Below are 72,089 nucleotides of genomic sequence, written 5' to 3' on the forward strand. Positions count from 1 at the left end.
CGCACTTTGATAAGCCTCGTATCTCAGCGAAATTGCATCGATTATGCGACGGTTTCATGCATTGTTAGATCGTGAGATGCATCTAAGAAAACAAAACTGCATTCAAATTGGAAAGTCTACGATTTTCGATATTTTGGCAAAAATCGTTTTTTGCGCAAAATTCGTAAGTTATAATGTTTAAATTGTAATATGCTCTTTTGTTTTTAGCATCAATACGAGTATAAGACAGTAACCCGTTTCAAAATCGGATGGTTATAAACAAAATTTGAATAAAAAATCAACAATGTTGTAAAGTTACACGTTTATGTTTGATTAAATTAGTTTTTATTTAGTATTAAGGACTTTGAACAATACAGTAGTGTTTAAAATGTGAATATCTTATATTTGGATATAATATGTTTAAGGCGCCATGAAAGTTTGTTTAATTAAATACTCTAAGAATTGATTAAGTCGCATACTAATGACTACTTAAGCTTGCTAGGAGGATACATTTTTATTTAAACGTCTAACAAGCCAAGTTGCCGTGCATAGGCAGCTCAGAAACTTTACGAGAAACTAACAAGAGCACAATTTTCCAAATGAAGGCGGCTGTGGGAGGGCGTGCCAAGAATTAATTGTTAGTCGTTAAAGTTTCGAGTGATGCGCAGATGGGAGGTGGGTGTAGGTTAGGTTATGCGGCGGCAATAATTTAAATATTAGTTACATATAATGTAAACCATAAATTAATTTTGTATTCGCAAACTATTAAAGAAGTTTCTGCTGCTGTAACGATGCTGGACGAAGAAGGACATCCGCTTGAACTTTGTTGCGCGAGGTTGCGTGGCTGGCAATTAGTTATTCACGCTTGCGCTTGCCTTTGGGTTGTAACTTTTTGGGTTGGGACAAGCCGCTGCGACTCCATTGCGAATCCATTGTGGGTTTCGGGCGCCACACGCGTATCTCAAGCGCTTATCAGAGGCGCTGCAGCATCCAGGCGTAGACTTGATGCTGCTCATAGTTGCCAAAGGCCTCGCGAAAGCGCAACTTCTGCTCGGCACTCAATTTCGCATGGAAATCTTGTGCAGCTGTCACGAACAATGCAATTTCGTGTTGACCCAATTTGCGCGTAGTTGTAGTCGCTGTTGCAGTCGCAGTGGCAGTCGCAGTTGGCGTTGCCACACCAATGCCGAGCACCAGCGGAAATAGTTTAATCAAATGCAGATTTATGGAAGCGGATAAAAAGATGACGCTGAGACCCCAGACACCTTGATGCACAGGCTGTGCCAAAAACGTTGGCAGCGTGCAGATCAGCCAGTCCTGCAGCATTTGCAGGTACGACGAGTCAATGGCTGAGCGAAACACCTGCAAGCACGTAGACAAAATGAAAAAAGAAGTGTAAGAGAGTAAATTGAAAGCTTAAAAAGCAAAAGGGCAACAAAGGGGAGCCAGTATTTCTGATTACAAGCCACGAGTAAAGGTGCAATAACAAAATGTGTTGCGTTCTTTGTGGCAAATGAAATTCCACTCTTACTGTGGATCTTGCTTCGTGTTGTTGTTGCTGCCTGCCGTTTTGGTTAGTTAACTTTGCCCCAAACGACACTGCAATTTACTCTTAAAGCAAGTCTCTCTCGCAATATTAATTTCCATGCACGCCCACTGGGCAACCTTGAACCTAATGAAAAAATTTTATGGCACCACAGTGCTGGTCACATAGCACACACTGACCCACATAGCTGCTCCTGCTGCTGCCAGCTACGCTGTTGCGTATGCTTTTTGGGTTGGTCAAAGGCCAAGCTGTAGCCATGAATTCCATTAATGTTCAAGCTGCCAACAAATTCCACACACACACACCCACCCAAATGGAAGGCAAGTATTTTACCCTTTCGACTGTTGGCCATGCCAAATATTAGCGGTGCATTGGCTCTTCACACCGGTCTCAAGACACAACGTCCATAAAGAGACTCAAGAAGCAGCAGTAGCAACAATGTGCGGCAGCCACACACACACACACACACACGTGCGCGCGCCTGTTTGTGTATATCCCAAAGCTTTAACTTAAGCACACACGTATAGCTTTTGAAGCTAGTTTGGGGCTAGCTGATTTTGTCTCATACACAGAACTCACCTGATATACAATCGTGGCAATAACATCGCCATGCGGTTGATTTATTGCCAGAAACTCCTTTATGACCTTCGTCAATATTTCATTTGGTGGCACTAAATCACGTATAATTTGGCACAGCACTTGTCCATAAATCCAGGCAGCGTCTCGACTCGATGATTTAATACAATGCAATAGTATATCAACCTTATCATTTTGCAGCGCGATTATCTCCGGATCATCCTGCACAATGCCATTTGACAGCTCTGTGTTCTCCAACTGTGTAGCGGAGCCTGCAAAGAAAATAAAAGCAAAAGTATAAATATACACGCTACATTCTCGATAATCTGGAAAGTTACCAAGAACTACCAATACAAAGTTGTAATAAGTGAACGCGTGGCCCTTTTCTTTTTTATATGAATCTGAATGCAATGTTAATAATTTGAAAGCAACAATCTATAATTAGCCTGTACTTTTGCATTTATATGCATTTCACACTCTCAAGCTGTAAGCATAAATTAGCATATAAATGGCTTAGTTTATTTTAAACAAAACGTTAGTAAGCACAACAGCTTTACATGTGTGTGTAATAATTGCAATTGATCCTAAGCAGAGGGCAAAGCAATGCGCACAGCTTGACTTAAAGGCTCAGAGGCCACAGGCTGTTGCTGATAGTTGCATGCCACATATGTTTCTGTGTTTGTGTGCTGCTTAATGTGGCTGCATTTGGCTTTTGCTGGCCGAATTATTTACAATGCTTTCAACAACAAGAGCATTTGCGCTTTTGTTTTTTGCAGCTTAACATTCTTGGGTGCCTGGGGGGGCAAGGCTTGCAGCGCAGTTTGCTATGCTGGCTGTTGCCAATTTTGGTGTATTGTTGTTTCGGCTACGCGAGCCACAATTATGCGCGCCACAAATGCCGGCAGCATAAAAAAAGCTAGCGCTGAAATTCGTTTAAGCAAGCGACGCTAAAGCAACAACAAAGCAACGAAGGACAGCAACTGCGCAAACATTACTGGCGTGGAAAATAAAGTTGGCGGAAGGTGGCATCGCAGCCCTTAAAAGACTCCAACGGCCGGCCAGCCACCAATATAGCCGCAAATATTTATTATTGCGTTCTGCAACTTTACCAGCCAAAAAATAGCAGCTTCCTCTTATATTTTTTTTTGTTTTGTTCGTTCGCGTGTATATTGTGTGTGTGTGTGTGTGTGTGTTTTTGGGGGGCGTATGCATTGTTGTCTTGAACATGTGCCTTTCAAACGCTTTAATAAAGCAGACTGGCAAACGAGCAAAAAAGCGATCGGCAATGGCCAACTTCCGCTTAGCTGCACTGCTGCCAGCTACGGGGATTTGGGGGCCTAACTAATGCTCGCTGCCGCCTCCTGTCGTTTACGCTGCGAACGCGTAGCTGCAGCTTGGCACTACGGCAGCCCGAACAAACATTGACATTTTTCATAGGATTTACATGCAACGGCCATTGGCAGAAAACCCAATCACGATTGCTGATTCGTGACTGACAAAGTGCAAGAAAAATAGATGCAGAGCAGACTCAGAGTCACAGCGTTATTCTTCTCGGCCGCCAAACAGTCCAAAAAAATCGCATCCGTTGCGTTGTTTATACAGTTTATACGTTTGTTGCTGCATTAAAGCCTTAAACCGCTTAGGCTTATCAAGCAAACACACACACACAGATAGACACAGACAGGCAAACAATTTGAAATGCCACGTCAGCTAAAGCTAAACAAAGACTTTAACACACTTGAGCAGCAATTTGGCTTGAGCTTCTGCTATGTGCGTTAATAATTGCCCTAAAATTGTGCTAATAGCAGCAACAGGAATAATTGTGGGCAGCCCCAACCAGCAACGGCAGGCAGCAATTACCCAAGCATGTCCTTTCCACACACATCCCCAGACTAACAGACAAAAACAGACAATGTTAGACATGACTCAGAGTCCTGGCCCAGTCTGTACTGTGCTGTGCTGTTGTGTCAAACAGTTGACCCGCAAAACAAAATTGTGTTCCGTCAGTCAGGCCAAACGACAACAAGAATTGAAATACTGTAGCATTGAGTTTGTATTGCGGCAACAATTATAGCAATTGTTTGGCTTAAGGTGGTGGCTAGTAGAAAAATAAATGTTGAAAATTCGATGAATGTTTTTGTTTAGTCAAAATGCGCTTAAAACATAAACTTGAAGTCAAAATAGGACTAAACTGCCCAGCTAGTGGCTTACTCTCAATTGTAGATATCCTAGCTACAATACGCAGCTTAAGTGATAACAGATTTTAGCAATTCCATAATAATTTTGGGTTCATGCTTGTTGTTTCTTTTGTTTGTCTGCTTTGCAGCAAGCGCACAGCTGCTTGTGGCTATTGTGTTACTTTGAACGTTGTTGTAATTGTTGTAAGCGTGGGGGTGGGGGGAACTATCAAGTACTTACCCACATACATGCAGGACAAAAGCAATTTCAATGCTGGAATTGAAAATTTCTCATTTTCCATTTTCAGCAATTCGAGCGCAAGTTTTTCAATTTTATGTCGCAACAGTGCTGTGACCACAGCATCGCCCCCAGTGTCTCCAGCTCCGCTGCTACTTCCGCTTGACTCACTTGTTGTTGCTGTGGCCGTAGCTGTGGCTGTGGCGATAGGCGCTGTTGCAGTGCCACCACTGCCACTGCCGCTGTTGACCACCAGGCGCTCGAGTCCCTGTGCCAAAGCATAAAAGGATAAAGATAAATATGTAAATAAAAATAAAAGTAAAAGCGTAGGCAGCACTGCATATAGAAACAGCAATGTGTCTCTGTGTCTGTGTGTTTGTGTGTGTGTGTGTGGATTGCCACGATTCGCTTTTGAATTTTTATCATTGCATACTTAAGTGGATTTTTCAGTAATGGCCACGCTAATTGAGTGGCAAATTGTTATTGTTATTGCCATTGTTGTGCGCTGTGCGCCATTGATTGTAAACACCCCCGCCTCCACTTTTCCACCGCTTGCGCATTCTATTAGTTTCGAGCTCTGCCGCAACAAAGCGCAAGAAGCCAACAACTACAAAATGTCACAATTGAATTGCGTGGAGATTTTATAAATCGTTGTGCAAAGTCGAACTTCATTTTTGCAGCACAAGTAAAAAAACTAAATATATATATGTATAAATATAAAAGTGAACTGATGCATTTGATTTGACTTTAAGTTCCGCCTTAGTTAAATTTATATAATTTAATATGTCATTTAACTAACAATAAATTGAGCACAACTGCGTTTGGTATTTACTGTTGTTTTCTATTATTTTGAAAGCTGCTTCAAAAGGCATCTCAATTTTTATAAAGCCCACTTTGGCTCACACTTATTTGACATGTGTGTGTGTGGGAGTAAAGGAACGTGTGTGTGTATGTATGTGTGCGTGCGTGTCTGTGCAAGTGACTTTCACTTTGACTCAATGCTATATTTTGGCAATAAACATTGCGTTCGTGCCAGCAACGATGTCTCTATGTTTCTATATTTTTTCGCCGTTGCCAGTTATGATTTTTTTTTGTTGTAGTTGGTCGTCGCTTCAAAATTGTCAATCAAAAAACCAATTAAGCGCAACGTGGTTGCTGTCTGCATTGCTTTGGCAACGCCAAAAGGGGTGGAGCCGGGAGGTGTAAGAGTGATTTGCCTAGGGAAAATGTCGCAGCGTTTAGGTTGCCGTCAATGGCAACGATTGCCAAGTTTGACAAGCATCAACTGCCTGCTGAAAGCGGCTATATTTTTTTTTTCTATTTTCCCTCTCTCTCTCTGTCTCTCTCTTGAATTAGGACAAGCTGCTTTTACTCACGTGTAGCACGCACAGATAGAGTTGGTCGTTGTGTGTTGTCTTCAGCAGCTTGCTGGCTGCAATAATTGTGTTGTTGAGCAAATGGCATTGCGGCACAAACTTTGATGTCCATTCGATCAGGCTGTAATTGAGCGTCCACACCAGCTTCGTATGCTCCAAACTAAACTGCAATGGGCTGCAATAAACAAAATAGCTGTAGTATCAATGCAACAATGCGATGGCTGTTGCATGCCTCGGCTCTAAATTAATTAGAAGCTTTTGCTGCCCACAGGCGAACACGCGCTTACAGCTTTGCCCAATGTTGCATGTGACCCCGGCCAGGGCAGAGCTGCAGCCAAGCCGACAGCAATGCGAGTGAAATTACAAAATAATTAGGCAACTTGTTTGGTTGCTGTTGTCTGAGCGCTGATTAGTTTTCACGTTGCCCACGCTAAAATTGCATAGCATTTTGCTAATTGTTGTTGTTATTGTTTATTGCTGCTGCTGTGTTGCTGGTGCTGCGAATATGCGTTGGCTTGGCTGGTTGCTGGTAGCCTGCGGTACACGCTGCGTATGCGCAATTTTTGCAACGCCAATGGCAAAATGTTTGGTGTGATTTTAGTGCCGCTTGATTTGGTATTTGCGACTAGCAAACGCATAAACATATTTGAATATTAAACCACAATTGCCAATATTTCAAGGTTGCAACTAAAAAAAGTTGCAAAACATTTGGGAATTCGACCAACAACAGCAACAGCCACTGCAACTTTTGCTAGCAGCAAAGCAACTGAAGTGGTTGGCATATGAAATTCCATCAGCAGCCACAGCAAGCAACCAAAAGCAGCAGCAGCAGCAGCAGCAAGAGCAGTGTTGGTAATTACAATTTGCCAGCACGCACACATAAAGCAAGTACAACAACAACTATAAGAGCAGCTGCAATATACTTTACAAGTTTACAAGCAAAAGCCGACAGTGCCATCGATCAGACATTGCACTTCAGTTTGCGAACGAAAATCTATCGACAGCCCAAAAACAACTTTCGAGCTTCGAGTTTTTGAATTTACGGGCTTGCCAATAACAGATTCCAGCAACTAACAAACTCACAGCAGCAGCAGCAGCAGCACAGTAGTCAAAGCAAAGCGCTGCATGTGCGACGCAGTCCTTGAAAACTTTTTGATAGCAAACAACAACAACAGCAAGCTGCGCCAGCCAAAAGCCAAAAGAGCAAACTCAAACGAGCGTTAGATGCATGCAACAGTCAAGCAAGCAGTGGCGCAGCGAGAAGGCGCCTCTCGAATTCAAGCTTGCCACAGTAGAGATTTGTAAATATGTTCCAAACATAAAAACCACGTGATAATAGTGAGTGCATTAAAGAGCTAGAGCGACTTACAAAGGTTACTCAGGTTAGCGCTATAGGCGAGTGCTACTGTATCAATAACCAGAAGAGTTTGATTTGCTGTCACACCCTGTTAGCAAATTTACTCACTGCCGCATTAGATTGCATCTGCATTGGCCAAGTTGAACTCTGCTTGTGGTCAGCAGGCCGACAAAAATCAGACAATAGCAGAACCAAGTTTTGGTTTTTAATAAGCTGCTGCTGCTGCTGCTGCCGTCAGACTTGCTGTTGTTGGGGTAGCTGCGTGTGCTCGCATCCACTTATGTCTAGGCAAACACTAATTACCTTAGAGCTGGCCCACACCCGAACGTGAACGTACCTCTCATCAATGATGCCATGACGATTTATGTAGCCCACAATTAAGTCACGTAGCAGCGCCAGTTCATCGCTCAGTTTGCCCATAGCTGTGTTGGTGCGACTGCAGCACTCTAATAGACAAACCAAACCCTGCAGCGCCGCAATGCGTATGAAGCAATGCGAGCTCTTCAAGTAGACGTTGCCAATCAGGGTGGCCAAGTGTTGCAGCTCAGCGTAGCTGGGAATCAGCAGGGCCTGGCTGCGGCACAGCAAGTAGATTATGTGCTGCCAAATACAAAGAAGAGTCGAACGCAATAAGCTCAACGCAATTCAGATGCTGCTCAAATTGTGTTTGGCTGTTTGTTTCGCTGCCTACCTGATGCGATATGGTATCGTCCATGGCAATTTGGTCGTGCAGCCGCAGCGCCCGCTCCTTGATCCACTTGATTTGATCCCGACTCTCGCAGATTTCACAAAACTTAACTAGATTCGGCAGCACGAGCATGTGATTCAACTGCAAATAATCAGGAGTTAAATGTCAATTAGTTCTAGGATCTGTCAAAGAGCCACTCACTGCCAGCTGCCAACTAATGAGATTATTGTGCCGGCGCACATGACAGTTGTCAAGCCTTATGCACTGGCTGCTTACCTCGATCATCTGCTGCAGCACATCGAACACCAACTGCGCGCTGCTGCGAAAGTCAATGCCCGACATGCGCGCAAAGTGTCTGTAGTTCCGCCACAATGTGTCTGTCACGCTCGACGTCTGTCGCTGTCCCAGTTCGCCGCTGCCGCTGTCCGACTCCTCGCTGCCGAGTCCCTCGGCGCTGCCAGGCGCTGTGGCTGGCTGTGCGTATGCTTCCATTTGTGCCCAACAGAAATTGAGATCACATTGATTGGCCCCAAAGTCGTATGTGCCAATCACATTATCCGTTGCCAGCTGCCGCTCCAGATTGGGCAGATAAAACACATTGCTTGCATCCACAAGCAGCTGCACTTTGTGCAGTTTCTTTAAGCTGCAAATATAAATGCAGTGCTCTGACTAAAATACCAAGTATATATATATAGTGATTCTAAATTTAAAAGTTACATATGAAGCAACCAAATCAAGCAATTGCATCTCACACTCGCAATATCGCTCAAAAGATATAAATAGTGCTTTGCGGATTAGCAAAATGTTAAGCTTAAACTTAATCATCGATGAACAGTTGTTATTTAATTATTTTTACCTCCCCATCCTTTCCCTTAGCCTCGCTTGTTATCACGAAAACTGAAACTAGTTTTTTGTGCAAATTGTTTTGGGCAGCGCCATGTCAACAAATTAGTTGTGCATTTAAAGTTTGTTAATTGCTAAAAAATAATACCAGACACAGGGATATGCTCGGGATATCACGCAGGGCTTATAGAACAAAGCGTATCCCACACACACATTAGCATACACACACACACTTTGCATAAAAGTGTTGAAAATTGAGCTACAACTTTTGTCGTTCGTATCTAATTTATGCTTTTTGGCATTTACGCATTAAAAACTTTACATTTATTCAGCTGTTGTTGTTGTGTTTGTTATGGTTTTGGTTATTTCGTCTGCTGCATATTAATTTTAATTTTCATACAACTTTCCATTTTTTATGCTAAACTTACCTAATGCTGTCACAATTGATGCGTTGCCAGCGTGTTGTGTGATAAAACTGGCTGCTGCGTTGTCCGACAATGGGAAAAGTTTTGTGTGTGGTTAAAAGTTCCATGATGGCCTGCAGGCAGACCTGCCTGATCTGGAACTGTTCCTGCTGATCAACCATATGCTCATCATACTGTTTGTTAATCAGCAGCAGGAAGGTCATAAAGTATTCCTCAAACTGCTGCCTTGTGGTGTAGCCAAAAATTGATAGCCTGCGGTACAAACAAAGAGAGAGAGAGAGAGAGAAAACAATTTAGGTGGCTTTCATAATAAGCAAGAGTAGAAAGCAAAAACACACACACACACACACACACTTAACAAATATTACATGTTGCTGCAAATTTAATTCAATTAGTCGAACTAATCAATTATACAAAATACAAAACGCATTTACTGCTGGCAAGCCAATTGGCTCAATAAGCTATTGATTTGTTTGATTTTCAGCGCCTGCAGCTTCAAATGCAACTAACAACTTACAATTTTCTAACATGTTGTTGGAAGCAACCACAAGTAGGAGATGCATTCACAATTGAGGCGAACTTGCATTTAGTGTTTCAAAAAGATTCTGTTCATAAAACTTTTGTATTTCATTGTCCCAATTGAAATTGTTATTGCCTAGATTTATATAAAATAACATAAGTTTAATTGCTTGATATTTAATATTCAATTACAAAAGTATCCTCAAATCAAACTTTGCCACGCCCCTTTTGCCAAAGCTGCCATCATATGCTAGCTATGCTACAATTTTGATACGCTTCACTTTTGCTCACTTAGGCTTTGCTTGTTGTTGGCTCGCTTGGGCGGTTTGAGCGCAATTAGCAGCTTTGCAAAGCAGCGCAAGCAAAAGCAAAAACAAAAACAAAATGTTGTCACGCATCATGTGCGCCTTTTACTGACAGCCACGCCCAATCTGGAACACACTCACACACACATGCATCACTTTGCCGCTCATAATTTGTTTATATCGCTGGCTGCACGGCATCGCAAAGCCCCAAACCTCTAAGCCCCAAAGCTTCAATGGCTCCAAACTCGCATGTGCTTTTGCTGTTGTTGTTGCTGTTGCTGCTACTGCTGCTGCTTGTCTCGGAGTTCAAAATGCTTGCCACATAGTGAACGTTGCCGTTGGCTGTCACAGTATGCTCATCGTCGTTGCCGTTGCCCGTCGGCGTCCGCGTCCGCGTCGTCGTTGTTGGAGCTTCATCTAATAGAGCTGTTGATGTTCCGCTCTGTCAGCCCTTTGGGGGATTTTGTCGTTGCCGCTGGCTGGGACGCTTGTTCTATGTGGCTTCTGCTTGTTGCCACTTGCCACATGCCTCATGCCACATGCCACTTGCTCTGTTGATGTGGTTTTGATGTTTGTGCTTTTCGCATGCTGCATGAAATGCGCTGCAGTTTTGGCGCTTTAACGACGCGCACAGCTTTTAGGCTGGACACACACACACACAGACACACACACACGCACATTCAAAGATGACGACAATTCGAGCGCTGACAGCTTAATGATGACGACTGACTGGCTTCCAAACAATGACAGCAGCAGCAGCAGCAGTGGCGTCGTGGAAGCTGTCAGCTCTACAAGGACGAAGCAAACAACGCCAACGCCAAGGACAGGCCGATGACAGCAAAACAGACAAACGCAGATGTAGATGCAGATGCAGATGCAGAGACGGGCGCTGAGCACTGAACTGCAATGACAATGACAACTTACAAGCGCAGCAACGCATACAGAGCAACTAAATAGGAGAAGAGCAGCACAGGATGCTTGTTGTCGCCAGTTGTGGTTTAGCCAATGGCCTCAGCCATATCCACAGCACATGTTTGCCATTGCTGTCAGGCGCTCGTCAGTCGCTGTCACTGCACTGTCAGCAACATGAACATGGCCAACAACAGCAGCAGCAGCAACAGCAACAATTTGTTTGTTGGCAAGCAAATCATAATTTAAGGTGAGCAACAAGAGCTAATTATCAAGGCATAATGAGCTTGGATTACTAACCGTTTGACAAATTGACGCAGCACATCGACATCACTCAAACTATCCACAGGTATTGTGGGCAGCTTGCCAGCGCTACTCTTGCTCTCGTCGTTGTCGTCGGCCTGTTGCTGCTGCATGAGCTCAAAGGGTGTGACGGCGTAGGCATAAAACTGATGCAAGCGCAGCAGCGCGCTGCCAATGTCCGCGATGAGCGACTAAAAGAAATTCAAACAAGTTCGGAAATTACAGTGAGGCAACTGCAACTTAAAGGGTGAACTCACCAACGGCGCTTGTAGTTGTGCCAACTCATCGCAATCGCCATCAATTTGCGTTGCAATCAATTTGGCTAGGAAAATTGCCTGTGGCGCCACTCGAGTGCTGCTGCCTGGTCGAAAGCGTTGATAGAAACTGGTGTGTTGCAGCAGACGTCGCGCGCAGCGGTTGAGCAAGTGCAGCAATGCCACACGCAGCTCACAAGTATTGCAGGCCTCGGAGTTTGAGTTGAGCGCCGACCAGAGGCGTGGCTCTTGCAACAGAGCAGCGAGACAGCGTAGCAGCACTTCGAGCGCCAGTTGCTGCTGCTGCTGCTGCTGCAACAGTTGGTCTGCTGCCTGCAACAGGCAGCGCATGTAGCACAGCAGCGTTGACAGCTGCTCTGGACGCAGCAATTGCTCAGCCACGAATTTATCCAACTGCTTGGCGTCAATGTAAATCAAAGCGCTGCGCTCTATCAATCGTATGCCTTGCAACAAGTTGCAGACAGCGCTTGCCACGTCCAGCTGCTCCGCATCCAAACGCGGCGTTTCGCACGCTGCTTGCAGCCGCGTGTAGAGCAGCGCGCAGGCCACACGCGCCAACGCGGGCAGTTGCATGTAGTTGATGTGCGGCGCATGTTGTACGCACTGCTGCCTGAAGTGGCACAACATGGCGGCGAATGCAGCCTTTAGTGCGTGTTGCAGCAGACGCGCCCCCTGCGCTGGGCCCAGACTGCGCAAGAGGCGCAGCAACTTGGGCTCCGACTGTATCTCGAGCAGCAGCTGCATCAACTGCTGCTGCTGCTGTGCCGCCTCCGAGTGCTGTGTGGCAAATTTGATTACCTGCAAGGGGAGGAGGCAGCGTGTTGCAGCGTTTACCGACTCATAAATTAGCCAATTGTGCGACCACTTACCTGTGCAAAGAGCCAGTTCTCATCAATTATGCGCGGCGAAGACGACGACAGCGCCGAGGACGTCGCTGCCACATCAGCTCCGCCTCCATTGTGTGGCGGCCACTCGAGCTCCAGTTGCTGCAGTCTGCGCATGCAAATGCAATCAAACATTAATAGCAATAAAATAAGTGAAAGCAAAGAAGATTCAAGCCGCAGTCTTAATACACTTTGTCCATAATTTTCTCAATTCAATTATATTTGTAAATGTTTTGCAATTAATATAGAAAGCTGCCAACCTTTGAGACTTGAGATTGAAACTAGACAGCTTGCAACCCCAAATTGATTGTCATTGCTGTTGAGAGCAGCAGCAACTGTTAAGGGAGTATTCAACTTCAAAAAGACGACTCGACTTGATATTTCTTTTACTAGACTGTTATACTATGGATCTTAAATTAAGTATTTCTTGACTTTATATGTGTGTCATACTTACAGCATGGTACGGAACTCATCATGATCCTCATCGCCAGCCAGTTCACCACGCAGAAGACGCTCGTAGATGCTGCTCCTAACGGCTGAGCTGGAGTGCGAGGTTAAGCGGCGCGCTAGACGCTCCATGGGCAGTTCCAATTCACGCTGCCCGGCGTGTAGCTGATGTAGACGGCAGAGTAGCTGCAGCGCCAGCAGCGTGGCAGCGGCAACATCGTTGCAGCCAGATGAAAGCTGCTCGCGGCGGCATTCACAGAGACGCCAGAGCAGGCTCAACAAAGCGCGCACCGAGTGCTGGGCGAACAAAGGGAGCACAAAAGGAAAACAAGGCGAATTTTATTGTAATGCAAAAAGATTGGCGTTCTTTTCATTTTGATTGCGTGGCTGCAATTTACTTACGCGATTCAACTTGTGCGCGTGCCGCAGCAAGGCGGACTGCAATAATGAGCTGCACTCGGGACGCACTTGACAGAGCTCGCAAAGGAATTCCAAGTGGTCGGCAATTAGGAAATTCAGATACTTGCCCGCAAACAGGCGACGCACTTGTTGCACAGTCCAATCGTTCGCCTGCAATTAGTCCAAGATGTTCTTGTTGTTGTTGTTATTATTGATGAGGAGAAGAAGCTGCCGCTGCTATTAGCCGACAAGTGGCGCCTGGTCGAGTGGCAAATCAATTAAATGAATGCGTGCGCTTTAAGTCAATGCACAAACGTTTAAGCCGGAAACGGGAGACCGGAAACCGGCAAAAACCGAAAAAACCTCAACGCGGTGAACCGCAAATTTACGCTGAGCGAGACAACGACAATTGTCAGCTGCTGTGGCTCTCATTGTTAGTGTTTGTGGCGACTGCCACATTCAAATTAAACTAATGTGTGAGCTGCCTCCCCCCACTCCCCACGTGCCCCACGCTTCGGTACTCACCGCAGTTGCCAGACAAACTTGGCGCAATATTTCGCGCTGCATACTCCACTTGAGCGGCAGCTCGGCCGCCTGCATCAGCAGCAATGTCGGCTCCACCATTCGCATATCCAGCAGCAGTTGCACACACTCCAGCAGCACCAGCTCCAGAGCCTCTGACGTTGCCACCGCTGCGTCGGCACAGATCCAGAGCATATTGTAGTATTTACAAAGAAATTCAGATTCGGACAGAACCAAACGAAAAACTGATTGCAGCGCATCCTTGTGCCGCGAACGACAGCAAACGCTGTTCAGCGCGTTAACGAATCTGGCGGCCAGCTGGCAGTAGGCGTGGCTCACTGCGCCTACATCCAGCAGAGCAGCCAGACAGTCTAAGAGCTTCTCGCTCAGAACTTTGGCAAAGTAGTTAATTTCGCTGATGGCTGGACGTGGCCTGGGATGCGCAGCAGCGCGCGCTGCTGCCGCGGCGGAAGATGTTGTGGGCGCCTCGTCCTGCCAGGCTGTGGCAAGTGGAGCAGTCATTGCCGCATCTTCAGCTTGTAGACGCCGCTCGGCCAGCGGATTATTTTTCAAATAAAGTTTGATGTGATTCACCAGATAAATCTCTTCGGTTTTAAGGATTACATGCGCCAGCGTAATCATTGCCACAGCTAAATCACCAAAGTTGCCAACGTCCTGCAAAGAAACAGACAGTCAGACAGACAGACAGACAGACAGAGAGAGTTAGGTGTTAGTTGTTAGTTGTCTCAGTTGACTTCTACGCTGTGTGTGTGTGTGTTTGTGTGTGTGTTTGGCAAAGCGTAAAACTTTGCATAAATTGCACCAACAAAGTTGCCCCAACGACAACATCAACATATTTTCCGGGCGTAATTAGAAACCATAGCAGACACTGCCAGAGCGAGCGACTGTTGCACGCCCAATTGCATGCAATTTAATTTGCAACATGTTGCTTAAAGCCTGCGGCATTAAAATTCAAACAAATTTGCTATATATACATATATTTACTATTTTTTCTGTTTGCTTGTTTTTGTAGGCAATGTTTACATGCAAAATGTTATTTAAGTTGCGGCACAATTTTCAATTTCAATTAAAATGTTGATGCTATAAAGTTGTGACTCACACGCACTGGCGCTGTGTGTGTGTGTGTGTATGTGTGTGTGTGTAATGAAAGCTGTTTGCTCAGCCAGGCATGCATTGACTTATGCGCTCATTGCCCGACTTAATTACTCATGCCCACCTGGGCGGCAAAAAGTGCGTGGCATGGCGTTAATTTGCCTGTAATTTCATACATATTTTTTGCTTGATTTTTGTTAACAAATTAAATAAACTATAATTGGTTAAAGTTTTTAAGCTGTGCTATTTAATTACAAGTTAAATGAAGTTGAATAGCCGGCAATAGCAACAAGAGCAAACTAAGCCACGTTTAACGTTAGACACGTGATGCATGCCAGCATATCAAAGCAAATGGCATGAGACAGCAAAGGACTGAGCGAGCGAGCGAGAGAGAGAGAGCGCGAGAGAGAGAGAGTGGTAGCCTGCTTTGAGTTTGAGTTAAGCGCTGCTCGTATGCAATCGACTGCGTACATAGAGTAAGAGGATGAGATGGGCAGTGTGTAATTAAGTTGGTTTCAACTGTGTGTGCCGAGCTCTGCCTGCCTGTTCTGCTGTCCTTTTGGCATGGCTGACTGCCAGAAAAAACCTCTCTCACTATCTCTCTCTCCCTCTCTGTCTCTTGAGCGCCGTCAGTTAATGCATGTGTGTAGCTTAAATGCGCATTAATAGTTGAAAATGTGCGGCGTTGAAGCGTAGGTATTAAAAATGTCACGTATACGACATGTGCCACATTAACTACTGCCTCGCATGCAACAGCAACAGCAACAGCAGCGACGACGACTACGAAGTAGTAAAAATAATATACCCTCTACCCAACCCAATCCACCCACAAATGCATTCGAGTGCATGTAAATGCAAATAAGCAAACGCATTTTTGTTATTGCACACCTGGACAGTTGGGGTTTAGTTTGTGGGTTGGGCTGGGAGCAGCAGCAGTGTGGTGGTGTCATGACAAATCGCTGATGCTGCCCACAAAACACAGAAGCCCAAAGGCAACAGCTGAGCTTGGGGTGTTTAATGAAATATTTGCTTTGTAGGCTGAAAGGGTTGACCCCAAATGGCAGTTTATAAAAATGCGCATAAATAAACACGTCAAGTTAATTACACCAAGCAACAGTGTGGGCATTAGGTTGAGTTTGTTTTTATGAATATTATAAAAGAATGTTTATGAAGCGCTGAAACTAACATAACAATCAACGTACTTTATCATTATTTGCTATACATGGCAGCATTTCTATTTTTGTGGCACACATTTGTTAACTGTAGCCAAAAATGAAGAGCTAACAAGCAACCTCAAAATCAAACGCTTTCGAACGTTTGTTGTCTTGCAATACAGAAGCAATAATAAAACGGAAATTTAATGCCAATAAGCTCAATTTACAGTTGGTTAGAGCTTGTTGATTGCATGGAATCGGATAACATTGAATTTCGTAGTATTTGAAAAGACACATGGGAAGTAGGCATTATTTCAATTATGCCATCAATTGCATGTCTAGCTCACACACACATACAAATTCGCACAAAAGCTGCCGAGACAAGCTGAAGTGCTTAGTGGTTGCCAACTCTTGTTGTTGTCGTTGTTGTTGTTGTTGCAACACATGAATAATTGAAACTGTTGTTGGGGCATTAGGCATATTTATGAGTTCACTAAGAGTTAGACAGACGGACAGCCAGACAGACCACAAAGTTTTAAGCACTTTCAAGCAGGTGTCAAGTGTGTTTTGCAAAAATACGTGCATAAATGATGCATTTATTGCCGCATGCTGCAGGCTGCGTGTGGCACGTATCTGCTGTGGCACTCACCTGCTCAATGAAGCGTTGCAGCAATTGCAGAAATTCCTTGCTGTCGGCCAGCACATAGTTGCCATTGTTGCGAAAACAACTCTCGAGCACACGCAGCTCGCCCAACGTCTGCACGCGCAGTTGACCGCCGCGCAGAGCGCGACACAGCAAGCCATAAATAACATTCGCGTCCTGTGCACTCAGATAGCTGGGCGCATCCAATTGCTGCAAGCTGCGCTCGTACAGCAGCAACAGCGCCAGCAACTGTTGCACATCGCGTGCCTCTATGAACTTCTCCAGCATGCCCAGCACCACTTCCTTCTGCGTGTCCAGCTCGCGTCGCTGCGCCAACAGCGCCTCCTTTGTCTCTGCCGTGGGCTGAGCAGTCAATGGACTTTGGCAGCTGGCACGCCGGCCAGCAGCATTGTCAGGCTGCTCCAGCGATTCCTCCGCAATGTGATGCATGAAGAACAGTTCGTAGCTGAGCGTTTTCAATGCCAACAGCGCCACATTGCGCACGGCACCATTCGCAAGCAAATTGTTCGTTATGCTTATGATCTTCGGTATGGTAATGAGCTGGCGATCGCTTTTGTGTGTCAGCTGCACGAGGAATTTCAACATGACAGGCACGAGCATGTGAGCATTTCTTAAAGAAAAAACACACACATATTACGTATACGTCAAAGCAAATAGAGTAGAGTAATTTAAAGCTCAATGCATTGCATCAAATTGATTTAATTGCAAGACAATCAATTAAAAATACGCCCAATTAATTCCCAAATTTATTTGCATACCTGTCTATTCCATTTTCAATCAGCTCCAAGTTGCTCAGTATTTGCTCGAATATTACGCTCTTGGAGTCCAGTATGCTGTAGGTAACATTTACATCCAGCAGCTGTGAGAGCAGCTTTAGTATGGGCGCTTGCACCAATGCATTGGACTTCATAAAGAGCTATTGGGGAAGATATATATATAGATAGAGATGTAGACATGTAAGTGTGTGCACAATGCATGAATACAAAAGTGCTGGGCAAATGTTTGCCATAAATAAAATAGCAAACGTGTTGCTCTTTATGTCTGCGCATTTTTAATCAAACAAATTGCCAAACTAGTAAAATTAATTAGCCACACTCACCGTCAAACAGTAGATGACCAGCGGCTCGAACAGCTTTATAAGCCGCACACAGTCACTCGCTGGTGGCGTATCCGGCGCCATGCCCTGAACAAAGAGTGCGCCCAGTTCAGTTGATGTTGCCGTTGCCGCTGTCGTTGTCGTTGTCGTGGTGTTAGTTGCTGTTGTTGTTGTGGTTCTGCCACATTTGGCCGCAAAATAGGGACGCACAAATGCATTATGGTAACCGTTGGGCTGTCGCTGCACGAGGCTCGCATAATTTTGGCCGAATAAATATTTCAACAGTTGCCGCAGACATGCAACGCACTCGCCGGGCGCATAATTTATGAGCCTCGCCAAATACTGTAGAATTTCTTCAATTAATTTCAGCGAAGCTGTCGACGTCGACGCCGACGCAAGCGAGGCCTCTAGGCAGACACTCAGCGCGTTGAGGCAACTCTTCAGCAAGCAAATTAATAAGCCGCCAGCCTCGTGATTTATGGTTATCTGCAAGTGAGCAAGCGGAGAGGCAGAGAGATGTTGGCTTAAAAGCTTTTCAAGTCCAAAAAAGTCAGGACATTGTGCGAATTGCATTTTTACAACTCATTGCTCAAGTCTAAGTCTAAGAGAGACAGAGACAGCGAGATTGAGTCTGTTGCATATAAAACGCAGCATTGCGTTGTACGTGCCACTCACGGACTCGCTGCATTGTGGCAAATCTCAGCGCACGTGCCGCAGCAACTTTTGCCATTTGGCTGCAGTCGCAACAGCAGCAGCGTTGCCAGTTAATGGCTGCTCTGACTCTTGTCATCACCTGCGGCTTTGACTTACCTTGTAGCTGTCATTAGCACCTCTTAAAATGTTGTAAAGTTTCATGTAAACGTAATCGCTGGCAAAGTAACCCGCTGCCTGTAGCGTCATTGCCAGCTCCTTGCCACTTGCGCTATGCAACGTAAAGAGTTCGCTCTTGCCCGTTGCTTTGGTTCCCATTGCTTTGGCACTGCCACTGCCACTGCTAGTGCCACTTCCACTGCTGTTTGCTGTCACTGGACGTTGATTGCTGACCAGATGGTAATAGATGTTGAGTAGCTTGACACTGTGATGCAGCAGAAAGTCCAGCTGATTGCTGGGCACTGGCAAGCCAGAGCTTAACATAGAACCTGCATCGGAATTCGAGCATTTTAATAACAAATTAAGCAATTTACGCTACGGACTCGCGCTAATTGTGTTACAAATACTTTATATTATGCAAATAGCACAAGCAGAAAATAAAAAACTCATTTAATGTGGCATGGTAATAGTAATAAAAACAGACAACATTGACTATATGTGTAAATATCAAAGGCAAACAGAATAAAGTGAAGTGAAAAAACAAAAAAATAACATGTGGGTAGCCCATACATAGGTAATGCGCTGTAAGCTATGCTATGATTTATACGCATTCAAATTTGCAACTGCAACATTTCAATTTACGTGTCAACAATGCGCATGCCACGTATGTAGGTATTTGTATTAAAAACAAAATGTTTGAATATATTTTTTATTGCTGTTACGCAAAGTGCATTGTGTGCATAAGGAAAATAAATTAAATTGTATGCGCATAAATATTTATAAAAATTAAGTGTTAAGGGAGTCATTTTTGCGCACAAACAGCTCCCACATGCTCGGCGGTATCGATGATGGGGGCCAGCCATGGGGGTGGCAAATTGCGAGCAACGGTGGAGCAACGTTTGCATTGCATTTACTAATTAATTGAAAATAGCGCAAAATGAGACGGCGACAACGACGCCATGTTGCCTGAGCGCTAATTTATATTTATTTTCTATAGACAGTTCATTGGAGTCGCGGCTGACTAGACAGCAGCACCGCTAAAAGTTTAAGGTTAATCAGTGCGTATGCGTGATATGCATAGCTTAAAGCCAGTAAGAGCACTTTAAATTCGTCATAGTAAATGCTTTCGTTATTAACAGCAGACAACAGCTCAACTCAGCTCAGGTTGCCATATACACTTGGGCCATTCATTGATGTCGTCTTTTTTGCTTCTATATGTACAATTAATTTTATTATTTGGTTTTATTTTTTTTGTAATTCCGCATACAACAAATGGGCTCAATGTGCATTGAAAACAAATGCATTAATTCATAGACATAATGCAAGGGTATTACAATATTATAAATACAACAGCAGCCATTTAAAATCCAAAAGCCGCTTTGTTTATTTTCATATGCCGACATATCAACAATTTATAAAAACATAATGATGTCGAAATTTAGACAAATGACAATATTTTAATTAGAGTTTAATGCCCAAAATTCAATAAATTCATGTTAAATTTAATAATCGGCAAAGTTGTTTTTAACATTGATATATGTTGTTGTTATTTACATGCTGTCAAAACTTATCACAAAACAAATTCATGCTTTCTCTTTTTGTTTCAAAATCAATGCCATGATAAGCTAGCTATACAATATATATAGACACATGACAGAGTTCTCATAACATTGGTGTTAGGTGCAAACAGCAATGCAGTGCGCTTAAAGCATAAACATTTAAATAATTTTGCCCATACTCAAAAATGCAAATTGCTGTGTATATTTTCTATGTTTGGGGTGGGGCGAGGGGCTTTGTTGTGGTTGAAGTGTATGCCAGTACCATACGAAAAGTATTTCACATTTAATGGTTTATTAATAATTTAATTACTTTTTGATTATGGTGGATTACATTAGCGCCAGGCAAGGGTTTCGTGGAAAAAAATATCAATTATAAAAAGTTACTCAAACTCTAGCTCGAAATTATGGGCGTGGGTGAGCTATGGCCTGTCAATAGTACAAATTTCGTTTTACATTTATTTATTTTTATTATATGTTGTTGCTCATATTCTTGTTGTTGTGCAGTAATTTTGTAAATTGAATTAAAATGTTTATTACCGCGCAATTGGAATTGTTGCTGTTGTTGTTGTTGGTGCCGTCATTTATTTGATAGTTTTAGTGCTCATTGTTGTTGTCAGTTAGGTTAGTTAGGTGCAGTTTGTTAATGACGCTGTTGAAAATGATTTCATTATGAACTATTTAAATGTTAAACATTTGTAAAACGCAGCTTGATTTGCATTGCAAATTGAAATAATTGTGCATATTTGCAATTGGGCTTTGATGAATTCAGGTCAATTAAAAATACATGCATTTTTTCTAAAATAGAATTGGAAATTCTATGCGCCACCTTTACATGTATTCTAACAATAAAGACTTGGCAAAGTATTTGGAGATAGCGCATTTAACAGTCTTTGACATTATTATTTGCGATTTTTTGCGCTGATTTAAATTGCATTATTGTGCAGGTTGAAAATTAAAAAATATAAATATATTTTTATGCTAATTTTCTTTAGTGTTTTTTTTAACAATTAAAAATGCGCCAATTAAAAACAAAGGCAAATGCTTATAAAAAACGAATGCATATGCAAATTCATTTATTGACAAACAATTAATTAAAATGATTTACGAGCATTTTTCTATGGCATTTATGTTACAGTGAAATACAAATTAATAGAATTAATTACAGGCATGGCTTTTGCTTGCAAAAGTAATTTAAAATATTTAAGCAAAAGTTCCCATAGAGCGTACAGTTTGCAATTGCAACAAATACCAGCAACTTACTGAGGCACGCTAAATCAATCAAAGCCAAAACGAACTTGAGGCATGTGTGTGTGTGTGTGTGTGTGTATGTATCTCAGATGAGTGTGCATGTGAATGCATTTGGAGTTTGAATGTAAATGCTAAGAGTTTGTTGCTATGCTATGCTATGTATTAATTTATACACACAACAAACTAAGAGGCATCTAATAGAAATAGCTGAGCATGTGTATGTGTGTGTGCGTGCGTCCGTGTGTGTACAACTCGGCAAGCAGCTTAAGTTCAAGAGAATGGGCTAGTTGAGGTGCAGAGACTTACCTGCCATTAGTTTGGCCATTACATCAATCAAATCGTTTTGGCAATTCAAGTCCGCAGCTGTTGTGCTGTTGAAGTAGGCGTGGCTCATGCAAATTTCTATAAAATTGAATTCCGCCCAAGCATGTTGATAGTCTACGAAATTGAAGTGTTTTAACAGCACGCGCAGAGTGTAAATGATGCCCAGCTGTAAAGTTGATAGAATAGAAATAGAAATAGAATATGGCATAGCATAGAATTGGATTTTTATTGCAGTTGCTAGTTTTGTTGTTTGGCTACAAATATTTACCTGTAAATTTTTATCATTGAGCGTCATCAATTTATTTGTCAGTCGATACAAAACTTTGGCCAAAACTTTTTCCTCCAGCGCTATTTGACGTTGATATCCGCCAATGGCAAAAACATGCCCATCAGCAATGCCAACGCCGTAACTGCCATCAAAGTAGGCCGACGCCGTAGCGGCGTCAGCAGCACCAGCAGCAGCAGCAACCGCATTCACTTGTATATCCATTTCTGCCCAGGCACAGGCATCACCCGGTTCGCCCAAAGGCATGGCTATAGTTGAGCTAGCGCGAAATAAATTACGCAGCGTCACGGACATGCTACCAAATGTGCGATAGTCGAAAAAATCCCACAGCAAATTGAAATTAGTTTGTTGGGCTTCCAAGCTCATGTAACTGTTGTTGCTGCTGCCGCCTTCCTCAGCTGTTTGTTGGCCTGGCGTCTGCGTCGGACAACGCGCCGTTTGCATTATAAAGCGGCATAAACAGAGCGCAGCATGTTCGCGTACGCGCGCATCATCATCGCCCACAAAATGCACAAGTTCGTCCAAAAATTGCGCCTGCAGGTAACAGAAATTCGTTGCCAAAGTTAGTTTAGACTGCAGAGTCTGCTACGTTGTAAATCAAAGAAAACTTTTGCCTCGCAAACTTGGCCAAACAGCAAGCAAAGATTTTTCACCTGAAATATGGCAATTTATTGACAGTTGGCCAGACTGGTCTATATCTATGGATAATTATGTGCCAAAGCACATGATTAGTTTGCATACAGTATATATCGGCTATAGAATAACTACTGAGTGCAATGCAAAATTCGTTGCAAGTCCTTTATTAAAATTTTCATTTGAAAGCTCGACACACACACGAATTTGCGTCTTTTTTTCTCTTTGCTCTCATCTCAGGCTATCTACTTGAGAATGGCAGCGCAATTGTTTGCTAACTCTCAAGTATGTGCTACACGTACTGCTCGCTCTCTTGCCATTTAGTAAATTGCTTGGCTTTGTCAAAATAATAAATAAACAAATATAAGTATATGTATATATGCGAGTGTGTGTCGTATGTATGTGTGTGTGTGTGCGGAAAGTAAAACAAACTGTCAGTCAGCCAAGGGCTTGGAGTGGGGGCTGGAGCGGAGGAGATCGGGGTGTTGCTATTGCACAAAGAGTCCACAGTTCAGTGCACAAAAGTTCAATAAGAGTTTCGTCCGCGGGGGGCATGGCGGGTGCAATGGCAGCCACTTCAATTGGTTTTGAGGCCAAAAGGAGTAGCTGCAAAAGTACATGAAATAATCTGCACAATAAACAAGTAGACAACAAGCAGTCGTCCCAGCACTTTGCCAAAAATGTTCTCAAGTGCTGCGAGCTCTTATTCTAAGTATTTCTCTCTCTCACTCTCACTCTCACTCTCTCGCTCTACGTTTGCTTTTTGTAATAAGGCGATTTAACTGCTTACCTCATAAGTGCAGACAATGTCCATGTCATAAGCGCAGGCACGAGCATGGCAATCCTCGCTTTGATTTCCATTGTCCTGTGAGTTCTCCTCGTCGTCCTCGTTGCTGCTGTTATCAAAGGCAGCATCGATATTTGCGTAGTAGGAACGCAGCAGTATGTAATTTAAATTTGATACAACTTCGGCATATTTATTCTGCACCAACCAATATCTATTGTAATGACACAGACGAAGTTTGTCCAGCAGCAATTTGGGTGAAATTGCAAAGACGCAGCAGCAACCAGCGGGCTCATCATTAGGCTGCTGACTATTGTTGTTGCCGAGTTTCTGCTGCATGCGTTGCGCTTGCAATTGAAAATCATTCAAAAGAGCAGCAAGCAGCTCATCATTATCAGTGGCGGACGCTGAGGACGACCTGTACTCATCTGGCCTCAAGCTGTCATCGTTAGAGTGCTTTTCTTGCTGCTCCTGATAGTCCTGCTGCTGCTGCTGCTGCTGCTGCTGACTGCTTAAGGCATTATCCAGCTTCTTTACAAAAGTTTCTTGGCCAAATGTTTGGGCCTGACCGGGCTGCTTTTGTTGTCCACTTGGCTGCTGCTGCTCCTTCTGCTTTTGCTGCTGCTCTTGCAGCTGCTGTCGTCTCTGATGAGCATGATAATGACATGGCGGCGCTGCCAAATATTTGGACACCACATGCGGAAATATCTTATCGAATGCATTCAACGCTTGTATGACCACTGTGTGTATGTCGTCCTCAAAGCCCTGCAAAGAGCAACAACAACAACAACAACAATAACAAAACGTTAGAACTTTCTTTATACTTTTCTGGCAAAATATATATGTAAATAGATAGTGAAAAAAACTGATATGAAATGTCATTGAGTTCAATACAGAATTTTCAATAAATATTTAAGCTATAAGTTCCAAATCTAAATATATCAAAGGAGTGATTCGGAAACGAATTTCGTGCTGGTGGTCGTTTTAACTTTTTTCTTACAGTGTATATAAAAGCCCTCAAGTACAGAGCACAAACTGAGCAAAGCGAAAACACAAATGCGCACAGAGCTCAGTTTTCAGCTCTAAGCGAATTTGTGTTTTATTGTTTGCACAAGCAAGAACTTTCTTTATACACATATGTTTGTGTTTGTGTTTGTGTTTGTGCATGCGCGTATGTGTATGGGTGTGCATTTTTAACGAATCCTAACAAGCCTTGCCTTGGACGGGCTTGGCTTGGCTTGGCTATTGTTATCACAGACTCTGCATACTGGCCAAGGCAAGTGCCATTGAGACGGATTTGCAGCCATTATAAGGGCCCCAGCTAAATCTAATGTGATTTTACACATTGCTTCGGTTCGCTTCACCTCACCTCGCCTCGCCGCACGTGTGCCACATGCAACAAGGCAACAATGCATTGCACAAATAACATTGCATAATCAAGTTGCGCTTTTGGGTCGCTGCAAGCGCAATTTAAATTTTAGCTCGTGCCGTCCACTAAATTATTGAATTCAATAAGGGCTACAAACCAATACTAGAGCACAATTCTCAAGAGAGAAATCAATGTGCAAGTTATGTGCCACATGCTGCAGCAATTGTCTACTTGTGCTTTAGGGTTTTCTTTTTTCGCACACACACACACAGAAACACTTTTCCGCAGCATTTGCACTTGGCGAAGGAGTTGGCGATAAGCATTCGCTCGCTTTTCTTTATTTTTCCAAATGAAAAACAACCTCACATACAAAATGCCGCAGGCCAACAGTAACTGCAACTGCTAACTTCAAGTGCAAAGCTGCAAAATATTCAAAAGCCAACAGCAGCCATTGATATGGACACGAGCACAAGCTCATACACAGACATAGGCACGTGTCTTCCATTGTATGTATGTGTGTGTGTGTGTCTGCATGTGTTAAAATATGTTAGCTTGTTGGTTTAGCATAGAAAGCAGACAAAAAATGAAGCGGACTAGCTGAAAGTTGCACTCGACCACAAGATACACTTTGCTAAGCCATAGAAAATAAGTTCAGGCATTGAGATCATCGTCATACAATTTGCTTCAAAAACAAATCATTAAATTAATTAATGCAATTAATTGAGCTTTGCACTTCTGCAAGCCTTCAAGTGTATAAAAGCGTACAGCGAAAAGGTGGAGGCGCATATTTATAGAATGCTTTAGCAGTACGAATGGGAGGAACAAAACCAAACGAATGCAAAAGAAAGCAAGGCAACGTGGCGTATGCGTTATGCATAAGCTTGAACTGCACTGAGAGCTGGAAGGCGTGTGCGCTAACACTGATATATGTATGAATGCAAGCAGCGCATCGTTTGCCACATTAAGTTGTGGCAGTTACGACAGACAGACAGACAGACAGACAGACAGACATGCAGATTATCAAAGCAAGTTTGTGTGTGGCAAGAGAGAGACAAGGGAACGACGCTCACCTTTAACAAAATGGCCAGCAAGTGTGGCAAGTCGAGCTGACGCTCCAGCTGCAGACAGCGACCGGCGCCGCTTGCCTGCAGAAAGTTGCCCACGATTTGTTGAACGCCGCCGCGTAAAATGGGATCGCTATGTGCATGATACAGCAGCACATCCGACAGCGCTTGATGCCCTGCAGCAGCAGCAGCATCAGTAGCAGTAGCAGTGATAGGCGCTGCAGCTGTAGCGGCAGCAGCGCTGCGATAACGCAACGATTTTGTGCGCTTGGGAGGACGCGGAGGCACTGCCAGAGGCGGCGTATCTTCCGCTGCCACCGTAACGCGATAAGGGCTTCCAATAATCTCCGATTGTGTTAGCTTCGCCGACTTGCTCTCGCTTTGCAGCTGATGCTGCAACATTGTGGCATCAGCGCTGCGGCTTAGCATCGACGCATCCTGCAAGTAGGCAGGGTAGGTGCTGGGCCCAAAGTGATCATCTTTGATGTCCAGCAGCAGTTCATCAGCTGCCTCGGTAGATGCTGACAACAGCGCTGCTGGTAGCGTCTCAGTGAGCTGTGAATCGTTGCTGCCCTGAGGGCTGGAGGCTTGTGTGCTCTCGCCGCAGCTAGCCTCGCTAAGCAGCTGCAGCTCCTCGGCGCTGATTTGTAGCTGCAATTGCAGCACAGGCGGCATCAGACGCACACATTGCGCAATCACAGACAGCGACAAACTCTTGATGGACACACGGCAAAGCGTGTCTGGCTGCAGTGTGGCAGCTTGCCCGCTGAGTAGAAAACGTGCCGCCAGCAGTCGGCCGGTGTAGCAGAGCATCGGTTGCGCCAGCAGGCTGCCAATTGCAATGGGGATTAGAGCGTGTCCAGCTATAGTTTGCTTGAGCGGCGAGCTCTCAGCCAAGAAGGGATTAGCTGCAAGAATTTCGTGAGCTAATTAGTTGGCGCATTTACCAAGAGAGAGAGAGAGAGAGAGAGAGAGCGGCTTACCATTGGGTGTGCGACGCAGCTGCAACTCTGCGGCGGCAGCTGGCGTATCCATCAAGAGTGCCGTGGATGCCGTGTACGATGCACTGGCCGAAGCTGAAACTGAAGCTGCATCCTCCGCGTTAGTGGTCGGCGTCTCTGCTATGGATGACTGCAGCTCCAGCTCTGCTGCACCCGTCACATTGCTGCTGGCCAAGGAGCTGAGCGATAGCGTCAGCGAAGCTGTCGAGACAGCATCCGATTTATCAGTGGCTGTTGCTGCGGACTTTGCAGGCGTGGATTTGGTGCCACTTGATTGACGAAAGAGCTTACTGACCGACTCGGAGGCTGCGAGAATATATATAAAATACAAAAGCCAAAAGCTTAGTTAACCAGTCTATGTATAAGCTAACTCGTTGTGACGCTAATGCTCTGGCCAGGCTAATTGTCTACTACCGCAGGACTCCGCCCCCTCCTACGCCCAGCTTCTACTTAGCTGGCAGCCAATTACCAAGTGCATTTGTCTGTCTGTCTGGCGCAGCAGCAGAAACAACAAAAAATACTTAGCCAAACTGTAAAATGTTGCAAAAGTTTCTAAACACGAGGCAGGGCAATAAACATGTAATGCAAACCTCGACAACAGAAAAATGCCTCAACAGTTCAAAATACGAGTGTGGGACTCTCAAAGACCGTCAAAAATCCATTTAATTTAGTTGCCGTTTTCTGAAGAGAGTATTGAGCGAATTGAGTACAAAAATTCCCTTGATAACTGCATAAATATAGAAACAAATACTCGAAATGCTCTTGCAACAAAATAATAGAATAAAAAACAAAATAATAGAATTAAATTTTATAACAGTTTTTATAATTGATGTGAATATGTTCGTTCTTTAGCTTTCATTTCGTAGTGTATATTAGCTTTCGTTCTATATAGATTAACTTAAACTTTTAGCTGCACTTTATCTCACATTCTCGCCATTTCTCTCTCTCTTTCTATCTCTCTCTATTGAAAATTAATTGAAAACTCAAATTTTATAGCATAAGTGGTAGTGGGCTTGTGGAAGAGAAAGGGCTGTGGCATTACTTCACTGCTGACCTCAGCCGCACTTAGCTTGGCTTAAAAAATTGTTTTTATTTAGCTGCTGCATCTTTTAGCTGCTGCATTTGCTGCTGTAAAATCCCCACATTGATCCACTCTTCGTGTTTACTTATATTTTCTAATGGATATTCCGTTGGCATGCAAGCGTTGTTCCAATTAGAACAACCAAGCGGAAGCAGAAATAAACTTTGTTGATAGAAAACGTTTACTCAGGCAAAAGCGCTGCCACTTGCCATCGAATCAATTTAAAATTAATAAATTGTAGAGCATGAAAAATCGACTTCTAAGAATTTGAAGCAAAATAGTTTAGCTCATAAACAAATGTGGTTAAACATAAACTGCAATTTTATTAGCTTTGATTCGGTATCTAGTGCAATAATTAATTAAAGTGCTAAGCTACTTAATCATTCAGTCCATGTAATTGGAATTATGTACAAGTTATTTGCTGCACTTTATGCTTTAATAGTTTACTTAACCAAAGTAGCATGTATACGAATCTGCGGTGCTGCCACGTTGAGTGCCACAAAACTGTTACTAGTACAAAACAGCAGCAGTCCAAAATAATATAAAAAACACAACTTTTGCTCAACTTTCTTTTTTCATTATTTTCCTTCTTTTTTTTTTGTTTGTTAGGGATTGTGTTGTAAAAATCACGTTAAAAAATAACAACAGCAACATTTACAAAATGGCAAATAAAACTAGTGCGCGCACATATAAAAAGTAAGCAAAAATCCCCAACAGCATTAAAAAAAAAAGCGAAAATGTTAAAAAAAAAAAAACGTTCACGAAAACCGCGTAGGAAACGCGGCAGTCACGAACGGAAAACGCGCAAGCACAAGACGTAGCAGTGAAAAACTATTTGGAAGGAATGCGCAGGGGGTGGCTAAAGCAGATGTGGGCTTCAACTTTATGGGTGACAACAGGAGACGTTGAGCACACGCCCACACACACGCCCATAATGCCATATGCAAAGCAACTAAAAAATTGTTTATGAAAACGGTTAGCAAAAGAGCTCTATTGACTATGCAATACACTTTAAGTAATAAATATAAATTGAAAAGTATCTATATTAGTTAAAATAACTATAACTATATATGTACATTTAGTTAGGGCAATTGCACAAGTGAAATGAAAGCAGCTAGTTGCTTGGTAGTTAGGGTATGTGCATGGCCTTCAGCTTGTTGACTGCCATTTGGCTGTGGATGAAGATTGGCGGCTGCTGATACACACGCTTACACATACATATATACATTTATAAATATGCATTGTATATAACAAAATAGAAAACAACAACAATAGTTAGTGAGCAGCGCAAAATGGCTGATAGCGCGCATAAGTGCATAAAACAAAAGCGAAACAAACAGCAAGAGCAACAGCAACAACAACGCTAACTACATCAGTGGCTAAATGAACGCCAGAGCCTTTTGGCCTAGCTCACTATTCTGGCTGACTGGCAATGCTAAATAAACTAACACACACACACACATACACATACAGACGCTGTTGTGCAGTGACATAGCATGTAAGCTTGCATACATGCAATTTGAGTAACCGCATTTTATCACGTAACCCATTTGTCTTAACCACTTTGTTGCCAACTTGCAGTGTGATGCTTGGCCAAGTGGCAGGCAAAAAGAGTGAAGAAGCAGAAGGAGAAAAAAAGATGCTGCTGCTGATGTGCGGGAGGGGGCGGTGGGGCGCCGCTAGGTCCGTCGGCTCATGTTGTAGTTGTTCGCGGCAAATGCATTGCCATGTTTCAAGCTTAATCCCACACACAGCCAAGCAGATAGTGCGCACTAGAGAAAGTACCAAGAGAGAGAGAGACAGAGATGCAAAGAGAGAGTGAGAGAGAGAGAGAGAGAGAGAGAGAGAGCGTGCGACGGATTTAAGCCCAACATTTACGTCAAGCAGCAGTGGCTTCTATTTATTTAGCTTTTCTTTTTTGTTTTTTGGTTACAACGCTCTTTATCAACATATGTCATTCGCTGTCTCGCTCTTGAGCACATGCAGCTTCTACGCTTAATTAGTGCTTCCGGTTTCATGCGCACAGACAGACGCACATGCTTACCAGGACATGTCGGCCTACTACTACTAGGCTTCCCTTTTCTATAATTTTTAATTCTTTTTCAGTTCATGGCTGGCTATAATCAGTTGTAATTAGTTCAACTTGCATATACACTTTTGCAGTTTCAATTTTTAGTCTCAAACTGTATGCAAGTATAATCAGCTGCGTTGTATTGTTGCCTGATTTGCAGTCTGTGCCTCTTAAAACGAATTGAATTGCATGGCACTTGCATTAAGTTTTGCAAATGGCAAACGTTGCAGATATTGTTTGTAAATGTTGTTGACTAAATCGTTTGCTGTGTTCCTAACGTTGCCATGTCAACCGACGAGACACGCAGCAGTAGCAACAAAATGTTGCGAGTTGCAGCCAATGAAGCGACAAATGATGCATGCTACCAATAACGTTGCCCCTCTTTCTCTCTCTCTCTATCTCTCTTTGCAACTGGGCGCCGGCAGCAACTCGAGCGAGCATTGCCTAATTTAATTTAGTTCTTGTTGTTTACTCCACCGGGGACAACAGTAGCAACAGGGCGTACAACAACAATTACGCTTCATTAAATTCAAAGTGCAATTGGTAAAAGGCAACTTGCAACATGCAAAATTGCTTGCCAACTCATACGTAGCTCCTTCTCTCGCTCTGTCCTCGCAGCTGCAATTATGCAAATAATCTGATTGCCATGCCCATGTAAAACAATAAAAATAAAAAAAAAACAAAACAAATATGTATACCTAGCAAAAAGCAAAATATATATATATATGTATAAGCCAACAATAAATGGCGCCTGCGGCAGACCGTGAAAAGCAATAACAAACCAAAATGAAAATAGTTTCGCCCAGCATTTTGAACTTCAATAATGAAATATTTGCATCTGGGCGCCAAAGCAAAAACATTTTTCAGCGAGGGGAAAAAATACCTTGCAGTAGGGCTTAACACTCACCTGCATTTGAATGTGACAACAAATTGTTGAAGAATGTGCCAATTGTTGTTGCATCTCCCATTGATTCCTGAGCTTCAGTTGTTGCTCCTGCCTCAGCTGCTGCTGCTGCTGTCTGTTGCTCTCTGATGCCAGCAATTGTTATTTCCGCATCGAAATCAATGCTGTTGAAGGATTCATTGTCGATGTCACTTAAATGTTGTGATCTGTCATCAGAGCTGCTTGCAAGCAGATTCTGCAGCGATGACTGATGTTGCACGGCCTGAGGTTTAGACACTAAACTAACATTGCCATCATGCTTTGCGGCATCAATCAGTTTATCAATTGTCGTCGTTGTTGTTGCTGTTGATGTTGGATTTGGCAATTGCAATTGTGTCTGTTGTGCTTCATTTAGTTGTGACAATGTTGTAAAGCCATCGTACTCATCATCCGCAGAGCCGCTCAACAGCTCCATATCCATATCCTCCTGCGCCTCCTGCTTCTGCTTTTGCTCTGCCTCATCATCCGAGGCGCTGCTGGCAACGCATTCACTAATGCTGCGTGCTGCATTTCTAATGTGACGTCGCGTTGCTTTTTTGCCTGCACAAATATATACAAAAGGAAGAGCGCGTCAGAGAGAGAGATAGCTTCAAAAGTTGTGCAAATATTTGTGTAAGCAACATGCTGCGCATCTTAGAGATGAGTTTGTTATTACAAGATATATTAAGCTAACTTTACCTAATAACTCTTCTAAAAAGCTAATGGCAGTTATCTATTTCAGAGATTAAGTACATTAGAGTTGATATATACCTATAATAGTTGAAGTAAAATGAATCTTTCTATTGTTATTGTTTCTCATCTCTAGCAGCGACCTACTTGCTTGTTACGCCCAAAAGCATGCACTAATAATTTTCATATGCGCATTGTGTATACGTATGTGTGTGTGTGAGTGGGCGACTGGCTTGGCATTTGCAATTGCTCAGTTTTCTTGATTTTAGTGCGGTCTATCTGCTGTCAGTTTGTCAGCGTGTTACATGCATACATGACTAAGCAGACACACTGACACACGCACATGGGGGCAACGTTAGAAGTCACGCTACATAGACTTGCCACTACATTATTTACTTTACCTTCATCAGTAGCGGAAATTTCAGTTTTCTTGGTGTCGGCATTAATTCCCACTCCCTGTTGTTGTTGTTGTTCTTGTTGTTGCTCACGCTGTTTGTCCTTTGAATGTTGTTGTTGTTGTTGTTGCTGTGGTGGCTTTGACATTTGCATTTGCTGCCCTCTGCTGCTGATCGCCGGCAACTGCTGCTGATGTTGCAGTTGTTGACTTGTCGCCACTTCGTAATTCTTCAATTGGAATATTTGATTTTTTAATGATTTCCTTCGTCGCAAATATTCGTTGTGCTGCAAATGTTGATTGCACAGCAGTTGACGCAAACCTTCGGCCAAAGACAACTCTGTTGCTGTGGCATCCAAGGCCTGGAGTATGCTATTGATGACCTCCAATGCAGCATTTATGATGGCGTGATTCGTTGTCTGCTGCGTGCTCAGCAGGTGCAAACAGTAATCATAAATTTCAATAATTTGCCGACAGTCCGCCGTTGTGGCTGCTTGTTGTTGCTCGTGTTGTTGTTGCTGCTGCAGGTTGCCTGCTAAAGACTCAGCATCATCTTGGCAATCAGTTGAGTAGCCGCGTATAAAGCGTGGCAGCAACAAACGCAGGAAACCCAAGGCGCCCAGCACGCAGCTTGTTTGTTGATCCAATAGCAGCAGCTCTGCAGGTGTAGAAGAGAAGGGGAGGGTGTGAGTGTTGGAGTATTGTATAAACAATTTATAGTTAATGCTTTTTGTTGTGGGACATATAGAAACTTATGAACGCTGTTGCCACAAATTAAAAACGCACTTCAGAAACTTGCAGGAGCGCGCACAGCGCCAATATCAATTTATACACACAAATAAACACCGCACACACACACACACATAAACACATAAATGTTGCTGTTGTGTGTAATACCTTTGGCCAATTGCAGTTCATATTTCTTGGCAACTTCTTGCCTCGTATGTTTCTGCTGCAAATTGCTACCAATTAAATTTATCTCGTTGAAAAGTTTTCATCTTATATTTATAGACTTTGCCATGCCGGCACATACATATAAACATATATATTTATATATATATGTATAGGTTTCTGTTTATTTGTGCTTTTTATTACGTATACGTATAGCAATCAGAAAAGTGCCATGTTGCAACTTTGTTACTCAATTAGTTTGCCTTTTTCCTATGGGAGGCGCAAAATTGAAAACACTTTTCGCTGCCGCTTCGGAAGGAACAGGAGCAACTTTTACATGACCCACCAACAACACAAACACAAGTGACTTTCGCGGCGTAAAAACTTCTGCTTGTGTTGTGTGTATGTGTGTCTCAATTAATTGTGGCAAAAGCCACACAGAAACTTTGAGCTCAAGTTCAATGATGGAAACACACTTGCTTAAGAGCCTCAATTAATGACTGATAAAGCACGAGGTGTTTAATGTATAAAATTAATACGCTGCAAAGTTTTCTCTTCATCTTTGTCTTTGGCTCCAAATGATGATGCAATTTGATTGACTCCCCTATAGATATACAGGCGGGCTGAGCTTCAACAAGGCTGCCAGCTCAAAGCGCAACTGCCACATTTAACATTAGCGCGAGGCATAGTCAAAGGTCTGAATAATAATGAGAGTATTCTGAGGTTCATAAATTAAACAGCATGCAGGCTAAAATTGATAGCTTTCTACTAGAAAATGTCCAATGAGACAATTCGCTGCATCGCAGCCAGAAGGTGTTCGACTTTCTGGATAACTAACTTCCCCCACCCTATAGACTTGTCTTTTAGGCCTTTAACCTTTAAAATCTTCTTGTTGCTAACCCCATTCGATAGTTGAAAGCCTTAGTAGTAGAAACTACTAGAATAACCAATGGTACACTTTAAAAAGGCAACAATTTTTGTTGAAATGCTGTTGACTTTTGTGTGCCACTGTTTGAGGCTATTTATGTTGACATGCTGCAAAAAGAATTTCAAGCTTTCTTTGTTTTGCCGCGACCAACTGTCAGCATAAATTTTGCACAAACAGTTGCTGTTTTTTTTTTTGCTATTGTTGTTGTTGTTATTCCTGCTTATAAAGTTGATTATGCTTTTAAAGCTGCACAGGCATGAATATCTGATTCAATTTCGCATGAATTATTACTAGGGGAAGTGTCCAAGTGCATAAATTTCATTTCATGCTTGCCCCACAGCCACAGACAAACAGCGCTGAGCTTAACTCGAGCACTGAGCAATGGCAGTTAAGGACCTTATACACATTGAGTGTTTGTTTGTGGAGGAGCAGCAGCAGCAGCAGTAGCAGATGCACAAGACACAAGACGTTGCTTGCAACTGCAATGTTGATGGGCTGCCATAAAAAGAGGCGCCAGACTGTGCGCTGAGTACTTAGTTGTTGCTATAGCCATTGTGGCAGCACTTGTAGTAGAAGTGGCTAAAAGTTGACTCAAACCCACACACACACTCCCATACATATACAAGCGAACCGTTGATTTGCAGGTAAAAGCGCAATATTTATATGTTTATATATATAGACGCCAACAAGTTGATAAGTCAAACAATACATAGACTGCTGTCAACAACACTATGCCCTTTGACCCTAAACTAAGAATATAAACAAACACACTCCTCTCTCTAATTTAATTAAATTTGCATACTTTTTCACATAAATTTCAATCGAGTGGCGTTATGTTCTTTTCTTTTTGTATTGCACTTGAAATGCACTCGTTAGAAATTGCAATTGCAACTAAACCTTTGTACATTTTTACGTATGCCTATCTGTTTGTCTTGTTTGCCAATAAAATGTTCATAAAAATTCAATAAAGAATGATTTGTGTTGCGCAGGTTGTTCCATTATTACTATGCGCACTATTTTTTTTTAAAACTTTTTACAATGCCGACAACACTATTTTTTGGCCATTTGATTTTTGCTGCATTTGCAGGCTCACAAATATTTAAATAAAGACTAGAATAAATATCTAAACTTCAAACACACTGCTGTGTAATTCTATACTAAAAAATGTTTTTTCTTTAGCATTAAAAATTGTCATACATTTTTAAAATGCATAACTGTCGTCTCTTAAAATTTAAACAAATAGGAAAACCTATATGGCGACTTTATAAGCGTTTTTAGCAAACACACTGTGCATCAAACAAAAGCTAACCAACTGTAACATAAGCATAGTATATACATTTGTATGTGCATGTGTATATGTGCAATATAATTTATATGAATGTCGATTTTACTTTTGGACATGCCCAGCTAGACAAATAAACGCAAAACAGAACAACAACAAAATAAGTGCAACAGAAACTCTTGGCGAATAACTGTGATTGCATTTACAGTTAGTTTGCATAGATTCACAGTCGCCCACAAAAAGTCTATACATGTACACAACTATATATATACATATATATATATATATATATATCTTTATGCATTGGAATTTTCAACGGATTTGTGGCTTTTTAGAATATTAAAAAATATTTTTCCATGGTTGCCGCCACATATACTAATAAAAGTATAAAATAACAAGTGTGACAGTTGCCTTTTAGGCGCTTTAAAGCCGTTATACGCTTTTTAAACACACGCTCCATTATTGATGAACATAAAGTGTTCCTTTGTTGTTGATTTTTGTATTGTGTGTGTTTTGGCATCAACTGGTAAACAATAATAGCAAAAACAACAGCAACATGCGGATTAGCGCGACTCTGTGAACAAATGGCAATAAAATCAGCGTTCTAAATACAAATACAAATGCCACAAGAGCCCGAGCCCGAGTTGCATTAACAATTGATGAGCTTGAATATACTACGCTATGTGTGTGTGCTTGTGTGTTGCACGTGCAACGCGAACAATTCATATCCGGCATTTTCGTTGGCTTACCAATCACTTTGTGCAATGCATGACGCGCCATGAGGCTTCTATTGCGCGCATGCTCAATCAAACTGATGCAATTTTGGGCCGAGCATCTACGCTTCACCGCACAATCGTCGCTGATGTTGCCAAGGAATGTCTGCAATCAAAAGAAATTGTGGCAAGTGAGAGTCAACAATGCTCGGTGCACGTTCAAAACACAATTGAGAATTGAGGCAAACATGTCAGACTACAATTTGATTGGCAAGATGGCTAATTAAATTGTAAGAAGCATTGAGTGCATCACATTAAAATTGAAATGAATTGCTTATATGATTGGGCCTCTCACCTCTAGCAGCTTACAAGTCTCGCTATCATTCAGACCCTGTTGCACATAGCGACTAAAGCTCTTTACAAACTCACAGAGTGTCTCTTGCAGTAGTGTTTCTTTTCGTTGGGACGTAATAATGATGCACTGCAGCAAACGCAATGCATACCACTTGATGTGCTTCTCGCGTATCTGAGGCGCATAGTAGGAGAATAGATTCAAGCAAATGCGCAGCGATCTGTGAATACAGCAAACATAATTAAGTCGAAAATAAATATATATATACAAATAGCATTCTACTTACCGCTGATTGCCATTGCGCTTGATTTCTCCATATAAATCCATCAGAATGCGACTCACGCGCGTCTTTTCCAAGCAACGAAATATTTTGTTCAGATTCTCCTCGGCGCTCATACGCACTACCGAATCAAAATCTTCACAGAATAGCAACAATACATTGGTGGCAGTGCCACAGTGTGCGGCATAATTTATGCCCTCCAAGGCAGGCGACATGATGCACTCGGCAATCTGCTGGAAGCAAGCAATCTTTTGCTTTTGGCTGTAAGGGCAAATAAATTTCTTGAGTTTCTAGAGCTACTTGTTGACCCATTAAGCAGTGCTGCAGTGTCATCGCAGCGCACCAACTGTTGCATACCAATTACATTCCCAAATGGATAATGCCTAACTTTAATTGCGGTTTTATTCTAAACATTCTTATAGTCTCTCCCTTTTGCGCAATAACAAACTGTTGCCGGTGCTACTGCTGCACTTGTGTCTTCTTCTTTGATGTACATGCAAATATATTTCATTTTTTTCTTGCTCACCTGCATTCTGTGTTGCGCAGTTGATCAACGTGGCCAATGAATTTGTCATATACACTAGACTTACTGTCCATTTTGTTATTATTATTCGTACACTTGCAATTATTGCAAAAAATTACATTTTGTTGTGTTTTTGTTTTATGCGCAGCCAAACATATGGTTTTTCTTTGCTATCGATTGTAAAGCAAACTCGATAACTTCGCTCATTTGTTTATAGTGCTGCCAGATCGCTCAGTAAAGCAGAAATTTAGCGCCAATTCAAATCAAAACGAAATAATAAACTATGTATATCACCAAATAATATTGAAATAAGCAATAAAAAAAATAGTATATATTTTTGTTTACATTTATTGTTATTTATACATAATTGCATTCACATGATTACTGCTGCTTACATTACATTGGTTTTCTTTTTGTTTTGTTCGTTGCGTTTTAATTTAGGTTTTTTAACTTTTTGTTTTCGTTGAGAAATATTTATGCTACTTGCATAAAACATTCACATTTACGTTGTTTTTTTTTTTTTTTTTTTTGATAAGTAGTTAACATTATTGCATTTAATTATGTTTTAACTTACAAAACTTAAACCCATACAAAAATGTCTTTTAAGCTACTTAATTTATAACTACATACTAAAAGTACAAGAAAAAACCCAACCATTGAATTTTTTAAATCATTTCAGCTTTTGTCTCTTCTTTCAGAATTGCCCCAATGTGAATTTTTGTGTGAAATATTAAAACAAAAAAAGTACAATCACAGTCCATTGAAAATATATAAAATTAGTTGTGTGCTTTTTTGCCCAATTCATTTTTTTTTTTGGAAATTAATCAAATCTATGAAGATTTTTTGTTTTGGATTGGAATTCCATTTGTGATAAACGTTGCTGTGCTAAATATTTACAACAATTTCAGTAACAAACCTAAACCTTAACAATTAAGCTACTAAAATGTGCACAACTTAAAATAGAGTAAAAGCAAGAAGAAAGGGTGAGGAAAAGTGGAAATAGTTGCATGTGTGGACTTAAATAATTTATGATATTTTTGGGCAGAATAAAGTATAGAAAGTAAGGAAAAGAAATAGAGCGAGAACCTCAGACATGTTTAGGTTCAAGAAAATGTAGGATGTAGATGACTACTGAAAGCGGTGTAGACTAAACGCATTTAAAGTTAGTTTATTTTTCTTTAAGACTTAAGGCGCCAAGTAGAGGAGCTTTAACCGCGCTTAGAGCGCAGCACTAACAGCGTCAGCACCAGAAAGCCCAGAATCCAGGACAACGTGCTCAGATAACCAATATACACATCCGATTCCAGTATCGCCCAGCCACGTGTCAAAATAGAGCGCAGCGAGGAAGTGGCCAACGTTAACGGCAGGCACAACGAGATGTATCTGTTTGAGAAGGGAAGGAATAAGAGTTAGAGCTGCAGCTAAAAAGTTTCACATTCAGACTTACCTAAGCACAACAGGCATGCCCTCAATGGGCCAAATCACACCTGAAAGCAGCAGTGTAGGATAAAAGGAGCCCAGCGCCAGTTGAATGGCATTGCGTTCCAGCTCACAGATGGAGGAGATGAGGAATCCAAAGCACATGCCGCACATGCCCTGCAGCAGCGTTAGCACAATTACCCAAAACAGATCACCATTGTTGGTAACACCAAAGACGACAAGCATGAAAATCAACACCAGCGTAGTCTGACCACACATGACGACAAATTGTGTGATGACGTGAGAGAAAAGAATCTCGCCAGGTGAAACGCCAGCAACCCAAGAGCGATCCAGAAGGCCCTGCAACAAGAGCGGAAAGATAAACATTTATAATATGAACACATAAACTTTAGTTGCAGTTGTACTTACCTCAGTGCGTTCAATGATCAGCGCGGAAGAAGTCAAAGCCACGGCCAAGAAGAAGACAATGCTGAAAATAAGCTATAATAGTATACGTTGGTCTGATAAGATTTCTTGCTCAATAACTCACGTTAATATAACACCGGGAGCCACAAAGTCGGTAAATGATGGATTCATGGTGCCATATATGGGATCTCTGAATTGAATTGGCACATCGCCCAGCTTGGGATTATTGCCGCACTGTCCCAGTAGACCCATGGCGAAATCTCGAAAAGCCAACTGTATGTCTCGATTGAGCATTACTCCGATTTGCTGGTTGGACATATCCAGCCAGACCTTAACCTCAGACTGCTCAATGGTCTCATCATCTGATTCCTTGCCTAAAGCAGCGCGTGCCGTAAATGCATCCGTAAAGTTTTCTGTTATGTAGACGGCACCCCAGGCTTCGCCACGTCGCACTGCCGCCTTGGCATCCTCAATGTCCTGATAGTATGTTTTCACCACGCTCGTGTTCAAATGATTCAAATAGCGACAACCCAGATTGGCAAAGTGGCAACCATCCTCCCAGTAGCAAGTGTCCGTATTATTCATTTCGTTGTTGACTATAGCCAGATTGAGACCCTGCGGATCCCGTCCAATGGCCAAACAGAAGAGTATAACCTGCATGACAGGCAGTGCAAAGATAAAGAGCATGACGCCCACATTGCGCCACATGCGCAGCATATTCTTGGTCAGCAAAGCGCGTATTTTGCCCTTCGAGGTCATTTTGCATAGATTAGCAAAGCAGTCCTGACAGCTCTCCTCATCGTTGGGGCTGTTGCGCTTGGCCGGGGGCGCAGTGTAGGGCTCCTGATTGAGCTGTAAAATATAACTCGATAGTTAAACAAAAGACAAGGCTACTGTTAACTGTTTACAAACCGTGTAAATGGAGCCATTACTATCATTGATCAGCACTTCCTTGCTCTGGTGAAAGTTAAGACCTACGACACCGCCTTCATTACTGGAGCTGGGCTTGTCCATTTTACTGCCAAAAGCCATGGCATGCAAGGATATATTATTACTGTTTGTGTGCAGCAGGGACGAGACATAATGTGAGATTTGCAAGGGCAGTGCGGGGTAGTGGGGTCACATATACACACACACAGATGGTTTTGGTGTTACACAGATTGCAGGCATGCGTGTGAGAAAGAGAGAAATATATATATGTACATATATATATATAGATTAGCTACATGATGTTTTGGGCGTTAGACACTTTAGTTTTAGAATTATCGATATATATTTTAGTATACATCAACAGCTCCGTATGTGATGGAACCTACCTGAAGTTAACATGGGTCACATCACCCTTTTGGCTTTGTATGCGCGACAGCTTGAGAAACACTTCCTCCAGGCTGATGCACTTATATATAGACAGCAGCACGCTGGGCGACTCCTCGGCCAGCAAGTGTCCGGAGCGCATTAGACCAATCTGCAAACAACAACCATTAATAGAGTTTGTCACACTCTGCTAATTTTTAAACTTACAGTGTGCGCCTGTCTGGCCTCCTCTATGTAATGTGTTGTTATGATAACTGTCTTTTGTCCCGCCTTGGTAATGTGCACCAAATGATTCCAGATGCTCTGACGTAGCAATGGATCCACTCCCACTGTTGGCTCATCCAGAATAAGCAGCTCTGGATCGTGCATAAGGGCCACAGCAAAGCTTACACGGCGCTGCTGACCACCGCTGAGATTCTTGACCAAACGCTTTTTGGAAGGCAAGTCCAAAAAGTTGAGCAGGAATTGCAAGCGCTCGAGTATCTCTTTGGTTTCCATGCCAAAGATCCAGCCAAAGTACATCATGGTCTCTTGTATGGAAAATTCGCCATAGAGCGCAATCTCTTGCGGCATGTAGCCCACACGCTTGCCAGGTACGCCGGATCCACGTGTGCCTGGTTTGCCGCCCAGCACAAAAATCTCGCCAGAGTCCAAGCGACGTCGACCCACAATGCAGGAGAGCAGCGTCGTCTTGCCACAGCCGGAGGCACCCAGCAGTCCATAGCTATAGGAGATATAGAAAATTATAATCGAATTGTAAGATGTCTCAGAAACGGTTGCAGCCCACGTCGCGTGTTTGCTCCTCTAACAGTTTTAATTTTATATCAAATGATTTATACATATAACTGAGCAATACGCCGATTTGTAGCTTTGCGTGTCAATGTTAATTTCCCACAGTTCAAGTTGAAATATTTTCGAAATGTTCACCTTGAAATTTGAGACATGTGTTCAACTGAAGCGACTCCGCCTATTGTTAGCTCGCTCTCTTTCGCTCTTACTATTTTACTATAAAACGCTAGACCTGCAATCAGCTTAACATATGAAATTATTATTATTATAACTGCTGCTACTTTTGTTGTTTGTCTTTTGCGCTTTGCGGCCTTTGATAATATTTTGCGACACGTAGGTCGCACGTTTTGGATTTATTTTTAATATAATTTACGCGCTGCAGCATTTAACGAATCGAATTTCGTTCATGGCAATGCTTGCGTCTCGACTTGGCGACTTTGACAATCAAGCGACCCAAAAACAACAAAATATTTGTGCGCGGTTCATTGACTGTCGTCTGACCTAGGTCAATATCAAGCAGCAACACATTGAGTTCAGCAGCAATTAAATACGCACACAGCTATTTTACTTTACTAGCTGCTGTCAAGTTTATTTGAGTAATTTTACTATTACTGTAATTATGGCTGCTTATTGTTTATTGCGCAAGGTATATTTGAGGCCATCAGCATGCTAGGGATAACGCCAAAGCAATGCCAAAAAACACAGGCCAAGCTCATAAAGATCGTTGCGGACTGTTGACGATTTTTTTCTTTTTTTTTGGTTTTATGAGTGCTAAGACCAAAATTTTAAAATCTCGCAAAAGCGAGCAAAAGAGACACAGAGAGCTGTGGGTACAATTTTTATTATTATGCCAATTTGTTGGTAGTGAAACAAAAAATATAGAATTAATAGCTGCAGTTTAAATTTAATATATAAATACAAATTGTTTAATAACTATTTTAAAGTCAAGTGTATTTTTTTCTGTGTAATCTTACTATAGACTAGTTAGGCTAAACTAGTTAAGTAATCCCGCTAGCAATAGTCAAAGCTCAATCAACAAATTATTATGCAAAAATGCAGTTTACAATTACAAGACGTTCAAGCCAGATGCATACAAATGCATCTCGGCACATATAATTACTGCTACTACTATATGTGGTTAATTGTCGCTATTAAGCTTGCGTCTGACCTCAGCTAGACCAAATGCCAAATGATTTGCTTAGCAAATAATGTGCAATCGTATAACAGCCACAAGGAAATCTGACATTATGACATTGGCTGATATTGTTATATATACCTACAACAGTTAAGGCCTCAGTCGCTAAATGATTAACTACATAATTGTACTTACATTGTGCCCTTGGGCACTGTCATATTGAGATTGTTCAACACCTGATTGGCGTTCTTCTTCTTGCCGTAGGCCTTAAATGCGTGTCGCACTGAAACCGCCGCCTGTGTGTTGCGTGGCCCAGCAGCCGGCGCGCCCCAAGCGGCGGCACTGTTATTGGACTGTGTGCCCCCATCGTTGTTTGTGATCGTCATTACAGAATCTGTGGATGCGCTGCAAGAAGAGAAAACCAACATAAATTACTACAAATACAACAGAAATTAGTTTAGAAATAACAGTTTGTTGCGTAAGTCTTTTGTTTAAGACACCGTTTAAACGTTTATGTTTAATATTGCCAAAAAAAAGAAACGCACAAGACAAAGAAATTAATGAGATTATCAACAAAAGCCGCCAAACAAAACTTTTCAATAGTTTGCAACGTTATTTGTTTGCATTTGTTACACACTCAGACACACACACACATACATATACAGCCGAAAAGAGTCTTGCTCAATTTGGATTTGGTTTCTTTGCTATTGCTTTTTGCACTTTTTAAGCACTTGCGCTATGAAGTGAATGCCGCTGACTGGCGCTGGCGCTGGCGCTATGTGGCTGGTCTCTGCTCTCTGTTTTGCTTGATTGCCCAATAGCAGCAGGTTGCTCATGCATGTTAAGCAAATACTTATAACCCATAAGCACACATACACACTTAGAAGCACTCACACAGACGCACACTGGTGTGTATGCAAATTGCATTTGCATTTATTTTGCCGCCTTCATTATGCAATTCACCAGGCTAGCTAATTGAAGCTACTAGACTTGCGAAAAGCGCAAAACCCACTGCAATAAGCCAAAACTAAGACTGTAAGTACCAGATATTGGGGTCAAGGTTAGTTAGCTGCAGCATGGGCTAGTTAGCAGAAGAAAGCCATTAATCATCGACACACGCTGCATAACTAATAATTCACACCTCTTAAGCACATATGTTGTGCCTCTGGTTTCTTTAATGATTAAACTGACTGAAAAGAAACAAGCAAAGTCATGCCATGAAAAATCATTCGATTATGTCGTTTTTTTTTTTTTGCTAGTTTAGAAACTAGTTCAAGGTCATTAAGTGTGCGCTCCCAGACCGTAGTTTCCATATAAATAAATTTAACGAATGCCTTTACGGCTAATCGATTGCGCTATCGTTCGTTCAGTGCTTAAATATATATGCAAACAAACTTAAAAGCAGTCGCTTATGTTTGCATATTTGCTTCAAGAGAGATCCAAGCGAGTTTAGTGCCTCGTTGATATTAATATCTATTAGCTAGAGATGACTATTTTATGTATTTCAATCTGTAGGCATTAAATAATTTCCAGCACTCTGACAACTTGCTTAACTTAAATTTGAGCTCTTCTCTTATAATTGAACCCACGCATTCATCTCCTAACTAATTTACCAAGCAAACAGGCTACAAAGCAAACTGATGTTGGCGTTAGTGTCTCACACACACACACACACAAAACCTATTTGAGTTTAACATTTTCTCGTTTAGCTTAAATTAATTCTCAAAATAAAAACGATAGCTGCAATCAAGCAACAATAACAACAAAGACGACAATAAGTTGATGAAATGTGTTTCAAGTTCGTTGCCTGAGTCTTTTGATTTGCCTAGAAAAAAAATGTGTGTGTTTGTGTATGCGTAAATTGCGTAAATATCTGTGCGCTATAGCGTTGTGTGTGTGTGTGTGTGTACATCGCCAACAATAAACAAGGTCAGCCCAAACAGTCAGTTTTGTATAATGACAACGGACAAGCCAAATATTTTAGTTTGGGTTTATTGAAACTTGAATTTTATTTCTTGCATATATTTATTTGATTTGGATGCGCCTGACATTTCTGTGGGGAAATTTGTGCACATTATTTATACATTTTAGATTTGTTGGCTATTTATTGTAGATTTAATTAGCTTTGAGGGCTTTACAGCAAAGCAACACGTCATTTTATTTTATTTTTAGTTGTCACACTTAAGGCAACTTTCAACACAGGCCAAAGGCGTAAGATATTCGCTCACTAACAATTCAAATATATTGTCACTGTTAATTTGCAAGACAATATTAAAGCTCAACTAATTATCTTTGTCTAATTTCAGTTGATTTATAGCCGGCTCTCTATATCTCTCTCTCTCTCTCTTTCGCTTTACAGTCTCTAAATTGCATTAGACAATTTGTAATTATAGTATGGTCAGAGGTCTATACACCCACAATAGTTCCGTTATGAGCTCATCTATATATATTTTTTGTTTAAGGCTTCTCTTAGGTAGGACTGAGTCATCTACCAGGAAATACTTTAGCTCTCAGTTATCTTTGTATCGGTTATTTTAACAATCATCCCAAAGGCTCTGCCACTTGCTTAATTTTGTTTTGCTCAGACTAATCGCACACAATCAAAATATAAATGCCAGGCACGCAATATATAGAGAATCAGCTTGCGCTTCGATTCGCCACCAATAACGTTCGATATGCGCAAATGTTTTTCACTTGTAATAAATACTTGAAGTATTCTCAAGGCATACACAACGATTTCTTGTATGCTCTTTGCACGTTCTGAAATTCCAGCAGAAGAATAAAAGGAATTAATTAATATTAACAATTTTTCATTATATTCAAGCTGAATCAAGCTGACTCACGGCTTTTGAAAACAAGGAAGGACAGTTCTGTAGGGAATTCCATTAACTCTCCCGCACGTGTGTGTGGAGTTACAGTCGTCTAACAGTCAGTCAGTCTGCAACTATTGCCAGTTGCTTAATAAATCTCTAGTCACCTGTATATATTAAGCGTTCAATAAGCGCTTTGAAGATGCTGACATCGTGGATATGTAGACATTGCATAAGCTCTCGCAGCAGCTTGGGCCTTTTGGTATTTGACACAATTACAAACTTGTTCGCCCTGCTCAAAAATGCGGTCGAAATTCGCGCTTCACAGCAAATGCAAAACAAAAAACATATGTATGCAAAAAAAGAGTGTTGGAAAGACAGCGAGGAAGAGAGACAGAGAGAGAGGGAGGGAGAGAGGAAATGCCAGAGCGACAAGTGCAAGCTGAGACCAAAATTTGTTACATATGATGCAATTTTGTTTTTATGCTGTGACAGGAAACTGAAATTATTGTTAAGCTGAGTGATTGACTTTGGCTAAAAGGAAGCGACAGCTATATAAATTATTATTATTTAATTCCCAGGCTTAAGTGGGTCAACCGCAGCAGTGGGTCAACAATTTAATTTCATTTTCAATATAGTTGTTGTTGCTCATTATATTTTTTGGCTTTTACTTACGTTGATATCAGCATATTTCTGTTATGTTTGGTTTTATTTTGTTGCTTTAATTGCCGCGTGGCCTTTTTTGTGGGTGTTTATTGCTTGCGCCTTTTAGTTGTTTAACTATAATTATTTGAACGCCAGTTACTTTTAGTGCCACTCTTAAACCAACTTGCAACTATTGCTTTTGCAATGTGGTTACTTTTATTTTATTTTGCGTTTATAATGAGCACATTCGCTCAACTGTATACAAACAATGATCTGCTTTGATTTAACCAGTTGAAGTTTGACGAGCAACCCATGTTAAGCGCTAGCGCTAGCGCTCGCTCACTCTCACTCTCACTCGCTACCTCACTCCTTTGGACTTGGGACTGGAGACAAAAGTTCTTGCCGATTTAGCTTTGGCGCAGTGCAAGCAAAGTGCGACCTTAGTATCTGCTGAGTCAATATACAATCATTATACAATCAACAAATAGCTTGCGTTTTTGTTTTTCGTTTTGTATATTATATGCGATTATTTACAGCACAAAAACTGCAGTGTCATGCTGCATGACTAACTATGTAAAGCACACAACTTACGGCTTTTGTAAACTGAAAGTTTTCTTTGACCAAAATACTAACTGTTTAATATTAAGTCTGACTTCGGATTAAAAATTGATTTAAATCGTATCTGATTTGGGTAACATTCCAAGCTCAAGCTTCTCTCAGCTTTAATTGGAATTAAAATGTTTTTAATAACATTTTCTTATTACATTGAAATATTTGTATATTTTTACGCATATTCATTGTCATTTAATTTCGGTTCATCTGGGCATAGCAAAAGTCAAGTCTTTAAGCTGCTTAACAACTCAGCATATACACACACACACACACACAAGTAATAAACAATTTAACAAGCAATGTACGCTTTTGACATTGAGTTTTGTTTTGTTTTTGGTGCTCACTTGTTCATTATCGTTTTAGTTGATGCTTTAGTTGATTGGGTAAAGACAACATTTAAGCTAATGTTCTTCCAACTTGATTGTGCCCTATTGTTGTCATTGCTATTTTGCATGCAACAAGTGTGTTGTGTTGCCGTGACAAGGTCAGTGTGGGCCAGCCCCCTTTGGCAAATGCATGGCGTGCAGTCGCTTTTCCGGAGCCTACAAATATCACAACTACACGCAAATTCAACGGAAAGTTTTTGTTGGCATATATTTCTATATATTGTTGCAGTTAAAAGCTAAAAGCTGCGATTACTCGTTGGCAAATATACAGACAGCATTTCATCATGTTAAGCGCCCAGTTCGCTTCGCTGCACTTTGACGCATGACGCATTTGCATAAGTGGCCAACAAGTGTTGCTAACAAATGTAACTAAAGTTCAACAAGTTATATATTCAACAAGCTTAGGCAACCACCGAGCGTTTGGGCCATTCCCATTGTAAACATATAATTTTCATTTGCTTTCCAAGCCTTTCACAAATTGATTTAAAGCCAATTGCTGCCCAAAAATAAATATTCCTGAATAATTTAATGCTAATGCTTCTAGCGTGTGGTGTCATTAATATTCAAACAGCACTTGGGTCCGCAGGCATGTGTTGGCCATTAAAGAGTAGACTTAGAGCCCCAAACAAGCAACAACTGACAAGTTGTCAAAGCTTAGAACCCCACACTGTGTAAGTATAATAAACTAATAAAAACTTGGCAACGCTGTTGGCTATAACTTTCGCTCTCAATGTTGTTGCTGTTGCTCATACGCTTTGTTGAGTATGAACGTTTTTCCAACGCGTTTTCATTTTCAACTTGTTTTTCCGATGACATAATTTTCGCACACACACACACACTCGACTGTTGATGTGTTGCTGTTGCAGCTGTCTGCGGCACAGTTTCTTGTGGCTGCAACTGCTTGCAACTTCTTCGGCATGTGGACATTGCAGCAACTGCTAAACCAGTTGAGCTTAATTTATTTGAGTTGCAGTTGCAGTTGTTGCTGCTGCTGCTGATTTAATGGCAACTGGTTGGTAGCTATATATATAAGCACTTTTTCCCAACAACTCCCGCATCAGGCTGCCAGTTGTATTGGCATCCTTAGATAATCTGTTGTATGTGTAGTGCATACAAGAATTTGCCAATCGCCTGTTTACAGGCAAGAGAGAACTGTAACAAAGCTGGTAGCAAAACCAGTTTATAAATCAAAGCTGTCGTTGTGTGTATGTGTGTAGATTTAATAACACAATTCCTTTACAATTGCCTCAATCAACATATAATTTGTTGAATTGACCACAGACTTACATAACTTAATGCTACTCAAACTCATAGGCGAGAGAACTTGAACAGCTGCTACACGTGCTTGGATCCCAAGTCTTGTTTCTATTAAATAATTAAACGTTTTTGTGTGTATTTAATTGATCTGTGCGTAATTTAGCTTTAAAAGCAGTTCAATGGCATTTGCTTTGCAGCTTATGCCACTCGTTAGGGCTATTGACAAAATGCACTTAATTGAGCCATTAGACTAACTAGTTAGCTGCATTTAAGCGCTTTGTAATTAGTTTAATACGCTCAAATCAACCAGGTTTGCTTTAGATTTATAGAAATCTTGTTACGCCGCCTTGTAATAGAGACATAATCTATATATATGTATATAGCAAATCGGCGATATTGAACAAATTTATTTGGAATATCTATGAATATAAACCGGGCTGGGTTTAACTCAAATAATGAGATTGCTGGCCCATGCCGCAGCGTTTGCCTTGATTTGTTTTTAACTTTGCGCGTGATAAACTTGTCAAAGCTCTAGGGCAGCACTCAAACAGCACAGAAAAAAAACCCAAAAATACCAGTTCAAGTTGAAGCTGCAAGGTGCTGAAAAGTGCATACAGAAGCGACGGAAAGAGCGAGTGTGGCAAATAAACCTTGACAACAAAAACTGTTCAGGGCCCTCCGCATTGAAGGTCGTTGGGTGCACACACACACACACACACATAGCAGCGACAATGAAATGCAGTTGGAAATGTTTATTTGTTAACGAATAAACTTCGGCAAGTGGCTGTTACTTTAACATTATATGAACTGTCTAGAGCCAAACAAAATCTTTATACTTTTGTGCAATGAAAACGCGAAAAATAAAAAATGTCGCAACAGCCATTTAAGCTGAACTTTGTTCAAAATTGTTGTCAGCAGCAGCAACAACAAAATCAATAGCTGTAGCTATAAGCTGACTAACTGACGTCAAGACAAAAGCGTAGCTTAACAGTTGCAATGCCGGCGAAGTCTGTCTGTGTGTGTGTGTGTGCACAAATTGCTGTTGACCTCTTAGCCAGCGCACGTTTGCGTTAAATTCTAGACTTTCGAAGTCGTCAACAGCATTCGAGATTCAACATTCAACTTGCTGCTAATTATAAACAATTAAAAGTAAAGCTTAGCCTAGCAACGTTTTTTGCAATCGCAATTGATCTAACCTAATGATTATTATATATCTAATGATGCTATATATCATTAGTTAATGAATAAGTAAATAGGAAGTTTTATGTAATTTGTTATGGCAAATCAATAAAGTGACTGCGGCAAAAATATTCTAATTGCTTTTAGAGCTCAAAGAGCGTAAGAGAGGCAGACACCTAAGTTACCCATTTGTATGCGTACACAGTAGCGCTGCCTTTAGTGGGCCACAGGGGCGGGGCGGGGCGGAGCGAGGGGCGTGCTAAAGCTACAGTCACGTTGCTGCGCCTGCTCACAAAGCTAACAATAAAGGCTTGACATTTGCTGATGTGTACACAGAGATCCCACAAAAGCCGCACAAAAGTAAAAATCTTTATTTTTCTCTTTGTGTCGCTGTCGTTTTTAAGTGGCGGCCATTTGTTAAAATTGTTCTCGTTGGTGTTTGTTTTTGCACATTTAGTTTTTGCTTACAAAGCATATTTATGGCTTTATTCTGATTATTCATAATTCCTTTCGAAACGCTATTTGCTCAACCATTTCCTGTCACTCGTCAAATCTCAACGGCAAGTTTTTGTTTTTGGCCAACTTACATTTGCGCTAAGACGCTGTCGTTTATTTGCTTTGTTATAGTTTTTGTTAGTTATTGTTGTTGTTGTTGTTGCACAGTTACACACAATAAAAGACTTTTTATCCACAAACGCGTAGCTGCTAAATTTTCTGCACACACGCGTTACTTTAATCGTTGTCTGCCTGGCTGCTATCGCTTTTTATCGTTGTTATCGTTATTGAGCTCGAGCTGGCGACGCGTGCGTTCGACTCAAAGTGGCGACCAAGACTGACTTCAAGTCGAGCGCAAAACTTCAAGCTGAGCTTTGACAACGCGCCAGCTTTGCACTTTACACTTTGTCGCAGACACAAAAGCAAGCGAGAGCGGCAGAGCGCGAGAGCGCAGCCAAGAGCAGAGCGTCGTGCACTTTGCACGTGCGTATTTGTTGGCCGACAGCAAACAGCGAGAATATGTTCAAAAGGAGCTTCAATTATAGTTGAAATTGAGTAAAAATTTACTATATAAATAAGTTTTTTGTGGAATGAGCGCGTTGAGTCTAGCAGCTCTCTCGCTCGAGCTCACTCTCGCTCTCTCTAGCTCTTTGCGTGGACACAGCGCAAAGTTTGTTGGCTTCAGTGTTGGCTGCGCTGCTCTCTTCTTCTTTTTCTCTTGTTACTTTAGCTCGTTCACCTTCAAAAATTCAAAGTATGCTGCACATAAGCGCGCGCTTTAAAGGGCGTACCTACACCACTAATAGGGCTTTTTGGGTTTTTTTCCAGCTGTTGTTGTTGTTGTTGTTGTTGTGGGACTTATGTAAGCTTGAGACGACCTTGAGGCGATTGCCTTACGCGTCATGCATAAAACAACGCGCATTGTAGCACTGGCTTCTTCTTCTACTTGTGAGCGGCAAGAATTGCAACAGCCAACGGCCAACCATTCACTCGCACCTCTCTAGCTCGCTCGCTCTCTATCCCTGTCTCGCTCTGGCACTGGTGTTTGCATTGCATCACCTGTTGTTGATTCTCCAGATATATTTGTATAACTACAACCGGAAAAGGCATCAATTGAACGCGAGAGCGTCTGCGTCAATGGGCTCATTGATATGCATACAATAAATAGCTTGGAAAATGCTCATAAGGCTTCAAAACAATATAGAAAAAGCAATAATTACTTATAATTTGTTTAATTTTCGCTTAATGTTCAAAGTGCGTGCCTTCTTCACAATAATAACAAAATTATGCTTTTGTTACTCTAAACATTTAGTTTTTGTTTCGCAAATTTCAAGGCAATAGTTAAGGCTTTAATTGTTATAGTTGAAAGAATGCGTCAAGAATCGACAGACAACAAAACTACTCAGCAAAATGTCTGTGGGCGTGACTCTTAGGGCATTTGAACTCGAAACGAAAAGAAACCAAACGGGCGACATTTGCGCAATGCTGACATTGAAAATGCACAGCTGGCCAACTGTGTGTGTGTGTGTGTGTGTGGGTGCTTGTTGGCCAAATGTGCCATCAGTGTTGTGTGTTGCAACAAAACGAGCTTACAATTTTGATAACGAAATGTACAAGCGCCAATGCAAAAATCAATTTTATATTGAATTATTAGCAGCTTGCCCATTGACTCTATTATACTTTCAGTTTCTTTTCGAGCAACAATTAAAGGCAAGGCCAAAGCACAAGCCATGCTGACCTACCTTATGAATAGCTTTAGTTTTTAATATTACAACGTGCTCGTCACGCATGACAGACGTTGCTTATCTGCCTGATAAATCAATATTAAGGCAGTACAACTTCCTTCCAGCCAAGATTACGCATACGCGGCGTACGCATAAGTAACTGCTCATGTTTAATGGCGCATTAAACTCATTTTAAACTCGGCTGATTTGCTGTATCCTCGTTGCTTAAAATTATTGTTGTCAAATAAAAGAGCCTCCCCCCCAGCCCTGGCAGTAAATAGCGAAACTGCGTAGTCGTCAACGCCATCAACAACACTGTCGACGCACTTGACATCGTTTTTTTTTAACTGTCGGCGTGCTAATGAGCCCTGAAAACTGATTTCCAACCTGGCCTGCAACAGCACTTCATCAGCGCTGGATACAAACACACACACACACACAAACACACACAGATATGTGTGCGTATTTTGTAATACAATTTATATGAATCATAGTAAGACTTAACATCAGCTGAGCTTAGTTTTAGTTGCTTTTCGAGCTACTTTGTATGACTAACAGCCAAAAAAAAAATGTTGGCTCTGCTCACTTTTAATTGATGCAGTTTCCAACGACTGCAGCCAACTGATACTGCTAAAGAATATATAGCCTTGGATTAGATAAACTACCTTTAAATTAGAATTATATCTAAAGTAAGTTTTTTTCATAAGTTTGTCTACGAAAAACTTGCAATTCTCAAACTGTGTGTGTATTAGTTACTTTTCTACTTCTGTTGCTGCTGTTGCTGGCATCGTAGATTACCGTTGCCTCTCGAGCTTTTCTGTCAAGTCACGCAGCTGCGGTTGCGCCTTGAACAAGTTTGTTGACTTCGACTGTTGGTCAGTGCAGTACAAGAAAATCAGAAACAAGCTCAGCAGCAGCAACAGCAGCAACGACAACAACAGCAGCAGCAGCAACTTAAGCAACAACTTAAATGGCAACAGTTAAAGAAATTTTGGGGTGGGTTGACAATGTTTTGACTATTGCCCATGGCATCAATTGAATAACAACAACAACAACAACAACAATTGTGCACACAGGCTCAATTTCAATGTAACTCTATGATACAAATTTTGGTTTTAGCGCTGCGCGAGTTTACGATTTGAAATCAACATTTTGCTTTTGTTTACTTCATCGCATTTATTGTGCGACTTTGCCAGTTACTCAGATGCTCACACAAATGGGCAGAGAGACAAACAGACAGTCGGGCCATGCACACACACAGACAGACAGACACACACACACACAGATAGAGGTAAATAAATTTCATTTCTGCTTTAGTGGCGAATGCTGTAGAAACGAGCACAAGGTCGCCTCATGTTTGTTGTATAGGAAACAGCTGGAGGAAGCTGCGGCTTGTTGCTTGCCGCATGTTAACCGTTGCTTAAGTCTAGCCTGGCCGAGTCTTATTTAACAGCTGCAGCTGTTAAAACTAAATGCATTTAAGCGCGTTGACTTATAAAACGCTTTCGCACTTAACGCAATTTCATTGCGATCAGTTTTCCCTTTCGCTCGAAACTAGTTTCGTATATTTGCTTTACTTTCCGCCGTGTCTCCTAATCCTAATCACTAAACTTAGCGTTTATGTTCACTCTGGTTTTCAGCTCATTTCTTGCTGCAATTGCCGCCTAATTATGGCAAGTAAAAGCTCAAATTGCTACAAAGATCTTAAGCAATAGAGACGAGTGTGATTTGGATAAGACAGATCTTCGGTGAATGATATTATGATATGAAATATTTACTGAAACTCAAAAACTAAGTAAAAATTAATTATATAATTTTTTAAATATCTGCTGAGCCAGCTTGTTGTGGCTTGGCCAAATATTATGAAATTCTTACGCATGCAACAGCCGAAAAGACTAAAGCCCAGGCAAATGCGAGTTTGACAATTGAAATCGCAGTCTTGGGCAAACACAAATTACAGTTTTGTTCCATTAAAAAAGCACACGCACTGCCAAAAATAAAAAAAAATTGCAATACATGCGCGCATTAGGTTTTATTGTTTTCTTAATTTAAGCAGCCAACTGGTCCATTTGAAATCCAAGTGAATTTTAATGTCAGCTCGACTGACCCAAGACGCAAGCAAATGTGTCAAGGTCTCTTGTAAAGATTTGGACTGCCAAAAGAGCAGCGCCAAAAGACAGCGAAAGAGCCAACAAGAGAGAGAGAGAGAGAGAGAGAGAGCAAGAGAGAGAGCGAAATGTAGCCCAGCATTTGTTTTACAAATTATGCACATATAAAAGTTTTCAGGTTCGCACAATGCTTGGGCATTTTTGGCTTGAAAAAAAGTTGATTGAGCTACACTTGTGCAAGCGGCTCTTTGAGCATATTTTGAAGCCAATTAGCGTGCCAAGTAAATTGCTGTTAATACCGCAGGCAAATAAATAAATGCAAAAACTAAAATTGCGGTTTTAGATCTAAAGACAATGCCAGACACTTCTTGCATTCAGTGAAAGTAAAGACATATAGAGTGAAAATGAATGACGTCACTCTCTAAACAACAATAACAAAGCTTTTGCTAACTCCACACACATTTTTCCCAGTGCATTCTTTATATGCAAAACATTACTTTAAATTTATGTCTGACAGAAAGGTTCTCTTTGGCACCGCCGGAACGTGGTCGAGTTCACTCACATACAGCAGAATTGTAAATCGCCTGCCCTCGATTATGTTAAGAATCATTTTGACTGGTCTACGTTGAGTTAAGCTGTTCATTTCCTCGTTGCTTCTATTTTAAGGCCTTTAAGCAATTGTCATTTAAAAAAGGTTAGGCCTTAATGTTCTAAGACTCAGATTGTGGAAAGGCGCAATGAACGTGTTCAGTGTTATTCTCACTTATTACTGTTGCTGCCTTTAGATTAATGACATTTTTTTTTAATATCACTTGGCGTCTATGATCTTTGGAGCCCATCAGACTCAGAGAAGTTTAATTGCTTTGTAAGTGTATGTGCATGTGTCGATTAGTCAGCTTTGCTGAAATCAAATTTATTTATTTTCTCAGCCAGCATAGTAAATTATTATTAAATAAAGCTTAACGCTGCTATTGATTTAAATTGAAGCCTAGAATTCACTAATAGATGGGACAGTTTTATTACATTTGCAACGACGATACAGTACAAAAAAGAAAAACACAACTCAGCAGCATTTTTAATTTACAAAATACAAATTGAGCGCGCCAACGCTTTCGCATCAAGAGAATTTCACATTACGGCGAATTCAAGCTCTGGTAAAGCGAATTAACAGCGAGGAGCGTGAGCAAGTCATGTTAAATTTAACAGTGCTCACTGCTTTAACATAACTTTTTGAGCACAACTTTTAACATAACTTAATCATCTCAACGCTAGATGGCGCGTTTTCACGACCTGGCGCTGTCTATTGGCAGTATACAACAGTAATGCGTTTAAATTACACTACAAAAAAATACATTTTGTGAGATTAAAATTCAGTAAAATTATTTAGTTATAATAAACTGCTGAATAAACCAGCGATTCGAAAAACAATTGTGGATGGAAAGAAAAAGATTCTCGCCCATGCAGCTGCGACCAACTTTACTGCGTTCTTGATATTTCTATAACAGTTGAGAACTTGTTCTAATTTTAATTAAATTCATTTATTCAGATTGCAAGCAGCACCATCTCTCTCATCTAGATATATAAATACATTGTTTGTTTTTGTGTGTTCTCTAAATTCTTATTCAAACAACAAGCTGGCATTTTAATTATACAATAATTATAATTGCCATAACATTATAAACTTTTGCATGTTCCCATGGGGGCGTGTGTGGCATGAGCTTTGGCAATAATTATTGCATGCCACCCTTTGATAACAACCACATGGAATCAGCTGCTGATACTGGATCAGTAAACAATTTACGGAAATGTCAAACTCTAGGCAACTGTTTAATGTGTATGCTGCTTCAAATACCGTTAACAAATCAAAGCGCTATTGATAAAGCCGGCCTTAGCCTCAATCTAAAACAAGCTAAGCTAGTTTCAAGCCAAATATTAACGAGTTTGTTATATAATGCACAAACAATACTTAGAGCCAGACCTATTGAGTATTTGCATAAAAATGAGAGTTTCGCACACGCCTAACCAACAATCTGCACAATTGTTATGCCCCATCATGGTCAAGAGTTTTCACACATTGATTTTAGGCACAGCCGGATGCTTTATAATATTTGCAGAGCCAACAACAAGAACAATGAGAGGTGCAGCCACAGTAAACAGAGGCGTTATTATAATTATAGTTGTTAAGTTTATTTGTTGTCACTATTTATTGCGTTTAAGTGCGTAACGCTTGTGAACAGTGAACTAAGGGTGTGAGTTTTGCAACTCAAATAAGCGATTATTAGATATTTGGAATTGAAATGCACTCGCATGCCTCGAAATCCAAACCTTCGTACAGCCTTTGTTAACTACAAGTGCATTAACTTTGTTTTAGAGAAGGCAGTAATTGCAATTAAAGCGTTCCACTGTGCAGCGTGACTAATGTGTTGGTAAAATTATTGAAATATCCAATTAGTTAAATTAGTTAAAGGCCATGGCAATTTGCAGCTTGTCAACAAGCAGATGAGACTCAGATTCAGATTCAGACTGAGTTCGGTTCTATTAAAAGACCAAGCTCTGTTCACAAGTTGCTTATTATGTCGACAAGTGCTTAACACACACACGCACACACATACAGTTTGTATGCATATGTTATAAAAAATTAAGCAAATATTTATGCAGCGTAACATGTATTTATATAATTGCAAATTTCACCGTCACTTTTAGTTTTTGTTGTTGCTCAGTGTTTAATACTTAAGTGCAATTAAGCAACACGAAGCACAATAAGCATGACGCATTCAAAGCTCTGCAGACTAGTGCAAAAAAAAGTAAAATTAAGTGAATTGCCAAGTGCTGCAAGTTGAGCCGCCAACTGCTTTTCCCATCCCATAAAGATTAAAGCAAGTGCTAATTGCTAAAACATGAGTTCGGGTGTCCTATAGGCTTTTAGCCAATGTATGGGTGCTAAGAATAATGTAATGAGATCATCGACATAAGCCCCTGCAACTAAAACTCAATCAAAAGTTGCAATAGAAACTCAGTTGAGCAATTAGGCTTAACAAGTTTCAATGTTCTTCACACACCCGAGCACGTGTTCAAAGTCAACTATTGTGCTTAAAGCAAAAGCAAAAACAAAAGCAAAAGACTTGGGCAGCAAACCTTTAAATTAATTCAACTAGCGGTAGAAACTTTTATTGCTTTGCGTGCAATAAACTCGATTGTGTGTGCTGAGTTCCGTTTTGCACCATTAACATAAACACGCAGCGTATTAAAAAACTTGTAAGTATCTGACTCACATGGCACTCGGATCCGACCAGCTAAAGTGGCGTTTAATCCTTTCGAAATCCATTACAGGCTGTTGCTGTTGCTGCTGCGGCTGCTGCTGCTGTTGTTGTTGTTGGCTCAAGGTTGACTCTTTCTTTGGTGCCATTGTTGTTGCTGTTGCGTCTTCTGCCTGTTACGTTTGAAGGAGCCGGCACTGCAGACACTTTAACCACGGGCTAGAAATACGTGTAATTGTTGCACAACTGGTTTTCGCCTTTTGTCTAGTAAACAATCGTGTTTTATTTTTCGTTTTTGCGTTTATACCTTGTTTTATCGATCTTTTCGCTGTGCACTGTGTTTCGTTGATTATGCAGAGATATTTGCGCGCGCGCGAGAGCGTACAAACAAAAGACTTAGGCAGCGAACTTCATATTAGCGCTAGAGCTTTAAGTGCTGTTGCTACTTTTAATTGATGAGCTTAGTCAGTTCCAGCACAACGTAGGCAAATAACAAACGACGACGACGACGCCAAGCGCAGTAGCGTGACAATAAATTTTATTGCGTTTAAGCACTCAAGTATATTTTTGTTTGTTTATAATTGCGCGTTTATTTATGCACGCTGCAAATTGTTTTTATTGTATTACAAGTTGTACTCTGCTTGCCGCTGCTGCTGCTGCTGTTGCTACCTAACGCGCCGAAGTTAAAAACGAAACTGAAAGCAGACAAGCGCACTACCAGCCCAAGAGCTGCCAAAATAGTCAGCTGTGAGCGAGAGCACGGCAAACGAGAGAGAGAGCGCATAAAGTGAGCGTAGGCGCGCCAGTCAGCTGGCCATATGCAGTCTGTGTAATCGTCAGCGTAATCTCTTCTGCTGTTGTTAATGTTATTGTACTTGTATGCAAATTCAGCAGTTGCTGTTTATAGGAAATTTGATTAGTAGTAAAAACTCTCAATTTGTGCAACTGCCTAATTGCTTGGACTTTGGCATGCAGTAACTTCTTCTCTTCTCGTGGCATTACAGCCTTGCTCAGTTTGTATTCTTATTTAAATAAGCAAAGATTGTTTATCAACTGCTAAACTGCATAATCAACACATACGCAGGCATTTAAAATTCCGGTAGCTTCAATTTAACAATACTTTAATTTAAGCAGCTTCATTAAGACTTAACGCGATGCCGTTAAATGACGGCCCCAAGCGGGCGCCTCGAGTTAGCTTTAGTGTCAAAATTAGTTACAGTGAAAAACAAAACTTAAATTAACTGAACTCCGAAGCTGCTTATCAAACGTTGGCCCAACGATGACTTTAGCAAATTTTTTAGATTTGATTTTGTTATTATTTTTCAAGCTTAAGAGAAATTGTACCGCAATGAACATTAAACGTTAATTCATTTAACAACAAACTACGGCGACTGTGACTCTCTGTGTGTGTGTGTGTGTGTGTGTGTGTTAGTTACGGTGAAAACTTTTTCATCTGCTTAATTCACACATTTCCGTCAACGTGCCAGGCCACGCAGAGATCTCAGGCGAAATTAGAAAATCGCATGCGGCGGATAGATAGATAGATATACATATGTGTTTAATAATAACCTTAGCATGGCTAATCAGAGCCGTTGCTTATATAAGCTTCCATTGCATTTTCGAATGCAACAGCGTAAGGGGACGCGGGGGGAGTTGGGGGCGAGTGAAAGCGCTTTGCATGCCAAAGTATTGCAGCAAATCAATTTGTTTTATTTTGATTTAATTTAGATGCAAATAAGCCAACGAAACGTCAAACAAATCAAAATAAAATTCAGAAATAAAACAAAAAACCTCAAAGCCTCAAATGCCTAGAAGAAATACGAAAGTTACAAAGGCTGTGTGCTTGTTACCTCATCGGGCGTTAAATGTCTGTGTGTGTCTGTTGCCATTAAATTGCAACAGTCAACTCCAAGAGAGGAGCGCGTGTCGTGTCTAAACTAGATTTGAGTTCCACAACAAATTTTTTAGTGAAAGAAAACCAATGAAGCGGGACAGAGAGAGAAAGAGAGAGAGAGAGAGAGAGAGAGAGAGCGCAAGAGCGTGAGCGCAACGAATGTTTGTGTCAAAGCAAAGGCAGCTAAAAGAAAGTTTAAGTCACAATATTTGTTGTTGTTATTGTTTATTGGCATTTTGATATGCTTGGCTATGAGCTCACAAAAGAGTGCGCCGGCTAGACCAAAGTGTTTATCTATTGTACCAGTTTTTTATATGTATTCACTTATACATATATTTGTATATAACTAACTAAGTTTTGTCATTGCCATGCAGAGCCAAAACACGAAGGCATTTCACTAAGGAAACGGTAGCAGCAATACACATGCACATAAAAACTCGAAATCATGTGTAAAATTTTAAATTTGCTGCCGCATTTGATAATGGCCTAAACACACCAATCGATGCTTTGACCAAAAACTGGTTTTCTGCGTGCAGCGTGCACACAAATATTGCAACATTATAAAGAATTTGTGTCATGTTGGCTTGCACAGAGATAATTCGCAGTCGTTCGCGCGTTTGCTTGCGCTTAAAGGGGCGTATGCGCAATGCGAAATAAAACGGCAATTCGCTTAAAAAAGACTATTGCATAATCGAGGCGGCTGCAACGTCTCAGCCGGCTAAAATCAACTTTAGCCAAAGTGCACTTGTCGGAAGTGAGCAACAAATATAAGCACACACACACACACATATACAACTTGTAACTTTATTGGGGTTGGCTTGGGCGCGTTTGTTGAAAATGCCAACAACATGAATTGTTTGAATGTTCGCCTGGCTAGCAACAATGTGGAGTAGTAAGCCAATGAGTAAATTGGCCAAAAGCAAATAATAATAACAAAGCTAGTGGACTAGCAATTGCCAGCGACAAATTGGCAACAACCAGTTAACAATGGCTCACAAGTTGCATTGCATTGAAAACTTGACAAAGGCAAAGACAAACACAGCCGCAGCTGCTAAAATTATAAACATTTAGGCATTTGTAGCATATGAAATGCAAGCGCATTTGGGGAATAGTAATATCTACATACCAAATTTGGTAACTCTGAGTGCTTGTTGCTCATACAAACGAAGGGACGACTCAGTTTCTCTTGCTGATCAAGAATTTATAGTTATGAATCGGGTGTGCCACAGTTCTTCTTACATACACTTGGACTGAACACTCATTTTCCATTATTATACGAAATGTTAAAGTGTGTAAAAACAATGGGAATATGTTAAGAGCGCTGTTATGTTAAAATGCGGGAGCTGTTAAGAAAATGTTACGTGGCGTCATCTATCGTGAATATACTTGTGAATAGCGCCCCTACTGGCAGGATGCTATAAATAGAATATTTCTCATAGATGGTGCGTAAAAAGTTGCTGAATATAATAGAGGTAAGAATAGTGTCCTTAAATTCCCTGTTTAGTAGTTGGCGGCATATTCAAACATTTTTAAAATTTTCCATACATCTACTGGGGTTTAACAAGAATATAAATTAAAATGTTTAAGCAATAGCATAAAAAAATTGGAATATTTGCAAACTGCAAAAAAGTACTTTAGCGAGCACGCTCAAGGGGCATTGGCCAAGCACCCGCATAAACACAACCTGATTGATGTTTAGTATTTAGTTGCACACTTCTAATATATATGTATATATTTACACATTACTTGACCAGTTGGCAGGCTAAGCAATCAGTCTGCTGATTGTTGTTGCTGGCTTAAATTGCAAAAATAATTTAAATTTAACATTTTAAATGGCATAGCACTTATAATGCAAAAATATTTACCAACAACACATACAAATATGTATATAAATACATATACATATATTTGCAAATGAATGAATGTGAGTGTGTAGTGCCCAATATTAATGTGCTGATTTATTAGCATCAACATGCAGTCGGTCAACTATAAATTTAAATGAAATTTTGAATAAATGCGTTGCGGCAGCGGCGGCAGCGTTGGCAGCGTTGGCAGCGCGCGTATGCGCGTATAGCATTTTACACCAAAATAATTGAGGTTGGAGCCTTCAAAATGGCATTACACAACGAAAACAATTGCCAACTTGTGCGTAAATTGTAAATATTTATGTGGTGCAAACTTTTGTGCAATTGTTTGTTTGTTTGTTTGTTTGTGCTTTGTGTGCTCGTGATTAATCTGCAACTGAAAAAATGCAATATCTATGTGAATAAAAATAAAAACATATAAACAAAATGTATGTGCTTCCCTTTTTTTGTTGCCACTCATTACAAATTTGTGGTGCTTACTGCAAACCAGCAGATGAGAGCAAAGCAACAAACACACAGTCGATGGAAAATTGGTTCAGTAATCAATGCGGTTTCTGGTGGATATTTTGACAAAGTCAACCACTGTCTCTATGCAGCTGTAGGCGTGTGTGGCTTAAGTCAAGGCGCTCACCTAAGACGGGTTGCATTTAATATTTAAATCAAATTCCTTGCACTAAATTGAGTTTTGGTGTGCAAATATTTTCCAGGACAATGTCGAGCGCATAGAACACATTGCGAATGCCTTAACGAAACATCGCAGTGTGCAAATTAACAAGCATAAATCAAATTAATTACAATTGCTAGCCATAAATAACTTTGATAATATTTAAAAAGCATTTCGGTTTGTGCGACAAGTTTCGGGTCAGGTGTTGATGATTTTATGGCCATAATATATACAATAAATATATGTTCATATATGTATGTATTTAAATTTATGTATGGTGAGTTGTGTTAGTGCGGGGCTGGCGCAAATTTCCACTCATTTCCTTGGAAAAGATTTCACAAAGCTATTAAATGATATTTGCGTTTGCATTTGACGTAACATCCTGTGAGAGCGCGAGAGAGTTGCTAACAAAACTAGACTACAAATTGGCTCGAGCACAACAAATCAATTTATTTGCCAGATTACAATTTACGTGACTTAATTACGAAAAATGTGCTCTGGGCTGAGCTGAGCACCAGAGAGTATTAAAATAGGATTTAAATTGAAAGCAAAGTGGCCATGCTTAAGGCAAGGCATGTTAACAAAGTAATTGCTCATGAGCAATTATAAATTAATTAGCCCGCTGGCATAAACAAATTAATGCAACAACCACAACAACAGCTAAGCGTTGAAATGTGGCTCAAGTGTGCAAAGCAAAACAGCAAACAAAGCAAGAGAGACCGAGAGCGAAATTGTGTGTGAACAGAGAGAGAGAGAGAATCGGCAAAACCTATAATGAATAAAGCGCCATTAAAATCGATCTCATTACTTAGCGGCCTCATTTTTGCACAAAGCTGCAATCCAAGTGGGCGTGGCAAGCTGGAGGCAAAGCTAAAGTTTAATAACCAAAATGCTCAGCCACAAAAACAAGTAAAAAAAATAGAAAAATGAGAGCATAAAAAGCACTTAGAATTGCTCTGTAAGTAAGAAATGGAAAACAAAAGGCTGCAACAATTTCAAGGAAGCGACAATGAAGTAAAACAAATATTAGATGGTGAGTGAAGAACATAAAAAGCATTATTTTTATACATTTTAATATATAGAATATATAATGCAACTGGAAATAGTCAAGATAAATTGCAATTGCCACACTATTTTTAGTTTAGCTTTAAAGTTGCACATTTTTAATATATTTCAAATTTTTATGAATAAATTTAAAGTGTTGCAAGCTGCTTGAGTAACCCGCACATACCCGTTGGTTAAAGAACAACAAACTCGAAAAGCAAAAGTCAATCAGGCATTAAGCATTAAAAAGAAAGAAGAAAAGCGAAATGCTCGCGCATTGGTCAGCGTCAGCGGCATTAAAGGACTTCAAAATGTGTGTGCGGGGCAACAGTTGAGAGTCCCGATTTGCAGCGGAAACGGAAACCAAGCCAGTTAAACTTTAGCCGACTTAAAGCTTAAGCTGCAGCCAAAGCAAAGGCCAAGGCACAACGCCCAGCTTTGAATTAGTAAATTTCCTGTAACTGTTACAGCTTAGAGCAGAACTGCAAGCGGCATGAAAATGTTTTAATTTCTTTACTCATGTGTGTCTGCATGTGTGTGTGTGTGTGTGTTTGTTTGCTTTTGCTTTTAGTTTGTGTTTGGCAAGAGTTTGGCACAAATATTTTATAGCACTTTGTACATTGTATAAAACTTTGTAGTTCGAACTCCCAACAGCGCAGCGGCTAAACTGACAGTCAAACAGACAGACAGAAAGACAGAACGAGAGAGCGAGCGAGAGCTGATAGAGTGGGTCGGTCTAATGTACTAAAGGAATTGGCAGCTAATTGAAAATAGATTATGGGCTACTTTGAAAATTGAATAAGTCACGTTGAGCATGAGAATCCACTCAATAAAGTGTGCTCGGATTTGTTTTTTAATTGAAATGTGCTTATAACTGCGTTACTTGCGTCAAGTAAACTTTTGCTAATATGCTTGAGAATTTCCCAATTTGTCTGCTGCTGCTGGCAAAAGTTTATATGCAGCAGTGTGTGTGTGTGAACTTTTGACCTTTTCTCATAGCACCGACTGAGCGTAGTAGCTGCCACATTTAATGCTGCCACGCAACAAAAATAAAATACTACAAAGCGAAGCCACAGCCAGCTGACTAACAACCGCATTTGGCTTCACTTGAAACAACATTAAAAGCAGCCGCAGCACAAACAAAAGCTGTCCGCCAGCCTCTCTCTGCGTGTCCTGGCCTACTGTGATGCTCTGCTGCTCTGCACTGGCCACAAATCGATTTACTTTGGCTTCTCAATTAACATCTGTTGCGGTGCGTTGCACAAAAGTCTCTACCGTTAGCATTGCATTAATTATCAGCCACAGCAGTTCATAGTTTAGACACATGCAGCAGATGCATGTTTTATGCAAAGTTGAATCACATCAAGTGGTGTAACTAACAAACTGTTTACATTTAATTAAGACACAACGCCACGCATATAAAATTAAAATAACATTCAAATATGTATTCAAGCATTTAAAATAGCTAAATATCAAACAGAGCTAGCAGTCGTCATAACTTAATTAGTAGAAAGGCAGTCAACTATCTAAAGCCTTCGCGCTCTCAACAATAAGCAGCATCAACGTAATGAACATTAGTTTTAATATTTAACTCCGATTAGATCGAATATACTTATTTGATTTTCAATGCAAATACTTGTGGATATTAATATATGTTGCCGACTTTTCAGCGCATTGCTTAACTAATTTAAAAGTCGCGACTCCTAAATTACCTAAAGTGGCCAATTTAATTTCATCGCGTTTCGGCGCTTAAGCACTTGATGCATATTATTACGTATACGACATGTGCGTTGGTCTACTTAGGCTCTGTTTGAGTTTGTCTGCTGTTTAAGACAAACAAGCTAAAAGCTAAATGCGCCACCAATAACAACAACAACAACGGCAACGGCAACAAGCATATATAAAAAGATAATATCCATTTGTCTGTTTGCTGATTGCCACAACAACAACAACAGCAACAATGAGTAAAACCTTTAAGCGGATTGACACTGTAGGATGCTGAAACTTTTGGGGGCTTACACACTCGCCGGCAGTTAACGAAATTTAATTGATTTGCATTCGACAAATAGAAATGGCATTCGTTGCAATTTGTAGCTAATGTTTGCCTAGCCCCCCGCACGCTCCAACGTGCCGCCCCCCGCTGCCTTAGCAAATGCCGTTAGTTGACTTTACTAATGTGCCCTGACTAATGCAGATTAAAAGCAATTTCTAATAGTATTTGATAAAAAAAAAGGACTAAGTCGACCCGAGAGCAATATCTAACAAAACTCATTATAATTGATTGCTCAACACAAATCAGTTTGAAGTCCAACTGGAGTAGCACATGTGGCAACTTCATTTATTTTAATTGCTGATATTTGATGTTTGCTGACAAAAAACAAAACAACTTGACATCGTTAAAAAATATATATGTATTTCTATATGTGTGCGTGTGTGTGTTTGTGTGTGTGTGTGTTTGTGAGAGGGGAAAGAAAAATAAAAGAGACTGACTGCGACGACGACATATTGGCAAAGTGTTTCATCAAATTGAATTCAATCACGTGCCAATGATCAATCGATTCTGTCAATGTGTCAATTGTCAACACACACAATCTGTTAACAATGAGAACTGGAAATACATATGCCCACATAGATGAGGTTGAGTTGTTTTAAGCGCTACATCTGAAACACATTAGTGACTTGAGGATACTTTCGTCTGCTATTTTCAGAGAAAGTCGAGCCTTTCCCACATGCGGGTTCACTCTAAACATTTATAGGCGGTGACCTTGATTTAGGGCCAAATTGAGTGCTTTAGGCGAGCATAAACATAACTCTATGCACACGAGGTAGCTTCAGTTAATTTAAGTGCAATAAAAATCTGTTTTATGATGCCTACAGAGACTCATGTGCAGTCAAGTTAAATGACAGTCAGTGCGTGTGTCTGTGTGTGTGTGTGTGTGCTCATTAAGCTGCTTCCGCTGGCAAACAGCTGCTGAGTGTGTGTGTGTGTGTGCATGTGTGTGTGTGTGTTGAAGAAGTACATAAAGCACACACTTATGTAAATTTAGCACCAGCTATGCGCACGAAACACGCATCGTTCGCCGCCCCCTGAAATGCCTGCGCTTATGACCCCGCTATCTGTCTGTCCCACTGTCCCACTCTCTCGCTCTCTTTCTCTCCATCTCAGCCTGCTTGTTTGTCCAGCAGTCGTCTGTCTGCACGTTTTGCGTGGCGCATGCATTTCATAGCAAATGTGTAAACAAGCACACACACACACACATACGCATACGCACACACAGACATTTGCTAGTCGCAGCAATGTGTGTGTATTAGTATTAGTATTAGTATGGGCCATATGCCAGTTAGGTTCAGGCTCAGAGCTCAGGCTGAGGCTCAGCCAAGTCAAGTTTGTGACTTGCCACTGTCTACTCTCGTTGTTGTTGTTGTTGTTGTTGTTGCTAAATGCATAATTATGTCACGTAAGCTTAAAGCAGTTAACTCACATGTTGCAATTTAGTAGCAATTTACTCGACTCAAGTTTGTAGTGTGACAACAACAACAACAGCAGGAAGAACAACAAAGAGAACAACAACTCATGAGTGGCCTTTAGCATTTTATGAACTGGAATGGCAAACTGACAATATGACAGCTGACAGTGCGTGTGTGTGTGTGTGCCGCAGCCTGTTAATGTGACAAATACTACTTTTGTTTGTTGTGGCTTGGGCTGCCCCATTGGGCAGCTTAGAGCTGCTCTTAAGCTTCGACTGTCGCTTTGTTTGCTAATTGAGCAGCAAGTGATTACATCAGAATACCAAACAAACCAAACAAATTCTTAACTATTAAGGAACTTTATTTTAGATACTCCAAATTGCAAATGCATTTGCTTTGCGCAATATTTAATTCCATTCTCTTTCTTTCCTTCTCGCACAGCTCTGTTTGTTCTTTTGTCCAAGCGCATGTTTCATTCTTTTTCACCCACTTACAAAAGCAACTCGAGCTACATCCGCTATATATATATGCATATATATGTATGTGCATGTTTAACTTTGTTTTGTGTGCCATCTTTTTAGCTACTTGCAATAAAACATGACCAACTTTTGTTGATGTTATTATTACGCTTTCAGCGCTACCTCAGCTCAGGATGCGCTTTGTCGTTGCCGCCATTTGTCGCGAATAATTTATGAAAAAACGCAAAATATACTGCACTTGCTGTGCTTGTATTTGCTTTGTCTTCGGCTTGCTAATAGCTCAAAATGAGTTACAAAATGCAATGCAATTGCCAAGAGCCACTCACTGCACTTTCTGAAAACTTTTGCTTCTTCTTATTGCACAAAAATGTAGTCAATTTTATACAAAAGTGAGAATAAACTAGCTGAGATTTATTCTGTTTAGCAATCACTCACGAGCGAGCAAGAGAGACACTGACACCTACAAATTCTTTCTCTGCACACGTTTTTTGCTCGCAAGTGCCACAGAATGTTGTTTGATGTGCGATCAAACCCACTCCCACATTCACAAAGAAAAAAAAATGAGAGAGAGAGAGAGAGAGAGAGAGATTCCCAGATATTACAGCCTTAGGTTATTTATAAGCAAAATTTATGAGCATTTCCCACGTCAGGCTTGTGACCAATTGTCGGAACTGCTCAACAGTTTTAAGTCTCCTCCCAATAGTTTAAGCTATGAATTAAAAGCACAAATTGTTGGCTGCAGTCAAATTCCTAATGTCAGCATTAGGGCAGCAAAACCTCTGACAAAATGATGCAACTTTAAAGAGACAACAACAAAATCTATGTTTATGTTATTTTTGTAATAGATTAACATTAGAGCACGCCATAAGTGACTAACCCTCCTTGGAAGCAGAAACAAGAGCAGCTGCGTCGTGAGCGGCTTGTTGCATTTTAAATACACTTGTTGTTTAAGGCTCAAGAGACTGCACTGCAAATAAATGCAAATAAATCTTAACTTTGCTGAAGTTCACTAAAAAAGAAAGACAAATCTTAAACTTGTCTCGTTTGTTTGGCTATGAGCATGTGTTATGCTTGCATTACAACAAGTAGATTGACTAACTTGATAGATATATGTATATGTATATATAGTACATATATACATGAACGTTTGCTTGATAACTTTGGGGACAGCTGAGCTCTGCTGAGCTGCTCAGAATTTCTAATTTATTTACTTGCAATGGAAATGTCTATCTGGCTCTCTCCCGACAAAGATAAACACAGTGTGGCAAGTGTGCTCACAATTTCCTCCCTCATTGTTTGCAATGCGTATTTGCCATATGTGCGTATTTCATAAGTACCAACTGCAAAATTTTGAATGAAGTTTGCCAGCGCAACACACACACGCACACATGCACAAACTGCAAGTAATTTGTCAAAAATATTTGACATCTGTAGTGCATGTAAACAGAGAAATGATTAAGCTTAGCAAATACTTACTTATTATGTATTTGCTTTTTAACTGAACGAGTTCGAATGCATCTCAAGTTTAATTCAAATTTCCAACTTTACTTAGCTTGAAGCAAAAACGATTCCTAACGATTCGCAAAATACTGCAAAAACAATCAACTTTGGGCCCTAGCGCTTAATCAATGGAATATTGTGTAATTACTTTTTAAATTCGCCTATAAATTGAAGCGCAAATAGTTTGCATGTGAAGCAATTTTTGCTACAAACAATTGGTACAAAAAAAGGCGCAGACGTTTGCCACCGACAGTGCATAACCCTGTATATTTAGTTACTAGCAAGCCAGCTGATCCAGCTGCAGAGGATGAAACCAATTCTCACACTTTTACTTTTGTACAGAGTCTGAAAATCAATTAAAGTGCACAGAGCATTTAAAAACTATTTTTATTTCTATTGAAAGGGCAATAACAAAAAAATGCAAATCGAATGCCTTTGGTAATTAGAGAACTTTACATGTTGTGTAAAAGTTTGTGCAGTAAATGTGCAACAATCAGCTGCACTCAGCCGAGCTGAGCCTACCAAATTCAAAATTGTATAAGAGAGGGCTTGATATCAGTTTAAAGTTCCGAAGTCAGCTGCTGTTGCTATCGAATGTCTAAAAATTGAGCATGTCAGGCTAAAGTTATTAGCACATGGCTTAATATACGAGATGGGCAGCCTGTCTGCAAAGTTTAGCCAAAGTTACTAAACAAAAAGTCTCAGGTACTATATTGTGTCTTGATTGATGGTACGTTGGCTGCCTTAGCCGCGTATAAGCGCCTAAGTTTATTATGTAAAATCGATGGCAGGCATGTGTATGTGTTTTATGTGCGCAATTTTGCAATGTTGCGTATACGCTGCATATATCAGCTGCAAGCTATTTCGCTGCATGCGGCAGCTGCATGCGGCAACAAATTGCCTTAACTGCTTTCATATATTACCCGCTGAGCAAAAAATAGAGCCAGAGCGAGAGAGCAATGCATATGGCATGCCTGAGCTGGCAAACCTTAAGTCTACTCAGAGCGCTCGAGTACTATTAACTTTGAACGAAACATTAGTTAACAAACCAACAAAACAGTCGTCAACAAACGCAAAAACAATGTTGTTGCTACTCCCAGCCAGCCAGCCAGCCAACCAGCCAACCAATCAACTGTGGCTAACTGTTGGCCACAGAACTTGCATTACAATGGAGGAGTCCAAAGTAGCTGCCTAAATGGCCAAGAGCAACTTTGCAACTTACCAGGGCACGAGAGAGAGCGAGAAGAAGGACACAAATGAGAAATCCAATAAATACTCAATCGAGCGTAAGGCATTCTAAAATCTGTTTTTGTTATTTTCTGTTGCACTTTCAGTTCGATGGAACTGTCAAAGGTTACGTATACGCCGCGTTATGCGCTTGACCCAAGCGGCGTATACTTAACACTGTCAGCTGTCAGCAAAGTTGCTTACAGTTTTATTTTGCGTAATTTTGTTTTGTCGTCTTCGCTTACACGCACCCACGAGTGTGTGTGTGTGTGTGTGTGCGTTGTAATAAAAGTTGAAACTTGCTACAGACGTGAGATGCGTTTGAATTTTGCTGCGAAGCCGCCCACGCACAGAATTATGAGCTTGCAACACACACGCACAAGTAAGCAACAATTAAACCACTTAGTGTCCAAGAGGAAGGGGAACGACAGAGCTTTAACTAATTTCCAATAAAGACTGTGTCACAAGTTTTAAGCGCAACGTGCTTAACGACGCACAAGATTCTAAACAATGTGGGCTCAATAAATGTTGTCAAATGTACACACATATATAATGTGACGCTGTATGTGTGTGTGTGTGTGTGTAACTGTTTATTGGCGCCTGTGTTTGCGTGCTTGAAATTCATTTAGAGGATTTATAAGCAAGCATTGTCTTGCATATTTAATATAATTTGCAAACAAAAATTTATACGCACCCCCTAGCCCCACTTCAAAGTGTAGCAAGGCAACAGCAAGGACACTCAGCTAGCAGCCCATTTAATTTATTATACTAAATGCCAATTTGGAATTTTTGCATTTGACTTGACTCGCAAAACGCGCCCCTTTCTGTACACACACATCTGTATATCGTAGCGTGCCCGTAGAGACTCTCGCTATTTGTAGCTGAGCGGCTAGCTCGTATTAACTTGTAAATATAAATCAAGAATTGATTGATATATAGAGCATAAACTCAGTTCGTGCTCAAGCAGATATTGAATACGATTCGAGTTGATGGCTGCTAACAATCAAAGGGTATGTGACCAGTCGATGTGCATGCAGATGCGTGAATAAATCAGCTTTTATAGAAAGGCAGGCGCGCATTAAAGCGATACACATGCATCCTTAATACATATAAGCATAAAGCGGCTTATCTGCTTGTTTACAAGAGGATTTCTTTTCCTTTTGTCATGTTTATTTTGAAAACAAGCCGACAGGCAAAGTCAACGGCAAATTTCATTTGCAATTTGTTGAAGAGACCAAAGCTGAGGCCGTGCGCCCAACACACACTTGTTGAACTTTGGCTTATGACTAGAAAATGACACACACACACACACACACACACACACCCGCATGCACACACACACACATGACTGGGTTTGCATATGAAATGTATGTTGTTGAGCATTTTATAAATTATGCAAGCGAAATTGAAATGACATTTACAGCAGTCCAAATTAATTACACTGCCAGCTTAAGGGAAAAAATATCTATTAATGTTACGCATACGCAATGCTGACAAGTCATTCAACTCGGCGTTTTCGTGGCATGCGATTAGATAAATCACTTTAGCGGCTACTAATCAAATCCCATGCTCAACTCCCTTGCCCAACAATTGAAGCTCATTAGCATGGCATAGAGAGAGAGAGAGAGAGAGAGAGCGAGAGCGAGAGCATTGATGAGTAGCGTAAGCTCATTTAGCAGCTGCTTGTCAGCGCTCTACTCTGTCAGTGAGTAAAACTTTGCTGCAGACAAAATCATTAATTTATAAGTGCGACAACTCGCAGCACATTCCATCCACAAAATTTTTAACGCACGCCAAGCCAATGAACAGTTTCAAACTTCAATTGGTTTTATCCTCTTTTTGTTCGTTTTTTCCCCAGCTGAGCGCAATGACATTTTCAAACAATTGCTTCTCAATGCGCAGCTTAATTCATTGCCTAATAGACTCGAAACTTTCGGACTGTGTGTGGCTGCTGCAGCTTGCAACTTGCACATTGATTACAGTTGGAAATGACAAGCACTGGAGGGAGGGGGCTGGGTTGGGTTGGGTTAGAGTTTAAGATAACTTTGCAATTGTGTCATTTGCATGCGGTTTGTGTTTGTTCCATGCAAATTGCAAGTAATTGGTGTGAAGCAGCTGCTTGCCACGTGACCTCTTCACGTGCCATCAAACCCAAAACTTGTCAGCTCGTGTGCCCTACGGAACGTCACACAGTCTCAGTATTAAAATCAGTCTGACTCACAGTCACGTGGATTTATTATTTACAAGTTGCATATCAAAGTAAACCTCAAGTCAACAACAGTCTGTGCAAAGAGATGATATAAAATAGGATTGCGTATGAGCCAACACTTAAAGTGAATTCTTTTTCTTTTTGGGTCAATCTATGCAGTTTTGTCGAACTAATGCGATAAGCATATTTTATTAACAGGCGCCATAACTGAATTAAAAATACCCCCGCAGCATAATCTGTAGCATTCGCATGTCCAGTCTTAACATAAACATACAGAGAGTACATGCTTTATGCATTATGTCTAGGCCTTAGTTTCCGGAGCGTGCATTGTATAACAAAACTTGAGAAAATAAGCCGCCAGCTACGACACAGCCAGAGATATAATCTGTGCCATGCAAGGACCAACTAAACTAAACTCAACCTGAGCCTCTGTGCTTGCACCCCGAAGCGCACGAACCGAAGCTAACGAAGCAAAGAGAGCGCAACGAAGCTTTTCCTTTAGCACTCTGTGTACTAAAACCAACGAAAAGCGCAATTTAAGAGCGCGGCAATGGGCATTTACGATATTCGTGAGCCAAAGATTGCTTTGGGCATGTAAAACCGAAATTGATATTTGTATGGTTGAGTGTGTGTGTGTGTGTTTAGCTTGTTTAGCGTAAATGCATTACAACAACAACAAAAACCGTCTAAATACATGCGTGTAAGTTGTTGAACAAGGCTTGCAATTTTCACTTTGGGCCGCGGCTTAAATTTCAATAGCTGCCATTTAAACCAAAAAGCGCTAGAACTAATTGGCTAGACAACTATTCAGCTGAGCTTAATTAGCGGCAAGGTAACAAAGAGGAGTATCACACACACAGAGAGACGCACACACACATGTTGTTAGTTATATGATGATCAATCAGTTAGTTAGCTTTAACACACATTGACCGACCTGCCCTAGCTGATGCAAACAATAACTATGAAATTTATCAAAACACACGTTGCGTATACGCAATATTTGAACACATCAATATGCAATATGTTCCATAGCTCGTTCTGGGGCTTAATTAATGTGCGGCCAACAAAAGGTCTTCTGTCTGCTCTTGCCTGCTGTTGCACTCGACCAGAGCTGGTTATTGTTGTTTTTGTTGTGCGTAGTCATCTAGCCATAATACTTATTGTATGTAAATTTATGGCTCAA

The 72,089-nt window shown here is 41.0% G+C and overlaps 2 protein-coding genes across 7 annotated transcripts; both read right to left on the reverse strand.

Annotated features, from left to right (window-relative positions):
* Window positions 1-347: 347 nt before the first annotated feature.
* On the reverse strand, window positions 348-37,074 carry LOC108603700 (huntingtin). Its single transcript, XM_017992730.1, has 29 exons — window positions 37,004-37,074; window positions 36,484-36,738; window positions 36,201-36,417; window positions 35,882-36,011; window positions 32,039-32,689; window positions 30,933-31,508; window positions 26,856-27,179; window positions 25,879-26,780; window positions 23,446-24,204; window positions 22,005-22,556; window positions 21,719-21,902; window positions 18,606-18,934; window positions 17,799-18,281; window positions 17,458-17,615; window positions 16,685-17,309; window positions 13,772-14,443; window positions 13,250-13,417; window positions 12,855-13,144; window positions 12,386-12,509; window positions 11,499-12,314; window positions 11,239-11,432; window positions 9,209-9,457; window positions 8,214-8,580; window positions 7,941-8,078; window positions 7,587-7,849; window positions 5,893-6,067; window positions 4,520-4,784; window positions 2,105-2,373; window positions 348-1,341 (listed from the first exon to the last, which is right to left on the reverse strand). Exons 1-29 carry the CDS (start codon window positions 37,072-37,074, stop codon window positions 952-954), a joined length of 10,596 nt encoding a protein of 3,531 aa, XP_017848219.1. The 3' UTR covers window positions 348-951.
* Window positions 37,075-37,330: 256 nt separating this feature from the next.
* Window positions 37,331-56,817, reverse strand: LOC108604153 (ABC transporter G family member 23). 6 transcript variants are annotated; one of them, XM_017993476.2, is made up of 10 exons: window positions 49,560-49,790; window positions 45,569-45,673; window positions 42,279-42,488; window positions 40,367-40,883; window positions 40,162-40,310; window positions 39,758-39,863; window positions 38,970-39,697; window positions 38,849-38,909; window positions 38,448-38,779; window positions 37,331-38,383 (listed from the first exon to the last, which is right to left on the reverse strand). In XM_017993476.2, the coding sequence occupies exons 2-10, from the start codon at window positions 45,580-45,582 to the stop codon at window positions 38,209-38,211; spliced, it is 2,292 nt and encodes a 763-aa protein (XP_017848965.1). In that variant the 5' UTR covers window positions 45,583-45,673; window positions 49,560-49,790; the 3' UTR covers window positions 37,331-38,208. The 6 variants fall into 6 exon arrangements, with proteins under 6 accessions (XP_017848965.1, XP_017848962.1, XP_017848960.1 ...); XM_017993473.2 differs by having other exon boundaries at window positions 39,758-39,899; XM_017993471.2 differs by lacking the exons at window positions 45,569-45,673; window positions 49,560-49,790 and adding an exon at window positions 56,572-56,817 and having other exon boundaries at window positions 39,758-39,899.
* Between the last annotated feature and the right edge of the window lie 15,272 nt (window positions 56,818-72,089).

The sequence above is a fragment of the Drosophila busckii genome, chromosome 3R (genome assembly GCF_011750605.1).
Source record: "Drosophila busckii strain San Diego stock center, stock number 13000-0081.31 chromosome 3R, ASM1175060v1, whole genome shotgun sequence".
Classification (NCBI taxonomy): Eukaryota; Metazoa; Arthropoda; class Insecta; order Diptera; family Drosophilidae; genus Drosophila; species Drosophila busckii.

What these genes read in the sequence shown, in the direction of transcription:
- LOC108603700 (XM_017992730.1), bottom strand. Translation starts at nt 37,074, where the DNA reads ATGGACAGTAAGTCTAGTGTATATGACAAATTCATTGGCCACGTTGAT. An exon ending in TGCTGGCCATTTTGTTAAAG is followed by an intron (nt 24,205 to 25,878) that starts GTGAGCGTCGTT and finishes TGCTCTTTGCAG; the next exon opens with GGCTTTGAGGACGACATACA. An exon ending in TTGCCACGATTGTATATCAG is followed by an intron (nt 1,342 to 2,104) that starts GTGAGTTCTGTG and finishes ACGTGCTTGCAG; the next exon opens with GTGTTTCGCTCAGCCATTGA.
- LOC108604153 (XM_017993471.2), bottom strand. Translation starts at nt 56,705, where the DNA reads ATGGCACCAAAGAAAGAGTCAACCTTGAGCCAACAACAACAACAGCAG. An exon ending in ACAGTGCCCAAGGGCACAAT is followed by an intron (nt 40,884 to 42,278) that starts GTAAGTACAATT and finishes TATCTCCTATAG; the next exon opens with CTATGGACTGCTGGGTGCCT. An exon ending in AGGCCAGACAGGCGCACACT is followed by an intron (nt 40,311 to 40,366) that starts GTAAGTTTAAAA and finishes TGTTGTTTGCAG; the next exon opens with ATTGGTCTAATGCGCTCCGG.